Source organism: Ruditapes philippinarum, unplaced genomic scaffold (assembly GCF_026571515.1).
Source record: "Ruditapes philippinarum isolate M1 unplaced genomic scaffold, ASM2657151v2 ctg2129_1_1_1_1, whole genome shotgun sequence".
Lineage (NCBI taxonomy): Eukaryota > Metazoa > Mollusca > Bivalvia > Venerida > Veneridae > Ruditapes > Ruditapes philippinarum.
This window is the reverse complement of record NW_026864679.1, coordinates 28320-100408: the sequence shown is the minus strand read 5'-3', so window position 1 is coordinate 100408 and position 72089 is coordinate 28320. Positions and strand designations below refer to the sequence as shown.

Here is a 72089-nt window from a genome sequence, read left to right as displayed (position 1 = left end):
AACTGCAGGCACAGCGAATATTTTGAATATTTGTAACATATGTGTGGTCTTATTACATTCTATGAGATATTTTTTTTAGTGTTTTGTATAACGTACAGCAGTTAACAGACAGCATGAATATATGTATAGTTAACAATATTTTGCAGTAGTTTCGTTGTTTATCTCTTTCTATATGGAGATCTCTCTTCTCTATATAAATATTCAGAGGATTCTAGTTTAATTCTTTAGCATTCAGCGGTCGGTGTGTAGAGTGCTTATTTGATATAGGTGCGTAAACCTAAATACACCGACATTCATGCACTTATAAACTTAATATAATTTTATATTATGCAGATTATCATATGTTTAAATCAGCTGCACAGTGTGTTAACATATTCTTTCCACATTCCCTCTATACTATTCAATGAGTTGAAATTAAGTCTATACATATTTTTACCAATAATCTTTAAGGCCAAATAAACTTTATAATTTTTATTCAAAACACTCGTGTGCGTTTGGTTAAGCTTAATTGTATACATATACTCGTACATTATAACGTAATCAATAATGATATAGGGATATAATTTATATAATTCTTTTCACATAGACTCTTTTACACAGCGGTCAGTTGGTATGAAAAATCGACCAGATGTAGTATTTGTATTGTGTGCAATTAATTTACCTTAATTGTATACATTATAATGTGATCGATAATAATATAGGAATTGATCACATTCCCGTGCCGCTCTTGCGATACCGTAAAAATGGTATTGCATGACCGTGCATATTTTTAGCGTGACGTCATTTACGTTATACAAACATAGTGTAAAGGCGCGCAAAATGTTAGTGTTATACTTTAGGCGCGTCAATAAAAAATGGTGCTTTTGGTCTTTATTTTTTTGGTATTTGATAAATAGTATATTAAATTCGTGAAAGTTCATTACTGAATTTATTGAACTCCTTTAAAATAAAATAAAATTATCTAACTCGTTCGGTAAATTCAGTATTAAACTAACACTCATTTAATATTCTCTACAAGATTTATATATTTGGGCTGCAAAGCAGCGGAGTCTTTAAGAACTTTTAAAAAGTCGCGAGATTTACTGCGGAACGACATTATTTACTTTGCGAGTCGTAAATAAAAACAAAAGTATATTAAAACATCCACATTCATCAACTTTACACTCCAGGACCAATTTAAGATTTCTTGCTTTGGTGAAAAACATTTTTATTAACATTTTCCTCAAACGGAAAGGCAATGTTTTCTTATCCCCGCAAACAAATTATGGACTGTGCAAATGCCTTTAGTTTACCAAGATTTAATATCGTGGTACCAGGCTAAAATTAAATCATGCGTAAACACGATTCATCTGTAAATAGCAAAGGTAATTCTGAAGGGGAACTGTTTTACATGAAACAAAACACATTGGTGTTGCATCGGATTGTATCTGTCAATCCATCCGTTTATCTACATTTAGGAAATAATTTTGTTTTGAAGAAATTTAAATGTATATATATTAAAGTTTTGTATTTTTCTTTTGAAATGATTTGGATAGTTCTGTGCGGCTTCAAACACTTGAAGAGACGCCTTTAATATAGTAAAGCGATGTCACACGTGTGTGTGAATTTTTATTTATTATGCTGGTTAGATTTGGTAACGGGTCTTATGCATTAATGACTTATATACATGTATACTACATTGTATATGTTAATGCTCTTTGATTTTTATTGTTGGTCATTTGCTTATTAAAAATTTAGATATGGTTTGGTTTAAACATTATTTTTAAGCTCACATGCGACACAAGTTCTTGCAACTTATATTAATCACTTTCGAGTCCGCTTCCTGGAACCAACCAGTTCTGGTGTCATATGCAGACATATGTTCATGACCCGAGAAGGACTCAAATCCATGATCTCTGGGTTGAGAGGCAGACACCTTAACCACTAGGCCACCGCTCCCCTAGATATCGTTTAATTGGGATAAAATTAATAATGTCCAAGGCATCAGGATAAACCATACATGTACGAGCTTGTCAGCTCTGTCTATATATAAATGAGCCGCGTCACGACAAAACCAACTTAATGGGTTTGCGACCAGCATGGATCCAGACCAGCCTGTGCATCCGCGCATTCTGATCATGATCCATGTTGTTCGCTATCAGTTTCACTACTTGTTATAGGGTTTGTAAGCGAACAGCATGGATCCTGATCAGACTGCGCGGATGCGCAGGCTGGTCTGTTCCCATGCTGGTCGCAAACTCATTATGTTGGTTTTGTCGTGACGCGGCTCAAATAAGATACACGGTGTCGGATTCCTGGCACAACACGACATTGAGTCAAGAGTACATGTCATGTCACAGCATAAAACGAGTACTACTAATACGATATCTCTATCTCTAATGTTTTAATGATTAAAATTGTTTAATAATACTTTGTTGCATGCTTAAATCGTCTGCATGTTCCAGATTGACACATGATTATTCACATTGCAATTACTTCCGATGGAAACGGATGTTTACTTTTTGACTATAGTATTCAACAAAAAAGATATTTATGCGCGAAAACCACCCCAGAGTGCACATATGGTTGCCATAATTACTCTGGTGTTGCCCTATTGTGGTGAACTATAACATTTAAAACTTTGAAAATTAGAATAAATCGAGAAAAAAATGGCGGCTATTTCATTTTTATATTTAGAATTTTGACCACAGGACCAGATGTAAAACTGTTAAAAAGTACAGTTATCTATGTAACAGAAAAAAATATTTAGTCACGTGGTATACTTAATAACCCCCAGAGGCCTATGGGAAAATAACATTACAAAAAAGTGAGGGATAGTAAAAAAGAACTAAATTAAGAGATTGATATAACATTTGAAATCATAGCTAACTATCATTCTGAAAAGGTCAGAGCATGTGAAAATGCATGTTCATGAAAATGTTTAAAGTTTTTAGTCAATCTGATTTTATTTTCTTTATCCGTTTGACTGCCATTCCAAACAGAAAATTTAAAAGTCACATAAATATGTTTAAGTTATTATTACAAAATCTTTAGAAGTTAAGAACATTTCCCAGATGGGTAGCGAAATAACACACATTTTATCCAGTTTATCGTAACACACTTTTAAAGTCTAGGTACGTTAAGTGTACGACACTCGATTTGTCACTTCACAAAATAAATTCCAAACATTAACGATGAGATAGGTATATGTTTAAGTGTTTTTGTTCTAATTACGAGTATCATAATTTTACGTTACTAACAACCGGTATGTAACACCCGGTATGTCAGTGTACTAAAACGTCCCGGTTGAATGATATTGCAAACTAGCGACACCACCTTTGCTAATCCACATAATCAATGGAAGTATACAGTACATATTGTGTTATATTAAGTAAAACGCGAGTATTAGCACCCTTCTGTTTCAATGTGAATTACTGGGGAAGAGTCACATTCTGACGTGGCTGAGTGCTTACGCGTCGGACTAGTATTTTAAAGGATTGCTGACCGCGTGGCTTCAAACCCTGTCAGGGGAAAGCCGTTGTTTCCTTGAGCAAGAAACTTTACATTCATTGCTTAGTACTGGTTGGTTCCAGGAACGGATTCGGGAATGCTTCAATAAGCTTACAGCTTCCAACACAATCGTTCTATTTGTATAAATAAGAGTCATCTAATGATATTTTAAATATACGCGTTTGGATCATTGAATTGTTATCTGTTAGAAATATAAAATCATGTTTTACGTACTTACCTCTTTCTTCGTACATCTCGTTACGGAGTAACTTTAAAGGAAGATACATCAAAGTGATCCATTTCAGCACCCTTTATTGCAAGAGATGGTTAAGTTCGAATAAATCATTCGGGGTCTCAAAATGTTCAAGTTTATTACTTCAATACGCCATTGCATCGGTTATTTCTCAAAATAACCTATTCTAAACAATTGGTTTATCATTTAGATTACATGTATATCAAATTGTTAATGATGTTGTTGAATACTGTTAAATCGTAATCTTTTGTTATAGCCTTTTTGCCCTACGTACAAATATCGTATTGTAAAAATGTCTTGCATGTCAAAATATAAATGTAATTGTAAACTTAGGAAAATTTGAATATTCAGCGATGCAACTAAGAATGGAATCTTCGTTTGAAAAATTGTAAACTGAATGTAAAGTATGTATATGTAAAATTTATAATGTACGTGTATTATATACTTTTCTGCACTTTGTATTATACCGCCAAAAAGTTGTATATGTTTTTGCTAATGAAATATTTGGCTTGACTTGCTAACTTTGTCCTATAAAATTAAAGGGAAAAAACAATGATGGCAGAAATAAAGTTAGTTAGATTTTCACCATTTACTCTCAGATAGGCATGGAGTCACTTTATCACAACAGGTTTTACTTTATTTTGACCTCCGTACATAGTCTTACTTTAAAGCGTAAGTTTGACCTAAATTTTAAGCACAATTTTGTTATCTTAAAGAACTGTATAGTTTGATTAACATTGTCAACCTTGAACCTAACACAAACCAATTATTTCGTACCTAAACATAGGCTTAGATAGGGCGCTTTTTATGTCTGTGTGTATTCAAAGTTTAGCTTATTTGAACATTAAACAATGTCTTACAAAGACAATGCAATATTTAGTTATTTCATTTATAAAGCAGCGTTTATAACATCACTATGTCTATCAATTTTTGTTCTTTGGAGATATTACGTCATTTGTCTTGTAGTTTTTCTGGCTTTTAAAGCAATAACTACATTACTGGACCGGTTTATTTACGGATATATTGACCCACAAAAACGTGCTGTATTTATAACCGGCTGTGACACAGGTAATACGAGTTAAAATGTTGAAAATCTGTTATCAACATAATTTAACATTAACTTAAAAAATATCTGATTGTGAAGTTATTAATGTGTAGCTATAATTATTATCTAAGAATAGAAGTAGCTTACCTGAAAAGATTTCATATTTATGAATTTGCTAACCAATGTGGTGTAGAAAGCCTATGATATTCAATCATAACTCTCGACATCTTTAATGTAGATAAAATGCATATGACGGGGTGGGGTGTTAATTCATTGCAATTTTTAACATTTTAGAGATTTTATTTGCACAGGCCTAGGAAACCGTTGTGCTCGGCATTTAGATAGCTATGGGTACATTGTTTTTGCTGGATGTCTAAACAAGAACAGTTCTGGTGCCCAAAGTTTGAAAACCGATTGTTCGTCTCGGCTTCGCATTGTTGAAGTGAATGCTACAAAGCAAAAAAGTATTGAAGATGCATTGTCCTATATTGAGAAGCACCTGCCCAACAAAGGTTTGAATCGTCTAGAGCTATGTTAATAGTCATTTTTCTTATAAAATATTGGTCTTATAAAATATTCAAATGCAAATGAAGCTTTAGTAATGGACACATTTTGCGTTGTAAAGAAAGGCCAAACATATGTTTTACAACGTTGTTATTAACGTTTTAGAATATGTGCTTTGTGCTTAAAACCTGAAGAAAATATTGCTGAATCGGCAATATTTGTAAAAAGAAAAAACAAGGTTCTAATTTGAGTTCCTTACAAATAAGATACTTCCCGATTTTTACAATATTTACCTCCCTTGCCAAAAGTGGCAGCCATTTTTTTTGGGAGGGGGGGAGTCAATATTCTAAATAATATAATTGACAAAATATGGGGAAAAAAATCATTATTAATTGCTGATTTACGGGAATTGTTAAATTCTTTTTATACTTATGCAGCAAAATTTTATTTATATTGCACCAATATTTAAAATATGTTTGCTGTTTTCATGGAGGTGAAAGAATTATGGGTGATTTTTATCTTATTTTAAAGACCCTGTAACGCAATTCTTTATATGGTTTTATGTAATAAATCTGATGCTCAAATGAAGATTTGTCAGTATTTATGTTTTGAAAAGCATTATTTGTAAAGATATTACAATTACAAATATATTTTCAATAAAATCTAAACCAGTTTTTTTCAATGAAAATTGAGTGCATTGATTTTAACGTTTAATTATAATATAATTATATAAACACTTGCTGTACATATTCAACATATTCTTGGATGTTAGGAAATTGTTTGAGAAGAATAATTTTATAATTATATACATTATACATGTATAAAACTTTTGGCACCCAAAAAAATTGGCGACCAGGGGATGTAATAACTCCTGACAGCATCTATACAATATCACTATAACTGTACTAATTGCAAAAACTCAAAAGAAACAATAGATGACTCAGCTATATAGATACTGAGTGAACTTCTGTAACGGAACACCAAAAAATAAAATACTTCATACAAGTAATGTATACCTTAATGATTTTCATTTTGGTATGAAAATGTAAAAATATGCTGAAGATCAAAAATAAAAAGTATTTCAGAATTATTCTGATTACTATCATTTAAGAATAGATATAACCAAATTACAATGACATTTTATTATCTTAAGTGACAGATGAATTGTATTACAAATATAAATGACATTTAATTATCTTGATTGAAAGATGAGTTGTGACACAATTTTTTGAAACTTGTTAAGGACTGTGGGGCGTGGTAAACAATGCTGGTATGGACATGCTCGGAGATGTTGAACTGACCCCCGTGTCACTTTACGAGAAGTGCTTTGAACTGAACTTGTATGGGTATATACGAGTGATGAAAATATTCCTTCCTCTAATTAGACAATCTAAAGGTAAAACATACAAAAAATATACAAATGTATTTATAATGAATTGTTTTTAAATAAAAGAATCAAGTACATGTTAAGCATGTTTGTAAGTAGGAAATATCAAGATTCATGAAGAAATTGAAATGGAAACGATGATTGTTAGAATCGTAAATATGGAAAATATCGTAGGCTCTGGTTTGTTACGTCTGTTACGTGAATACATTGTTCATCAGCTTTAACAGAATTCAACATTTGAAAAGAACTATGTTTTTTTTTAATCAGTAAAAAATGAAATCTGTAAGAACGAAATGTAATAATAATAACAAACAACATATTTTAAATCATTTTAACATAAGGTATATTTTGGGTGTCAACTGTGTTTAATTCCAGGACGTGTGATTAATATGTCAAGTGTTCGGGGGCGAGTGTATGAACCATGTCAAGGCAATTACGAGACAGCTAAACATGGAATAGAGACCCTCTCTGACTCGCTGAGACTAGAAATGGTTAAATTTGGGGTCAAGGTTATTATCATAGAGCCTGGAGATTTCAGTAACGCAACGGCGATCGGATCAGAGCCCCAGGTATGTAATTAATGGCAATGTTACCTAGTACCTACATCATTAATCGAGTGTGTGTCGGTTTGATATTTTATATACTAGTACCGTTTACATATAATGGATCAATATTCAAAGATTGAAAATGGCCGCAGTGGGTTCGAATCCCGCCAGGTACTTTGGATTCCTTCAAATGAGGAAGTTATCCAAGTAGCTTAAGGAACGTCTTGTTGTTCTATTCGGGAGCTCGTTCGTGCCTGAAATAATTCACGGAGGGGCCAGACGTCTGCCTGCGTAAAAAACTGAAAAGTTCCCATATGACCTCCAATGTGTTGTTGCGACGTTAAACCCAACCAAAATAATAATAATAAAAATAATAATAAAGAATCTTCAACATCTTACGTTGTTAAGTGACATCGTAAGACAGAAAACAGACTGCGTAAAGACATATGTTTAGCGGTGAACCATTTATTAGTATTTTACAATCAGTCTGTATGTTTCTCCATATCAGATAGTGAAAAAGACAAATGTGTAAGCATCGTAAAAATCATAATGTTTTATTAAAAAGTTTATATATCAAAACGTTTAACATGAAGGTATGTTGAAGTCTTGAAATCACTGTGTTATCGGATTTCCAGATAACAAAATATGTAGCCATTCCCAAAAGTATGGGTACTGCTGCGCAAAGTGACTTTAATTTGCCGCTGTTTGATTAAAAAATATACATGTATACGTATATGAGATTTGATTGCATTCAATACTGGATTATCACACATGATGTCGTCAGGTTTTCAATCAAAGCTTTAAGTAGATGTATTTCCTTGAGTTTACACAAGTATTTACAGAGAAGTTCTAAATTAAAACAACAATGTATACACGAATTAAATAAGTGTACTTTACTATGGTATTTCGTAGTCTCGCCCCTCAAAAGTCGAGGGCAAAGACACGATAACATGCTCATTTATCGTGACTTCGTCCTCGGCTTTTGAGGGCGCAGACACGAAGAAACGATCTATTTTTGGCGAAATAACGATACTTTAACGAGGTCTTTTTCTGTAAAAATTATCATGGTGGCGGGTAGAAATCGTTGTATCGGTGCCATATATTTGTAATTTCGCCGTAGCTTCGCCTCAAAATGCGAAGGACGAAGACACGATAATAGGCCAGATTACCGAGTCTTCGTGTCGTCATGAGTTCGCCCCGAAAGTCATAGACACGATAAATTGGCCAATTATCGTGTTTTCGCCTTTCGCATTTTGAGGCAGACACGACGACACGACAATTATAGAGCGCCGATCGCCGACGCGATAATTCTGCAGAAAGTAATTTCGTGTTGACAATTTTTATGAGATCCAACATGTAAATTGAATTTATCTTAAGACCTTAACATATTTCATCAGATAAGAAGAAATCAACTGGAAGTAGATGAAATTTGGGAATCAGCAAGAAGCGAGGTTAAACAATCATATACGAAGAAAGGCATAGATTCTTGGATTCAACCACCTAAAGGAGGTTGGCCCCCTAAGGCAGACTCAACAGCTGTAGCGAAGGCTGTTGCGCATGCGCTTTCTAGCGAAATACCAAAACATAGATACCTCGTTCAGGGAAAATGGGCTAAAGTTCCATTTGATTCATGGGTGAGTGACCATATTTCTGCATGCTTTACAGAATACGTTGTCGTAATATGTTATGCAGAGATATTACATATTTAATATTGCCTCAATTCTGCTGAAAAGTTCTTCATCGTATGAAACGTGAAATGATGAATATATGACACATTTTATTGACTTTTCAACGTTTGTTTTCTTTCTTTTATTTTCTTCTCTGGTATAATATAATATCTTATGACTTTTTATACTTATGAAACTATAAAAGCATAAGTACAAAACAGGATTGTTAACTGCTGTAACTTTTGTATAATACCTATCTACATTTATGGTATGTTTCTTGAAATTATTATGTTTATTTGTTTTGATTTCAGTTTTTGACATATGCGCACAACTGGTTGCCAACATTTATTGTTGACAAATACATGAGTTATTGGAAGAAAGACCTTGTTTATCCATCCACTAGATAGGTTTCAGCTGGAGCTTAAGATTTTGCTTTGGAATTATTAAAATGTATTCATAATACATAGCACATTTTGTTGCATTGTATCTCGGTATTTCATATTGTAGCACAGACATTATCAATCGTTACCATGCTAAATATAGTATATGTCCATCTTTCAGTCTAGAAATGCATCATTTTTATGGAAAGTTTTTCAAATATCAACTGACTGAACAGTAAGTAAACCCCAGAAAAAATGAGCCAATCAATGGGTATGCTTTGGAGTGCGGGTAACTAATATCTGCACTCCAGTTAACGCACTGTGCATTGTAACACGGCAAAACGTCCGTACCGCAAAACGTACGTATATGAACGTTTTGCGGCGCATATCGTCCACATTTTTCTGACGTACATTTTGCAGCAAAAAGGCATGGTCCTGCCGCATAACGTCCATGTTTTAAAGTTTATATAATTTTCGTTAATTTTGACCAGTTATTATCAGGTGTTATTGAGTGTTAATTTTAGTTCACCTGAGTATGCGCCTGTCTGTCTGTCCGTCCAAATTTAGCTTGTAACAACACTAGCATCCACATACCCTTAGCAATATGTCCAGAGTTATCTGCCCTTGAATTACAATATCTGTTATATTTCACATTGTTACCACTCTAACGCTTTCATTTCTTCTTTAATCTTGACAATTTTCAACTGAATATCTATGACCATAAAAATCTCATCAAAGTTAGATTATAGGCTAATTCTAACCAAAAAAAACAACAACAACAAACGCACTTTATTTTACCTTGTTAGTGCTTTCGTTTCTTCTCCATTCTTATTTTTCTTTATACAGAATATGTATAACAATAAGTCTCGAGAGCTAAAACGACTGAATATGTCAACAGTTATTTTGCCTTTGAATAATAAAACTAAAAACATATTTTAAAGTCAAATTATTGAATTGTGATAAAACTGCCATCAAAACTGTTATCAATGATCAGATGTCATTCATACATTTATGACCGGACGGACATCTTGAATAGTTCAACTATAATATTGACCTTGAAATGACCTTGACCTCAAGGTCACTATTGAATTTTGCTTAAATTACCACATCTTTGTCATTTACAGATATTTGGATATTGATGACTGTCACAATAGGGACTACGATGGGATACCAGGCCGACCACAATTGCTATCTAAAACAACCAACAACTCAGAACAGAAAAAATATATACAAATTTATTTACAGAAATGAATATTTATAAATGAAAAATGATTGTATATGATAAACTACTATGATAAGTCACTGCACAAACAAACACTATCAACGTATCTCAGTCTATTTCTCCCGTAAAGTTTCTGTCATGATGTATCAATAAAGTGGTGGCGTTGTTAAACAAAAAATTCGTCACAATGGCGGGCGTCTTGTATAAAATCTTATCAAGCGTAACTGTACTTCCTACAGTGTTGGCACAGTTGATAGGATCCTGAACAAGGGCATGCGTCACCCCTTTAGCCATGGACATACGTGTGGAGGGCCCGTGTCATCTTCGGGTGTGTCCTCAAATAAGAAGATACAAAGTATAAAACATGGTAAGTTCCATGATAATCAAACATAAGGGTATAATAAAGTCCCTTGGAAAAGACTCGACCTTTGTCGGTTTCCAATAAAATAACGTGCTTCTTTGAATAAACAAAATGCCCACTATAGTACACCCTACATTCCGTGGAACAAAAATTCAATCACATCCGCATAATACTGCGTTGCAAATATATTCAAATATACGCCACATAATAACCACCAATAAATAAACGTCTTCCAAAATCATGCCACTGAAGATCCTTCTCTAGAGATACGTTAGTTTTGATACGTTGTATTTTGATACGTTGTATTTACTTATAACAAAAACTGATGATAAATGAAATGAAGTAAGATGATAACGTAAATTAAATTGATTGAAACAAATCATTACGATACTGCAGCATTTTACATAAAGTTACACAAATACAGTAACACCATAATAAATTATTTATGAATAGATATATAAAGATCTATAAAATATTCATGGCTCCTATACAATTACAATATAATTAAAACTTCAATTAACATACATCAATTAACATGTCTCGGTATAAATTTGCAAAAGCGAAACATTAGAATAAAAAGAGCTTTTAAAATTTAATCTGCAAAAATTTAGAAAAACAATAAATTACTGCCAAATAACTAAACCTGAATCAAATAAACTATAATTCTAATAGAAAATAGTATTTTACGAAATAGCAAAAATTTATGAAACAAAATCACTAGAAAATTAAATTTACCTTGTACAAGCTGTGATTTTATGACAAATATAATTTGTCTGTCACCGTCATAGTGACCTGTATAACGTCAAGTGCATTGCAATATGTCACTTAAAATTTAGTCATTATATAGCAAACTACTGAAGACTGAGCGGGAAAACAGATCGTGCTAAACATGAAAAAATCGATTTGCACGAAATAAAGCTGGGACGGCGGAAAAATAATGGAGTAAGAGAAAGGTCCGTCTTTTAAATACAGACATGTAGCATATATCCGGTTCATAAAACAAAAATGTAACTTTCTTATTACTGAAAGGATTTTTGTGAAATAAACGGCAAAATGTTTAAATTGAGACATGGAAATTTATGCAAACCATAAAAATACTCTAAATAATAATTTCACCCGAAAACTCTAAATTGAACAAAAGATGATGCAATCTCACAGCAATGAATATAGAGTAAAAATGAGGTTCGGCGTGAAAATATAATGCAATATTTTACAAACGTACTTTCACTTTGTGACATTTACGCCCCCTTTAAATAAGAAAATTGATAAATTTTCTTTAAATACAACAAAGTGAAAACGACAAATTGCAAAAATGTAAGTAGAAATACTGTACACCATATTTATAACCACCATAAATACTACACTACACTCTACATTATACCCTGCTTAAATAATCTGCACCTATGTTTTCTCTACCTGGGATTGCTCTAATCCTCATCCTGTATGGCTGCAAAAGCAAAGACCATCTCATTATTCTAGAGTTACTTAACTTTGCCTTGTTAAGATACAAAAGCGGCTGGTGATCTGTCTCTAGAATAAATTCCTTACCAAACAAGTATCTGTGAAATTTAGAAATTGCCCAAACAATACCAAGGCACTCCTTCTCTATTACAGAATACTTCTGTTCTCTTGGTAACATCTTTCTACTGGCATAAGCTACTGGAAATTTCTCCTCACCTTGTTCTTGAAGTAATACAGATCCTAATCCACAATCAGAAGCATCAACTCTGAGAATAAATATCTTGTCTAAATCTGGTAATTTCAAAATGGGCGGACCGGTCAAACTAGCCTTAAGAGTCTGAAAAGCCTTTTCCTGACTTTCACCCCATTCAATACGATTTGGTTGAAACTTTTTTGTTAAATCGGTCAACGGAACAGCAATGGCGGCAAAGTTAGGGATGAACTTCCGGTACCAAGACACAACCCCTAAAAATCGCCGGACTCCTCAATTAGTCGTGGGTCTCTCGGTCTCCTGAATCGCCTTGACCTTACTGAGAACAGGTTCAATGGACTTACTACCTCCTATCATATGACCTAAACATTCCAATTTTTCAAAACATATGAAACACTTGGACGGTCTAGCAGTAAGCCTAGACTCTCTTAATTGGGTAAATAACTCATACAATGCATTGATATGCTCTGGCAATGTGACTGTATAGACCAAAATATCATCTATAAAACTATCTGAGTGATCTAGATCTTTCAAAACCTTTCTCATCAGTCTACAGAATGTTGCAGGGGCATTGACTAAACCAAAGGGCATTTTCCGGAATTGAAAAAGTCCCGACGGGGTTTCAAATGCGGTCAAAGGTTTTGCAATGTCAGACAATGGAACTTGCCAGTATCCTTTACTAAGGTCAATTTTCGAAAAATACCTGTATTTTGATAATTTCGAAAATATCTGTTCCATATTGGGCATCGGTTCCGCATCAAATACCGTGCATTTATTGATCTGTCTAAAATCAATACAGAACCTAATCGTGTTATCCTTTTTCCTGATAAGGACAATTGGACTAGAAAACGGAGCATTAGAAGGTTCGATAACTCCCAACCCTAGCATTTTATCAACTTCTTCCTTTACTATCTGCTGTGAGTGAAAAGGAATAGGATAACCCTTAGTCCTTACCGGTTCTGACGTAGTCAACTTAATGTCATGCTGAACTAATGACGTATTTCCGGGTATATCTGTTAAAACATCTGAAAATTTCTTTAACAAGGTTGCAATCTGAGTCTTACAATCTGTTTGTAAGTCAGGATTGACCTGAACATCTTTATATGTCTCTGAACCTTTCTTCAATGGACATAACAATATGTCACTATTATCTTGGTAACTTTTTTCTAAACTATCATCTTCATCTAATCTATCATACCATTTTCCGCTTCTACAATAGCTGCACTTACCTTTGCCAATGCACCTCGTTCTGGTTCGAAATTTCTTTCAACATACTCCTTCAGCATATTGGCATGGAAAGTTTTGATCTTATTGTTACCTATGTCTATCGATAATCTAATTTGTTCACGACCTCGGACACTACAAATGGACCTTTCCATTGTAACAACAACTTATTGCGTTTTGTATAGGTATAAGAACCAGTACTTTACTTCCCTTCTTAAAAGTTCTATCTCTAGCTTTCCTGTTGTAATACTTTCTATACCTAATACTGCTCTTCTCTAACTCCTGCTGTGCTATCTTACATGTACTTTCTAGTCTTTCTTGCAAATCAACTACATACTGATAAGTTGTCTTAACTTCGTCATTCTCTGTTTTTTCCTGACCATAACTCTCTCAAAATGGTTATTGGACCTCTTATACTACGTCCATATAACAATTCAAATGGCGAGAATCCTAAACTCTCTTGTGGAACTTCCCGATACGCAAAACAACATAGCATTCAAATACTTATCCCAATCTGTAGGTCTTTCACTACACATCCGTTTCAACATCTGCTTTAAACTACCATTAAATTTCTCCACTAAACCATTACACATCGGATGATACGGTGTAGTTGTTAACTGTCTAAGAGACAGCAACCTACTAACCTCATTCATAATCTGTGAAGTAAATTGTGATCCACAATCTGTAAGCATTTCCTCTGGAACACCTAATCTACTATACATGTCAACTAATGCTTCGGCTACTCTTTCAGTCTCTATACTAGGCAATGCAATTGCTTCAGGATATCTGGTAGCATGGTCTACCATGGTCAAAATATATCGGTTCTTCCTATCAGTCATAGGTTCGATCGGACCAACAATGTCAACGGCAACTCTCTTAAAAGGAGTATCAATCAAAGGCATCTTACCTAAAGTTACCTTACTTATTCTACCTTTAGAAATAGTACGTTGACAAATATCACAAGACTGACAATATCGTCTAACCTCTACAAGAACACCTGGCCAATAAAACTCCCCTAAGACTCTATCACTTGTCTTCCTAATACCAAGATGTCCTGCCAAAAGCGAGTCATGCGCTACTTTTAACACAGTCTCCCTAAGATCCTTAGGAACTACTAACTGCCGACTTACGTCACCATTTCCTGCCGTAAACTCTCTAAACAACATCTTATTCCTGACCTGAAACTTCACTTGCCCTTTACCTCTACAGTTTCTAACAGTACCTTCCTCTGCTTTCTTTCTACATCCATCTAATGACCTATCTGCCTGCTGCTTCTCTACAAACTCTACATTAGTGATGTCTAAAATCTGTGAAGGAACTTTAAGTCTTCTATGAGCTTTAACTTTACTCTGCGATCTTGTTTCTACTGCTGAAGCTAACTTGCCAAAATTTGGTTCTACAGCACCCTCTATGTTACCGATAATTACATCATTTGTAGGATTATCTACACATAGTGCTTCTACAGTACCCCTGTAATACGGACAATCAAGATCAATTAACGCCATGTCTAATCTGTGCTCACTACCATCAATGTACTTACATCGTCTGGACTTCCCTAACAATTGATTTGCATTTACCAAATTCACTTCGTACTATGACACATGTACACCCAGTATCTCTCATTGCAACTATAGCTTTGCCATTACATATACCTCTAGTTGTCGGACATGAATTTATAGTAACTGTACCCACGTCTTCAAAATTCTTCAAAATCCCCAAGTTCTATCAAACTATTACCACTATCTGATCTCGGCATCGAAATTTTCGAATCTGCATCTCTTCCTCTACCTCTACTCCTACCTCTATAACCTCCTCGCCTTCTATTACCCTGATAACTATTATCATTCTTACTTGGATTCATTGAGTTCGGTTCTATGTCTTCCACTGCGTTAGCTTTATTTGTAGCTTTATTTCTACAGAAAAATGCTGTATGCCCTAAACGACCACAATATGTGCATTTATAACCTTCATACTGCTGAGATGCTCTACCTCTATTTACCAGTCTATCGTTACCTCTTTGCATACGATAACTACTACCTTGATTTCTATCTACAGGTCTACTCGGCAGTGCATAAGGCTTAGCTCTGTCTTTAATTCCATGATTCACTACATACTTTGGACCTCCTCTAGTCTTGGCAAACAAATCTGCATCTTCCGCTACTTCACGGGCTGAAAACAACTTCTTACTACTAAGGTTCTGATATAGTTCTCTATTGCAGATATCTAAAAATTGATCCCTTACTATGAAGTCTAACAACTTTTCATAAGTCTTCTCCACCTTACTCAATCTTAGCCAACCATCTAAGTATCTAGAAATTCTAGCTAGGAACATCACAAAAAGTCTCATTTTCACGGGGCCTTTCAGTCCTAAACTTCTTCTTATACCCATCATCAGTCAACTCAAACTGCCTTAACAAAGCATCTTTCAGCTTATCATAATCCGTCCTATCTTCTAATGGAAGCCTATCAAATACCTCCCTAGCAGTACCTTTTAACAGAAACGGTAAGTTTAGTGACCACATTTCATGTTCCCAATTCTGAGCAGACGCATAAGTTTCATAAACATTCAAATACGCATCCATAGAATCAATCTTTTCGTCAAATGGAGTCATCTTAACCTTAACCTTACCTACACTCTTCTTACCTAACATATCTAACTCTATCTTCATCTTATATTCTGTATCTAACTTCCTAGCTTCTGCTTCCTCCTTCTCTCTTTCTAACTGACGAGCTATTTCTAACTTCTCCTTTGCAACTCTAGCCTCATTACTTAACTTCTCTTTTTCCATTTCTATCTCTATTTCTAACTTCTCCTTAGAAATCTGGACTTCATAATCTAACTTCTCTTTTGCTAACCTAGCTTCTAATTCTAACCTATCCTTCTCAGCTTCTAAACGTTCCTTCTCAAGTTCTAACTTCTCTTTTGCTAACCTAGCTTCTAATTCTAACCTATCCTTCTCAGCTTCTAAACGTTCCTTCTCAGCTTCTAACCTACTATGTCTTTCTTCACGCTCCCTGGCTTGCTCCTCTTTAACAAAGTTTCTCAAAGCCTCATCTGTATACCCTAACTCCTGACCTACCTTCATCAACTCATTTACACTAGTCATCTTGAACTTATCATGTATATTTCCTACACTGTAACACTACAACAACAACTTAGGATACAAGTAAAATCTTACCGTGAGGTAGAACAATGATATCAAAGTATCATTAAAGGGTAACACTACAACCCTTAAATACAAAACACTATATTCACTAAGTGCAATCTTGGTGCACTATAACACTACACCTCAGTGTAACACCATATAATTAAACGCATTTATCACTCTAGCGCTATAATCAAAATGTACCTTCACTGTACAAGTACTAAAATAAACAATGTATCATATATTCTAAACACTATACCTCACCACTACAAACACTAAGTTTCAAACACATCTAAGTATCTCACTAAGGTTGTATAATAATAATCTTAAGTGTACAGTAGACAGTAGGCAATAATTAAAACTGTTCAAAATACTTTAAACTTCAAAGTCCAAACTACGACCCAAAACTCAATGTCGCGTAGCACTTTACCCCACAGTGCAAAAATATAAAAGGTATATGGCCAGTTTCAATATACTACAGACACAAAGTAAACACAAAGTAAAATTGTAAATGACACAATAAATTAAATGTTCACCTAGATAACAGACACAGTTTCTTTATCTAGAAAAAGGACACAAGGCGGGTAGTACAGTCAGGACTCAATACATCGGAATCCATTATACTGACAGATTCAAATAACGACAATGAATTGGTGGGAACCAAACTTTTTCAACGTTATTATTATCCGTTATATCGGAAAATTCCGACTCCGACACAATAAAATTGGTAACCAAACGTGTTATTTTCTATACAATCAGTACCCGTTTAACTGACATTCGGTCAGTCAAGCGCATGTATCATTTAATCATGCCTTGAACAAAAGCCACAAGGTGTTAAAACAGGTATTGTACCTTGGTCAGTTGATTGTTACACCACATTGTTACAATACCAACATGTTGTTGTCAGCTGAATTTTGTTACACTTGCCAACTTGTGACTTTTTTTTATTAAAATAATGACAGAACCTCCAGCTCAACGTCAACAGACTAATTTAACTTTTAAACAAAAATACGAAATCATTTCATATAAAGAAAGTAAAAAGGATGTTACACAAAGTGATATTAATAAGAATTTTGGGCATATTATGTTATACCCCTTGGCGTCCGTCCCTCTGTTTCACTTTAGATGTTAATTATAGATCTAAATACATAATGTTTAGATACAAGTGAATAAGCATATCATTACAATTACAATATTATGAATAATGAAATTCAATATACTGACAAATTCGATATTCTGACATGTCTTTTTGGGAACCAACAGAGTCGTTGTAATGAGTCCTGACTGTACCTTACATTGCAGAGTGTATGTGTGTATATGTGTACTTCCGGTGTTTTACCGAAAGGTCACTTTCAGATTACAAACTGGTGGTCTCATCATAAAGTGACACCTAAAAGGAGGAAAATGGAACGAACTCACCCTAAACGTCCAAACGTCCACTGTCGGGTCTGTGTGGCTGTTATAACCTCTCAGCTGGATAGCTGTCACGTACACAAGTCCGTTTCATTTGTCACGGTATCAATCTGAAAATGTTAAGAAATTATAATCACACTAAATATAAAAAGAATAAATAATTAAAAGTGATACAAAATTTAACTACCTTTAAGTAAACTAAATTTAACTTTTAATTGTAAATAAAACTTTTACTTAAAATAAAAACCAAAGTTTCTAGTGTTAGCTATATAACCTAGCTGCAGTAAAATGAGTGTGGTTTGTTTCAAATAACAACTATAGTCAACCGGTATCCAATCACGTCGGGGTCACCAAATGTCACAATAGGGACTACGATGGGATACCAGGCCGACCACAATTGCTATCTAAAACAACCAACAACTCAGAACAGAAAAATATATACAAATTTATTTACAGAAATGAATATTTATAAATGAAAAATGATTGTATATGATAAACTACTATGATAAGTCACTGCACAAACAAACACTATCAACGTATCTCAGTCTATTTCTCCCGTAAAGTTTCTGTCATGATGTATCAATAAAGTGGTGGCGTTGTTAAACAAAAAATTCGTCACAATGGCGGGCGTCTTGTATAAAATCTTATCAAGCGTAACTGTACTTCCTACAGTGTTGGCACAGTTGATAGGATCCTGAACAAGGGCATGCGTCACCCCTTTAGCCATGGACATACGTGTGGAGGGCCCGTGTCATCTTCGGGTGTGTCCTCAAATAAGAAGCTACAAAGTATAAAACATGGTAAGTTCCATGATAATCAAACATAAGGGTATAATAAAGTCCCTTGGAAAAGACTCGACCTTTGTCGGTTTCCAATAAAATAACGTGCTTCTTTGAATAAACAAAATGTCCACTATAGTACACCCTACATTCCGTGGAACAAAAATTCAATCACATCCGCATAATACTGCGTTGCAAATATATTCAAATATACGCCACATAATAACCACCAATAAATAAACGTCTTCCAAAATCATGCCACTGAAGATCCTTCTCTAGAGATACGTTCGTTTTGATACGTTGTATTTTGATACGTTGTATTTACTTATAACAAAAACTGATGATAAATGAAATGAAGTAAGATGATAACGTAAATTAAATTGATTGAAACAAATCATTACGATACTGCAGCATTTTACATAAAGTTACACAAATACAGTAACACCATAATAAATTATTTATGAATAGATATATAAAGATCTATAAAATATTCATGGCTCCTATACAATTACAATATAATTAAAACTTCAATTAACATACATCAATTAACATGTCTCGGTATAAATTTGCAAAAGCGAAACACTAGAATAAAAAGAGCTTTTAAAATTTAATCTGCAAAAATTTAGAAAAACAATAAATTACTGCCAAATAACTAAACCTGAATCAAATAAACTATAATTCTAATAGAAAATAGTATTTTACGAAATAGCAAAAATTTATGAAACAAAATCACTAGAAAATTAAATTTACCTTGTACAAGCTGTGATTTTATGACAAATATAATTTGTCTGTCACCGTCATAGTGACCTGTATAACGTCAAGTGCATTGCAATATGTCACTTAAAATTTAGTCATTATATAGCAAACTACTGAAGACTGAGCGGGAAAACAGATCGTGCTAAACATGAAAAATCGATTTGCACGAAATAAAGCTGGGACGGCGGGAAAAATAGTTATGTAAAATAAAGGCCCGTCCTTCAAATACAGACATAATACATATATCTGGTTCATAAAACAAAAATGTAACTTTCTTATTACTGAAAGGATTTTTGTGAAATAAACGGCAAAATGTTTAAATTGAGACATGGAAATTTATGCAAACCATAAAAATACTCTAAATAATAATTTCACCCGAAAACTCTAAATTGAACAAAAGATGATGCAATCTCACATCAATGAATATAGAGTAAAAATGAGGTTCGGCGTGAAAATATAATGCAAGATTTTACAAACGTACTTTCACTTTGTGACAATGACCATTTCAGACGTAGAATTGAGTACTGATATCAGTTACCCAGATTCTGACCAAGTACATGAAATGTACTTGCTTTTAATTTGTAAAATTCGATGTTATCTACCCTTGTCATGTGGAGCCTTTATAGGCAGCTGGGCGATATTAAGCCACCATGACTCTTTGCTTTGTTCAAATATAAAATTACATTGTTCAATTATAAAATTACATTATGGCATTCAAACAAAACAATTTGCACTCTTGCTCATATATGACTTGGCGGCTAAAGCCCTCCCCAATCACAACAATAGATCGCTCACTCAGATATGACAAGGCGGCTAAAATCTCCCTCCCTCGACAAAAGCGCTCTCTCTCTCTCTCTCTCTCTCTCTCTCTCTCAAATATGACTAGGCGGCTAAAAGCAACCTCATCACCACCTCCGCCCCCCCCCCCCCCCGCGACAAAAGCTCTCTTGCTCAATTATGACAAGGCGACTTAAAGGTCCCATCTCCATGACAATATAGCTCTCTCGCTCAAATATGGACTACGCTGTCAAAAGCCCTCATTCATCCCCCGTAAAAATGAACGATAGAACCAAACCTCCATAGTCAACAAGAATTCCCACTTCTTGATGCAATTATATGAAAAGCTTTTGTCCAAAGCAAAGCTTAATTTTAATATTTTTGTCATTCACTTAGTCAAATCTCCGGTTCGTCCGTCCGTATAGCCGTCCTTTTCTGTATGTCTATAAGATAACATTTATTTCAATATCATCGTTTTTATATCTCAGCTGCTGCTTGGTATCATTTCATAAAAAAATCTATACGAAAAACATCCTCAGTTAAAGCATATTTCTTTTTTTTTTAAAATTAAAAAAGTCAGAATTAAATAGGATCACAAAAATATGGCACTTTAATATTTATTTCTTCATATCTTTACCTGAAACAATATGAAGTGACAGAACCAATAAAAGTAACGTTTATAATGAATATATTTTAATACAGAAAAAAATGGACGATATGCGGCGCAAAGGCACACTCTCGCCGCAAAACGAACCAAGTACGATATGCACCGCAAAACGTCCACATGTGTTCGATATGCGCCGCAAAACGTCCACACGCGTACGTTTTGCGGTACGGACGTTTTGCGGTGTTACAGTGCATGCATATGTATACGATTTTAACTCTGACACATTTTCAACAGAAAGGTCTCCAAACTATGACGCAAGTATACGGTTAACTCTGACACATTTTCACCAGAAATGTCTCCAAACTACGATACAAAAATGTATGCAGTGATCGTAAGGTGTAACTCTGTTTAGCTCTTAAATAAAACTACTTTTGTAAATTATGCATTTACGAATATGCAATTAAGAAAGATTGAAATTCAAATTTTTCATCAAACCAGTTTTTCTTTCTTTAACAAATGCTTAAGGAAAATTAATTTTATACTAAGTGAACACAACGTTCCTATCAAGATTACACTTGATTCTGAAAAAAAAAAATAACAATAAGTACCATTTAAAATATTTATTAATTATGGATTTAAAAAATGGAAAAATATAAACCTGAAAACATTTTCGTTGTATTATACAAGATAAATTCAAGTGCATGTTGTTATAGATAAATAAGATAATTTTTCATTATTTATTCCAAACAAAGAGTAAGAAATGGTACGAATGTGTTCCAAGTAATTTCACTAAAACCCGTGAAATAAAAGATATAAATAATGTATATCATGAGTAATTATATTAGTGGATTGTTTTACATAAATGTTACAAGTATATTCTTTATGTAGTTAATAATGCCAAATAAAATATCGAATTGTAAAAAAATATTTAAAATGCATCGACCACGACGAGACTCGAACTCGCAATCTTCTGATTCGAAGTCAGACGCCTTATCCATTAGGCCACGCTGCCGACGTTCAATTGAAATTTTAAAGCCGATATCTTTATATTTGTTCCATTATTTTTATATGAATGAATGTGAAAGTATCTAAATGTAATAAAATGTTTTTTATTATTTACTTCGTAAAAGTGGATCGACATTCCAACTGAAATATTATCATGAGCCTAGTTTAAACATACATTTTTCACCAATCAATTAATATATCAAATGTTGTTTTTTTTTTCATTTTTTATGATGAAGATGATGATGATGATGATGATGAAAAACATCAGTAAAATCAAAATGTGAACACCAGAAGGTGCAATTTAAAGGTTTAAGAATTAAAGGAATGAAAGGAAAATAGAAAGGAAACATTCGCGTATATTTAGAGGATACATGCCTGTAGGAAACATCCATGCAGACTAATCTGTCTATTTCAATTATCATTTGAGAAGCATTGTCATATCAATGAGTAACTTAACATTATATAATCCAAGATCCAGTTGTCAAATATTTGCAATCGGTTCATTTGAAACTTAAATTGCTAAATACTTATGAACCATGTAAAGTACCTGGAATTGATTATTTAAGTCCAAAAGCAAAAGTCCCACATATTCCTCCGAGGGTTCGGTATTGAAATAAGGAATCATAAAAATTGGTGAAGTTCTTTTTAATTATAATAAGACAAATGTTACAATATGAACAGTAACTATGTACTCAGCATACAGCTTACAGCTTGCATTCTTTGTTAGTGACGTAGAAGTCTGCGATCGTATATCTGACCTCAATCCTAAAAGTGTTCGAACTTTTAAAATATATAAATGTGTTCAATTTTCTTGACTTTAACTAATCAAATTTCAAATATTATCAATTTTACTATATTTAGATCAAACACAAATATTTAAATAAAAGCAACAACCAAAAAAGTTTATTTTTTCAAACTATTTGTGAAGCACTAAAAAGTCCCTAGATTAACTGGATATGAAAAAAAAAACAAAAACAAAACACACATACAGACATGTCCCTCTTTTGTTCTTATCATATTATATCCGTGTTTTAATAATAATTATCACAATTGGGTGTTATTTAGCACACATGTACATAAAAATGTTAATAAGTTTCACACTTCTGACGTGAAATATATGAATAAATGATACCTTTGTTGATTTTATGCGACGATTTTATTCTGATTTATCTAACACATTTTCTTCTTATGTAAATAATTACAAGCTAATATGTAATATTTTCATTATGTCTTATAAGATTTACGAGACCTATTGATACTTAACAAGTTCTTATAAAACATCGATATGGTTAGACTAATTTATAAGTAATTGATACATATGGTATTTACATAACCCAGAAAAAAACATCTGCAATTTTTATATACCGTTAATAAAATTATTGAGAAACAATAAATGTTGACATATGCAATAATGACTGTAGGTCCGCGATATGTATAAATACCAAGTGTAACTCCTGATATGGTACCACTCTTCTTCCGTCGTCAGACTTGACGTTAGTAGCCGTAACAACAAGGTAAGACTTTTGATTATATGTTTATACTGGGACAGAAGATAATTTCTGTCCCAGGTTTATATAAGAAATACTAGTACAACAATGAATTGTTATTAGTAAAACGAGGCTAAAAATATGGCGGACGCAAATTTGAAAATCTAATAACTAGTACGAAAATAAAGTGTATTAAAACTAATGGGAATTATTATTTTATGGATTTTTGCGGAATTTATATATATTATGTAAAGGATTTATTGTTCAATTTAACAAATACTGGTGATCATTAGTGCATGGCGTCGAAAAACAGGAAAAGGACGAAATCTATCGCATCTCCTGATTCTGTCCTACAAACACCGGATAAAAGAACGATTACAAATGTGATAACATATACACCGGAAATGGCACAAACTGCACCAAACTTAACGGGTCAAAATCAGACTCAGGTGGGTTTTATTCCTCAAATCCCTCAAATTCCAATTTATCAAGGAAACAACGCTGGACAATATGCCTCTCCAACAAATTATATGTTTATGACTCCCCAGCAAACAGCTGCCATGAACACCCCCCAGTCCCCCTTGGCTACCTCAGTGGATTTTGCATTGCTTTTTGAAAAGTTAGAAAACAAGATAGACTTAAAATTTGAGGCTATAGATAATAAACTCGGGAAATTGGACACAATCGAAATAAATATCAATGATTTGGCACAGAAAATGACATCTATGGACAATCGAATATTTTCACTTGAATCAAAACTGAGCAAATGTCAGCAAAATATAACGGACATAGAGGCAAGTAGGGCATATGACTCAAATACCAGTGATGAGATTGTAGCGAAACAGAAATTAATAGATAAACAGTTAGAAAGTGAGAAAAACATGCAGAAAACATTGTCGAAAGATTTCGAATGCCTGAAGCGTGAAAATACTCGTCTGTCCGAAGAGGTCATTGATCTACAGGCACGCTCTATGCGTGACAATTTGTTATTTTATGATTTTAAAGAGGGCAATCACGAGGAAGCACGAAAAGCGGAAAATTGTGTATCCGTTATTCATGAATTTTGCCATGATAAATTACAAATGGTCAATCCGGAAGAAAATATCAAAATAGTTAGAGCGCACCGAATTGGTCAGTATAGGGAAAACAAAATACGCCCAATAGTTGCAAAATTCAAAGATCCTGATATCAAATCAATAATAAAACAGAAAGTGTTTGAAAAAAAGGATACAATTAGTCATGGCGTAAGCGACCAGTACCCTAAAGCGATTCAGGAACGGCGAAGATTGTTAAACCCTTATCTTAAGAAAGCACGGGATGCTGGCTTGAGAGCGAACTTACATTTAGACAAACTGTATATTGGGAAAAGACTTTACACAATTGATGACCTGCCAATAACGGACATAGATAAATTGGACGCAATTTCGGATAGATCTTCCGGCGCAGAATACCGCAATGAAACACATAGCACGACGTATCAGAAATAGGATGCATTATGGGAACAATTAAATATTATACTATGGAATGTTCAGGGATTATCTTCAAAATTAAATGACAATGACTTTTTAGAATATATATCGCAATTTGATCTCATTTTGTTAACAGAAACCTGGACATCAAAGATTTCGAATCTTAAGATTAACGGTTATGAGTATTTTAATTGTCCTAGACCTAAAGGTAATTCACGATCAAAACGCAACAGCGGGGGATTGTAGTGTATTTTAAAAAGGAATTTTCACATGGAATTGAGATAGTCAGTTCAAATAATAAGGGAATTGTGTGGATTAAATTAAAAAGGGAGTTTTTAGGTTACGATAAAGATACTTATATCTGCATTTGTTATTTTCCACCAGAAGACTCTAACTTGTATAAATCACCGAATTCTTGTTTGTTTGAGATTGACTTATTTGATCAATTGAATATTGATTTCCGAAAATATAGCGAGATAGGATATGTGTACTGTACAGGGGATTTTAACTCTAGAACAGGTGAAAGATCAGACTTGATTGAAGATTTGAATATAAACAGATTTATAGCGGTTCCTGCATTAGATGACTCTTTAAGTGAATTACCTTTAAGGCATAATGATGATAAAACCGTAAATTCGTTCGGCAACCAATTATTAACATTTTGTAAGGAAAATTGTATACAAATAGTCAATGGTAGACTAGAATCGGGAAAGTGTACTTTCCATGCAAAATATAGAAATAAGTGTACGCAGAGTACAGTTGACTATGTATTAACACATTATAGTAATTTTTCAAGCTTAGACAAATTTTTCATTCATGATATGACAGAGTTTTCTGATCATTGTCCTGTAGTGTTTACGTTAAGTTATAGTTGTAGTTTTATTATTGTGTCAGAATTATCAGATGTTAAAAAACTCGTATGGAATACTGATGATAAAGGAGAATTTTTGAATGCATTAGAATCACACAGATCGAAGTTTGATGATATATTTAATAGGCCATTAGATAGTGTGATTGATATAAATGATTGTACCGAGGACCTATCTAATATTATTACTGATATTTCATTTAAAAGTTTTGGTAAGAAAAAATCTTTTAAAAAGAGGCCTCAAAGAAAGAAATGTCTATGGTTCAACGTTGAATGCAGACAAGCCAAGTCTAATTTTTATAACTGTAAAAGAGCATTTTCTGTAAATAAATGTGAAAGAACTAAATTTTTGTTCCTTCAAAGCAGAAGTGATTATATTAAAGTAAAAAATCAAGCAAAAAATAAATTTTATAAAGAAGAAAGGCAAAAATTGTCTGAAATGAGCCGTAAAACGCCTAGAAAATTTTGGACATATATAAATAAATTTAAAAGTAAACTAAATGTTTCTAATGATATAAAGGCAGAAGATTTTGTAAATCATTTTTCTAATATGTCGAGTAACGCTGAGTCGCCTCTCTTAGATGGTGATCAAAACGAAGGGCGTAGTATACCGGTAACTATAGAAGAACTTGATCGGGTTATAACGACAGAAGAAATTTTAAAGGCTGTTATGTCTATGAATAGAAATAAAAGCCCTGATATATATGATATTGTAGCAGATTTTTTCATTGATGCTAAGGAATTTATTAGTCCCTATTTATGTAAGCTATTTAATAGAATATTAGATACAGGTATATATCCGGAAATGTGGACAAAAGGTGCAATAGTACCGATTTATAAAAAAGGTGATAAACTTGATCCTGCGAATTATAGGGGTATAACATTAGTTAATATTATGGGTAAGATCTTTTCATTAGTTTTAAGAAATAGAATAAACAGTTGGTGCGAAGCTCAAAATGTGTTTAATGATAGTCAATTTGGTTTTCGGCAGGGACGGGCAACCATTGATGCAATTTTTATACTTCATTCTTTTATCAAAAAAATCTTGAACAAAAATGAAAAATTATATTGTATATTTATAGATTACGAAAAAGCATTTGATACAGTCAATAGAGACTTACTTTTGGATGAAACTGATAGATTGCGGTATAAGTTGTAAAATTTTAAATATTATAAAGTCAATATATGCATCTGTACAATCTTGTCTAAAAGTAAATACAAAATTGACTGATTTTTTCGATGTAACCATTGGCTTAAAACAAGGAGAACCATTATCACCATTGCTTTTTATTCTATTTATAAATGATATTGAACAGTGTATCGATATTGAACAAATGTCAACAAAAGATATTGAATTGTTATCTAAATACATGTTGTTATTTGCAGATGATATTGTTTTGTTTACAACAGATATAAATAGTCTACAATCTCAAGTTAACTCTATCTCGAGATATTCCTGTAAGTGGGGTCTGAAAATCAATGTTGCTAAAACTAAAGTATGTGTTTTTGAAAAGCGAAAATCTAACACACATGTTAATATTACGATTAATGATGAAACCATTGAATATGTAGATACTTTCACCTACTTGGGAGTAAAATTTTCATATACAGGTGATCTTAAAGTAGCAATTAAGGCTCTGTCTGAACAAGCTTTAAAGGCATATCATAATCTTTTATCTTTATTTGATAGAGTTAAATTTGATATAAAAACAAAATTAAAACTTTTTGATAGTATGGTAGTACCAATATTACTGTATGGTTCAGAGATCTGGGGCGCTTTTGATTGCAAAGAAGTTGACAAATTACATATTAAGTTTTGTAAAAGCATTTTAGGTGTTGAAAAACAAACTCCGAACAACGCAGTACTCGGAGAACTTGGTAGATTCCCTTTAACAGTTTTATGTCAAGAAAGAGCATTAAAATATTGGATAAAAATAAAGAAACAGACTATACCAGAATTGTTTAGTGTATATAGTGATCAAGTACATAACTTTAGAGGATCTTCTTGGGCTAAAAGTATTTACAATATAATTAATAACTTAGGGTTTTCAAATTGTATAGAGAATTTTGAAAATAATTGTAACTATATTGTATTATTCAAACAACGTTTAAGAGTTCAATTTGTGCAGAAATGGCACGAATCGATTGAATTAATGCCAAAACTCGATTACTATAGAATGTATAAAAATGATTTTTGTTTTGAAGAGTATCTTAATATTGTTGATAATAGTAAATTAAGGAGACAACTTTCAATTTTAGGCTAAGTTCTCATACATTAGAAATTGAAACTGGAAGATATAGTGGGGTTGAAAGAAATGCGAGATTATGTAAATTTTGTTCTCAGCAAGCTGTTGAATCGGAGTATCATTTTCTTTTATGCTGTCCATTATATAGAGATTTAAGAATCAAATACAAATTGCCACACACTTTTCCAAATCTAAATAAATTTTCTAGATTAATGACAAATTCTAAAAGAAAAAATCTATATCATTTAAGCAAATTCTTAAGAGATGCATTTGATAGAAGAAATGAACAATTATAAAATAAATATTAAAACAATCTTAGATCTTTGCTATGATTGGTATTAAATTGTCGATATACCAAAAATAATCTTAACACAATATATGCATTATTATGTATAATGTTCATTCAATGTATGTTTGCTTTTGTTAGATTTATTATTGTGTGTTTGCCATATGTATATTAATGGTTGTATTGCCAAAGGCAGATATCTGCCGAATTGCAAATAAAACTTTGACTTGACTTGACTTGTTATTTTGCGTCTCTCTTTTTTGCTCATTAATGGTGTTTTAGATTTGTCGTTTTTTTTTCAATTTCTGCTAATATAAAACATAGCTAGTATATGAAAAGCTAGTATAAGTATAAAGGTATGCTTCTTTGGTCGTGTTTTATCTACTATAGTTTAACGCTTTCATAGTGACAATGTAGATTGTCTGTTTCAGTACGTTTCCATTACAAAATGGGGCAAAGAAAACCGTCGCAGTCAGTAAACGTGAAATTCAGATAGATAAGCTTGTGTTTTGTTTCATGGTTAATTTACGAGGCGACTGTCATGATTGTGTTCTTTCTTAAGAAAATAATTTAATGGGGAAGGACGCCATGTTTTTCTTACCAAACTTCAAAATAATATGCGTTTTGTCAGAGGAGCAAAAAGACAGCACTTAGAAAAAAAATGTTAATACTTCGAAATAAATATTTTTATTTTTTTAATTCTTTTTTAAGAGTCCATGATATGCAAGGATAAAGTGTGGCTGTCATAAAAAATGAACATAAATGATTTTTTTAAGCAGCTCTAGTTATGCAAAATTCCGTATGTATCAAACTCTGGTGCCTTGCAAGATGAATTATATAGTACATTAAAAATAAACTAATACAGGAAAATACAGACAGATATACAGTACGAAGATCAGAAAATACCACAGAGCTTGCAGCCCTTTGATTATTAAATAGATTTATTACACTCCCGTGCCGCGTCTTATGTGATAATAATTGGAGGATTTTTTTTTTTCGTTTTTGTGAAATATGGAATATATTTTCACGAAACATGATAAAAAGCGACATATTTTCACGAGCTGGGTCATGCTTCAATGTTTTTGTTTTAAATAATATAAGCTGGCTAACGTGTGAGATATTATGTTAGAATGTGTATTGTCCAATGTTCATGAAGAGATATGAATTTGTTTTAGTGGAAGTATGGGGAAGGACGCCATATTTTTCTAACCAAACTTCAAAATAATATGCGTTTTGTCAGAGGAGCAAAAAGACAGCACTTAAAAAAATGTTAATACTTCGAAATAAAATATTTTTATATTAAAAATCTCTTACAAGGTTAATACGCAAGCTTTTATTTGACGCTAAAATCATTAGAATTCGTTAAGATATAACGAAGTTTGTAGAGAAATATTTTAGAGGCGCTTGGGTTATATTCGTTCTAATTTTTTTCCGGGCACGTGAACATTGTGAAAAAAATACTTGACCGCTGTTTTCATTGTTTTAAGAATTTAAATACATTATCACCAGTTTTGCTGCGATTTAAAAATACAACACAGAAACGAATTTTGCCTGGTGTTGTATACTTTTTGAACGACAAGTATTTTGATAAGCACACCGTACTTTATGTCAAATAGTTTATTTTTTTTTGTTTTTTGTTTTGTTTTTGTTTTCATAATTTATCAGGACTTCTTTACTTGAGGTACACCAAGTATAGAACATATATTAATAACTGTATAACTGTACAAAGGTAATGGTTTATTTGAAAATTCAATTCTTTTATTAATTTATTTATTTCAGTTTGCCGGGCAACAATGGCTAGCAAAGTGTTGATAACGATGTCACTAATGGTTTTAGGGGCTTTGGCTCAGTTTAACCCTATATGTAAGTTACTTCTACACATGATCAAAACATTATTTAGAAAAAAATCTCTATGTCTTTACGGAATGAAAATGGTATAATCATGGCGTATTTTTGATAAATAACTTTTACCAGAAGAAAAAACATAGCCGCTACTAAAAAGTTCAATAATAAACTGTTTGGTGAAAAGAAAGACATTAAAACAATATTTCATATATATAGAGGATATTGAATGAGTGTAGTTTAATACTAAATTTATTGAACGAGTTGAATAAAATCATATTAAGCGAGCCTCTGGCGAGCATAATATTGTTTTATTCAACGAGAATATTGTTTTATTCAACGAATTCAATAAATTTAGTATTGAATCTTCACGAATAAAATATATTATTTATGACATATATAAAATAAGAACAGTAAACTGTTAAAATGAGTCATATTTCATTGACGCGCCTCCAGTGTAACGCTAACATTAGCGCGCTTTAACGCTATGTGTATATTATTAGTTATAAAGATTGTTGACAGATTATATGGCCCTATATAAACGTCTGTTTGTAAATATAACCCGAGTCGCAAGGCGAGGGTTATATTGCAAACAGCCGTTTATAAACGGCCATATATCCTGTCAACAATCTTTATTTCGAATTTATAATACATCACGCATCATTTTTTAGAGAAAAAAGTAAGATTTCTTAATGAATCGACAGAAGCCATGTATATAAAACTATATAAACGTCACGATTATCCAATGAAAAGCGACGTTACAAACATGCAGTATTATAAATAACGCAAATGACGTCACGTCAAAGTGTAATTACACTAGTGTAATATCGTTTTTATTAAATAGGTTTATTACACTCCCGTGCCGCGTTTTATGTGATAATAAAATGGTCTAGACAACATATATTAAACTATACGTTTCTGGTAGACTTTTTCACCAGTATAGCACCTGGCCAGCCTGCAATCGTACAATCTGACCAGGCTTTAAACGGCTGGTAGCTTATGGAATCTCGTAAACCTCAAATGGACTGCTGGCCAATTTCAGGTTAAGGGTTGAGAAAATTATTATTGAATAAAATATGTAAAATATGATAATTATGCTTCAATGTATTTGTTTTAAATAATAATAAGCTGGCTCACGTGTGAGGTATTATGTTAGAATGTGTATTATCAAATGTTCATAAAGATATATGAATTTGTTTTTAGTGGAAGTGACCAGCTGCACCAGAAGTAAGCTAGAACTGACGTTAACTGACGGTGCCGACGGGGGAATAATCTATATCCAAGGTCAAGGGACAGCTTGCCGGCAGTTTACTACGTCGGGTGTCTCGTATTATACTATTGACTTCGGATCTTGTGGAATACAATGGGTATATGACAGTAGCATTATACAAATATTATCGCATCAATATCATCACGACAATAAAAAAGTAATGGACGAAAATGGTTCACTCGGTTTGAGTGACACTTATAAAAACTTAAGCCGGTGCTAGGTGGCGTGAGAGATGTTGAAATTTCCGTTATTTTTCATAAGCAGACTCATTAACACATCTGCTGATGTCTCATAAATTTAAAATTGTAGGTTTAGATGTTGAATACTGCTTAGCCTGGTGCTACGGGGCGTGGACTATGAATAGGCTCAATCAAACCAAGCTTGCAGCATTTTCAGTTTTGCCATTTTGATGTTCTTTGAAGATTTCATATTTCTCTATTCAGTTAAACTATGTCTGCAAATTTTAACGTTGCTTTGTAAAGTAATATTTATTCTTTTTAAATGTTGATCAATATTTCAAAATGTCTAATTACAGGAGGAAAGTTTTAAGGTGATAGTCCAGAAGAAATCGCTGTACCAGACTGGAGATGATAAACAGATTCCAGTCATGTGTATTGCCGACCTGGGAGACTTGACCGTCAGTAACAGCCTTGATGTTGCGTAAGACATAATCTTCAAACTTGAATTCTAAATATAATTATATTCAAATAATCAATGTATTTGTGAAGTGTTCAATGAAAGTTCAATTCGTAAATTGTAATTTTTGAAAGTCTTATTTATTTCTACAAAATATATAACATGAATATTTGGTATTTTTGAACATATATGAATTAATATATGAATTGTCTTATGCCCTGTCCTGTTTTTGTTTCGGGTCCTCCTGGGCCCTTGGCCGTTGTTGCTGGGTCGTGTGGGGGTTGGGTTCATTGAACGCCACCTTTCATTGGGGGTTCTTGTTTATTATATTTAAGTTTATGATGCTAAGCACATAAATCAAGGCAAGTGCGCAATGCTTAGAGGATAATGCCGGCAAAACAGTTCAGTATAATGAGATATTTTGTAATGAAAATCTAAATTGTTGCATTGTTTATTTAACAGAGACAAAGATGATTGATGCCGGCCTGAACAAGACGGTAAAACCCACTGCTACCATGACATTATACAGCAATGGTGAAAAACATTAATGGAGGAACTGTAAAACTTACAGATATTGTCACCCTGGTGATGCAACTTGATGCTGAATATATCGGTCAGTAAATGTGCCGCGTCACGACAAAACCAACATAATGCGTTTTGCGACCAGCATGGATCCAGACCAGCCTGCGCATCCGCGCAGTCTGATCAGGATCCATGCTGTTCGCTTACAGACCCTATAACAAGTAGAGAAACTGATAGTGAACAGCATAGATCCTGATCAGACTGCGCGGATGCGCAGGCTGGTCTGGATCCATGCTGTTTGCAAACCCATTATTTTGGTTTTGTCATGGCGCGGCTCAAATGCAGTTTAGAATTTAAAAACATCTATTTCATAGCTATTGTATTGCTTACCGGCATTATAAGTCTAAAAAAACGAGTGTTTGTGATTTATCTTATTTATCAAAATCATAAGTGTAATTACATATATAGCTATTTGTGAAGGCAAATTGTCCGATCCAGAAACACAAAACAAAACAATTACTTAATGTTTATACACAATCATGGGACTTGAAAAAAAATCTTTGTAATTAAATCAATGACTCAATGTGTTTAGTACTGATATCGTGAAGTTCATGCTATATTTTCGTTTGATATGTACAAACGGAAGGAAAATACAAAAAAAAAACTTCAGTTTCTATGATCACACACATGGCTAGGGGTGTCACAGTTTGAAAAAAAATGCTAATGTGTAAAAAGTTTAACCGACCATATCAATAAAAGCCTTAGACTTTCAACATAAACTTTCTTTCTTTATGACAAGATATGGCATTTTGTTTGTATTTTGTTGTACTCAAAATTGATAACAATACATATCCGAATATGGTGTAACTATTTTCCGTTAGGGTCGTACCGTACTCAATCAGATCGGAATAAAAGTACATTGTTGAACAAACAACTCTTATTATAAAAAAACTATGAAAATATATAGAATCAATTAAAAACTTATTCGCCTAACTTCGGTTACGGTTATTGAAATTTCTAACCGTTTTTTTTCTTTGCTAAAACCAGTCGAACCCGTTTAAACTGATAAACGTGACACCCCTAGACATGGCTGTTGTATTTTAACTAAACGAAAGATTTATAATAAACTAAATTGACCTCTTTCATAACTAATAGCCTACCTGTAACCATTTCAGTCTGTGACCTCTTATCTTTTAGTTGAAAAAAACCAAAGAGAAGTTAAAAAAAAGAACGTTTAATGATTAAAGATATTTTGTTAAGACAATAATAAGTATCAATTATTTGCTCAAATAACATTAATTGTACAATCGTATTTTCAGAGGATTTTGACATAAAAGCTAAGTCATGTTTCGCAGACAACATTGAAATTATCTCAAATGCGTAAGTACTAATAATTCAACATCATTTGTTATCTTTTTAAGTATACTGGACTCATCCTGTTGTAAATATGAAAGTTTCCATTGTTTGACATAATGTTTCTTTTATTTGATACAATGTTTCCATTGTTTGACAAAATGTTTACATGATACTTTTGTAGTCAATGTATGTTGTCTGTTTTGTTTAACTCTCATGAATTAACAAGCAGGGCTTGATCTTAATTTGCCACAAACCATCGATGAATTATTATGTTCAAATAAAACAACAGGACGGCTTAGAAACTATTTACGCAAAAGAAATAGCTTTTGCCAGAAGTAATATAATTAATGTTTTAAGGGCTGGTATACAGTAGTGCTCCCTGTACTATGTCCACATCCGGTCCGTTTTGATCGCGTGTTTTCCCATCATTCATTAACCAGAGACGTTCTCAGTCCAGTTGTGTGTAAATAAATCTGCAAATTAAAATGAGTTTCGAACTTTGAGATCTGGGATCATATCGGGGAAAATGATTCAATAGTTCCAACAAACTTCTAAAATGACAAGAAACTTTTTCAAATGCTTTACTAAAAACGGTATTGCATTATAAGAATTGGTGTATTTTACTCTTCTGTTTCATATATTTCATCAAATTTTATTACAGGTGTCCAGTGGATACTGAGTTGTTCCCACACATCAATAGCATATCACAGGGTTTAATACAAGCCCAGTTCGGAGCTTTTAGAACCACATCTCTCGCTGGCGGCTCTGTCTCTATGCCTTTCTCGTGTACCCTTCAAGTCTGCCTAGGGTCATGTAGCTATGTAAGTATGATTCTTTTTTCATACGGGTTTAATTATCTGCCTGGTCTAACAGATGAACTAAATTCTATCTGAATTTTATATTTGCACTGTAAACAAACAGTTTTTTGTAGATAAAATGAACGCAGTCAAAGATCTTAAGATGGACTTACACAGTTATTGTACATTGTATTTAACAAACTTTTTAAAAAGACTTTTTATGATACGATTTTGTTTCTTATCGCATACCCGTGCCGCTTTTACGGCTTCGTTACTGTGTGGGTTGCGTTCATTGAACGCCGCCTTTCCTTGTTGATATTGTTTATCATATTTCGTGTTAAAGCTGTGCACGGTCATACATATATACTTTGACGTGTCGTAAAGACGCGCTGAATGTAAGCGTTATATGATATACACATAAATGAAAAAGTGATTCATTTTTATTGTTAGATATGTGATAAGTAGACTACTATATATTCGTGTGGCTTCATTACCTAACTAATTGAACATTTTAGTAAAATAATATTAAGCTTGCATGAAGCTTGCATTGTTTAAGTAAGAGTATATTCCACTCGTTCAATAATGTCACTATTGAACCGGCACGCTTTCGATATCATCTATAATTTGAACGATTGATAATTTGAGTAATGATTTACAGACGACCTGCAGTGACGGTTTTGTCAGTTATGGAAGAAAGAAAAGGGCACTTGCAAAACGTCAGGCGGAGGAAAACAACATGGAAGATATCAGTGTTGGTTCATCTATCTCAATAACAACAGACGAAGTCACTATCGAAAGTAAGTACATGTATTTGACATGTGACCTCGTATCCATTAAAAAAATAACGTTTTGAAAATTCGCTCTTTGAAGAGTTATTTCATTTTTGTATCAACTGCTACAGAGTTATACCACTGTTTCACAGAAGCCTTTACATGCTACAAAGTAGCAGTAACATATAGGGAACAAAACTGGCCAATCATCCCTCAATACAACTGCTTAATTGGCTAATATCAGGCGATACATGTGATCACTGATCGCTCTTGTTATTGATTTAGATCTACCCTCATGATATCTAAAAGTATTCAAACTTCTTGAACACATTATAAAAAAGCAGATTTGTTGCTGTATAATATATGAGTTTTATATAGCAGACCTGTCGATAACATTCAATATATTACAATTATCGTAGAGTATACAAATATGAAGCTTTAATTATGATGTATGTTCTGTATTGTCCTATGAGGCCGTATGCAATGAAGTATCTAAAATAAAACATTGCAAAATAATGTAAAAAAGAATCTCATGCTTTAAAAGTTTTTTGTGCGATTTTTATTTCAAAAAATTGTTTCTGTTCATTCAGCTCCAGATGACGACAACAACACTTGCATGAATTCGGCCGCGTTTGCAGCATTGATGACCGTCCTCAATGCCGGAATGGTTTGCAGCTTTGGTGCTTTTGTTGTTGTCTTCCGCAAATATATGGACAACAAACGAATCCTTATGCACCTTAACTCTAAAGGTTAAATGCCGTTACATTGACTATCTCTGTGCTTTAAGGGTATTAAACTATGAATCTGCTATATGGTATTGAAAAAAAAACAAAGAATAATTCTTAAATACCTCTATGAAAAATATATGTTTGAATGTTTCTCTTAGAGCGAATATTGCATGCAAGAAACCATTGTTAAACGTTTAAAACCCTACTTAAAATAGCAAACTTATAGTTTGGTTCGGAACAGTTTATACTGTTTACATACAATAATTAACAGAGACATCCTACCTGGCAACTCTTTCGAGAATATACCAAAATATTGTAAAATCCACCAGATTTTACTCTTTTTTTTCAAAATCATTTCACGAGATATAGCTTTATACCCTTTTAGGTGACAACTAGTAAATTATCTCTAAAATACCTAAAAATTGTCTCGGTCTGCTTTTTTGCTTAACTAGTACTCATAACTATATTTAGTAAATAATTATACTATATCGATCATACTTTATACGTTTAACACCTGTCAATAATACTTGAGCTCGCTTAATAAAAAAAGTTTCCACAGTCAAGATATTCATTTCTTTTTAGATTTAATTTGTGTAGATTTCATAATGCAAAGCTTTATATATTACCTAGCAATGTCATATTTAGTTAATTACTTTATTTAAATGTTTATTTTGTTTTTGTTTCCTTCCAGTTATAATTATATGCACAATAAATACGTATGAACTCATACATTCCTGAGTTATTTTTTTATCAAAGAAAGATACTGAGAGCAAATAACCATATACAATTACGAGCGTAATTGAATTCTGCTTAAGCCGGTGCTTTGGGACATGAATGGTAGCTTCTGTCGTTTTGAACTTTTCTTATTCTATTTATCTTTATTTTAATACTTTTGTAAGATTGTACATAGAAGAAATACAGCGGAAATATAAGGAATCCCTACAGAAAGCCCGACGCGGGCAAAATGAACATGTTGCAGTCATTTGTCATAATATAAAAGTGCTCAAATGTTTCAATTTCTCACTGTAGTGTTCTTTCTTTCTTTCTTTTTTAAAGTTTCTTTCTTTCGTTCGTTCTTTATTTCTGCAATATTTTATGGGGGGTATATTCTTTATGATTTGATATTTAGAGAAAAATCATCTACCATCATATTTTAAGACATCTGCCATTCCCGCAATAAATACTCTTTAACAAGAGGGCCATGATGGCCCTGAAGTCGCTCACCTGTATAAAGGCCCCCAGAGCGGGGCCAGTTTAAACCCCAGGGCAGACACCTATTAGAAGATATTTCATGCTAAACATCTAAGGTTTGGCTCGTTGAGTTTTAAAAAAAAAGATTTTACACATAAAGTTAAAAGCAATGACACCCCTAGGGCGGGGCCAGTTTTGACCCCATTTGACACTCACTAGAAGATGTTTCATGCTTAATATCTAAACTCTAACTATTTGGTTTTTTTTTTAAATCAGATTGTTAAGTTTTTGCTATACACATATAAGGAAAATCAATGTCCCCCGGGGCAGGGCCAATTTTGACCCTAGGGCTTTTATTTGAACAAACTTTGAAGACACTAACTGGAAGATGTTTCATGCTTAATATCTTAACTCTAGCTATTTGGGTTTTTTCAAAGAAGTTTTTTTAAAGTTTTTGCTTTACACATATAAGGAAAATCAATGACCCCCGGGGCAGGGCAAATTTTGACCCCAGGGCTGTTATTTGAACAAATTTGGTAGACACCCATTAGAAGATGTTTCATGCTAAATATCTTAGCTCTAGCTCTTTGGGTTCTTTAAAAGAAGATTTTTTAAGTTTTTACTATATGCATATAGGGAAAATCAATGACCCCCGGGGCGGGGCCAATTTTGACCCCAGGGCTTTTATTTGAACAAACTTGACACTCACTAGAAGATGTTTCATGCCAAATATCTAAGCTCTACCTTTTTGGGTTTTTTTTAAAGAAGATATTTTAAGTTTTTTCTATCGGTTGCCATGGCAACCAGAGTTCTGCATGGAATTGAATTCTTTGAACAATTTTTAAAGGTGACTATCAAAGGAACATTCCTGTGAAGTTTGGATGAAATTGGCTCAGCGGTTAATGAGGAGATGTCATTTAAAGTAAAAGTTTACGGACGCCGGACGAAAAGCGGTCACAAAAGCTCGCTAAAAATCTATGATACCCCAGGTCGGGGCCAAGTTTGATACTAGGGACAAAATTTGATCAACTTTGGTATTGGACCTTCAGATAATACAATATACCAAATATCAAAGCTCTAGGGCATTTACTTTCAGACCAGAAGATTTTTCAAGTTTTCACTATATGTATATAATGAAAATCAATGACCCCCCGGGGCAGGGCCAATTCTGACCCGAGGGCCATTATTTGAACAATCTTGGTAGAGGTCAACTTTACATTGTTTCATGCCAAATATCTAACCTGTAGCCTTTACAAATTCAGAGAAGTAGACTTTTTTTAGGTTTTACAATATACATATAAGGGAAAACCTATGACCCCCCAGGGCGGGGCCGATTTTAATTCTAGGAACAAAATTTGAACAACTTTGGTTTTTGACCTATAGATGATACCATAGACCAAATATCAATGCTCTAGGCCATTTACTTTCAGACCGGAAGATTTTTCAAGTTTTCACTATATGTATATAATGAAAATCAATGACCCCCGAGGGCGGGGCCAATTTTGACCCGAGGGCCATTATTTGAACAATCTTGGTAGAGGTGTACCACACAATGTTTCATGCCAAATATCTTACCTGTAGCCTTTGCCAATTCAGAGAAGAAGATTTTTTAGATTTTACTATATACATATAAGGAAAAACCTATGACCCCCGGGCGGGGCTAATTTTGACACTAGGGACAAATTTGAAACAACTTTGGTAGAGGACCCATAGATGATACCATATACCAAAAATCAAAGCTCTGGCCCATGTACTTTCAGACAAGAAGAAATTTTTAATTTTGTGTTTTTTTTGAAATCCTTTTCTGGCCCTATGACCTACATATGCAACAGACCGGAAACCATTTGAACAACTTTGAAAGGGGACCACCCAAGGATCATTTCTGTAAAGTTTGGTTGATGTGCAGTCATTGGTTTCAGAGGAGATGTTGTTAATGTTCAAAAGTTGACGACGCACGACGACGGACACAGGGCCATCACAATAGCTCACCCTGAGCATTGCTCAGGTGAGCTAAAAATAAAATAAACTACAAATTAAGGAAACATTTCAAAATGTTTCGCAATGGGCTTTGCAACGTGGTTCTTGATGATTTCTATTTCCTAGCGTAATGATCATTTTTGGTGTCGCATATTAAAACAATTCTTACATTTTCATGGGAAAACCTAATTTTACACGACTCTTATAACGGGCACGTTGTATATTGAAGCAACATTGCAGACATTAAATATGTATGATATGTTTTTCAAATCTTGATATTCAACCATTTTGACTGTAGCAGATGGCTGATTACTATAAACAGTGCATAAAGTGGCTAAAATACTCAAAAATTTGGCCAAGTACAAGAAAGTAGATCAAACACTCTAAGTGAGATTCAAATTATCGAGTGTGTAGTTCTAAAACTAAAAAATGGGGGTCTGGCTCAGATAGTAGAGATTAGTTCGATTCTAGAGTGTGGTTCAAATACTTGGAAATGCGGTTCCAATACCAAGAAATATGGTTCAAATACTGATAAATATGGTTCAAATAGTACTTTATATGATTACAATACTGAGAAATGTGGTTCAGATACTATGAAATGTGGTCCAAATATACGAAATGAGGACCAAATATTAATAATTATTGGCTAAAATACTAGATAAACGTGGTTCAAGATACTCAAATGGTTAATATCTTGTGAGTGTATATCCTCAATAGTGATGTCGAAATTTAGTGGTGCATTTCCTTATAATTGTGCGTTCGAGAGATACGGTCATATTATGACAGCATATCCAGTGTTTATGCCACTATTTATCATTTACAAAGGTGCTAGTGGCATCGATTTGACCTAAAATATATATATAATTCTGTTATATTGTTATAGACAAGGTATGCAACATTCAAGTACGAAAATTATGGGTATGACGGTTCTCTGTGTCACAATTTTTCACCGGCCTTTAATATCGTCGGACTTGGAATCAATGCAAAATATATTTTTCTATTGAAATTTACTATAAACTGATCCTCATTTAATCGCAAGGTAACGTTATATAGCCCAAAAGTAAAGCAATCACCAAGGTTCGAAAGATGAAACCGTCATGACATAGTTGTAACTGGCATTTTCGCTTAAAATGCATAAATAAAGAAATCAACAGGATCTAACACACATGCAAATAACTGGATTCTAGTTACTACTTAATGGTCGTATGGTCGACAATTGAAACTAACTCGGTCTAATGGGCCTGTATTTCAAAAAAGATGTTGCAACTAGACGACCTTTTTACCCGGAAGTGTTCGTCCGCGATTAGGTGCATGGTCCCCCGTTTCGCGCAATGCTAGTGCATGGAAAACTGAAGCCAGTAGAATGTGGGTCATATAAAGCTTTGTTTAGATGAGCGGCACTGTATAAAATTGGCGTAAAAATGTAAATCTTTATATTAAAAGTTCAATATGAAATTGGTTACATGGTAATTGAATTTAATTTTTTTTATAAACATTGCATGTGAAAACATAGCCCTTCTTTTGTACTTTTTTCCACTTAAGGTGATGTTTTCAACTTGTACAACCATGAACAGTTATCACACTTTATTCATTCAATTTATTTATCAGCTGTAAAACACTTTTAGCAAAACGTATTGTTATCATCAAAATTCAATAAAGTCTGATTATGTGATGTTGATGGAACTGACTCACTACTACTGGTGGAAGGTTCAGGGACGGAAACTGCACCGGAGAGCGCCTCTAAAACTCAGATTTTCAGTATCATTGACATCAGTTGTTTTTCTTGTTTTCATTCTGCGTTTTATATCATTGCCTTTTTATCGTCTTTTGTTTCATCAACTATGCATTTCATAGAATCCCTTTTACTGGATACCCTTTTTTGCTTTCTATGTGCCATTTTTATCAATATTATACAAATACATTTTGCGGAGTTTTTATATAGACAAATATACAAAACTAATACTGTTCAATAGAATTTCTTTAAACTTGGCAACCGCCTCCGTGGTTGAGGGGTTAGAGTCGATGACTTCTAATCCAGTTACCTCTCTGGCGTGGGTTCGATCCCCGCAATATGCTTTGGTAGTTTAGCACGGAGGAAGGTAGTCTTGGGCTCCTTGCCGTTGGTTCTTGTTGCTGGGTCATATGGGGGTTGCGTTCATTGAACGCCGCCTTTCCTTGTTGATCTTGTTTATCATATTTTGTATTGGTGTAACTCTCCAGCAACGATGGTTAGAAAACTACCCGCCTATAATACTGAAACACTGTTGAGAAAAGGCGTAAAATCAAACAAACAAACAAACTTGAAACTTGGCGTGAGGGATGTTGCACTAAATAATTATCTCTCATGTACAGATTCAATCAAACCGAGTCTGCAATTCTTATGTAATTTGTTGTGATTAATGCTTCCGAGGGATCACTTTGTTTCCAGATTTTTGGCATGTTATTACAATATGAAAACAAAAATATTTTTTACGGAAAAAATGAGGTCACCGTTCTTAATTTTGAGTTATCAATTACATTTTAATAACATTTTCCGACACTTTGAAATGAGTACTTGATACATTGTCCAAACTGGACTGATTCAGAACTACAGTTGAAAAAGATTGCAGTAACTTCTTATTATTTTATTTCCTGTTTAGAGATTTTTTAAAAAAATGCTTGTTGAGTTTTTCAGTGGTCAATATTGAAAAAAAAAAACAGTTTGAGACAGACAAATAAATAATTTCCACAGTTCATCAGAAATATTTGTTTAATCTCTTTTGATATTCTATTTCCTAGTTATATCATAAGTGATTCAGTCTGCTATTTGCCAGTATTTACTGTTCATTCACTTGCATCCGGTTCAATATTTCAGTAGCAATCAAACACTCTCCATACAGCTGCTGATCTTCACGTTTTTAGAAAATCTAACGGTATTTGTTTTCTTTATGTACTTAAGTCTTGTTTTTGCTACACAGTAACCACCTACATACCTTATTCTAGCACGAGAAGCATCTGTTACTGTCCTTTGTACTACCTGCTTTGGTGGAAGTAAAGTTTTTAAAATGAACTTTCTGATTTTTTACTGATGTAATATATATATATATATATGCCTGTGTTCATCCATGACACTTTCATTTTCAAATAATTGCATACAGCTCAATAGAAATTCAGCCCATGTTTGATGTTTATAAACTGAAGTGTAAAGTCACTTAAATCTGCACACTTATCTGGACCAGTAAAATTCATTTTTACATTTAGATATTTTAAATAATTATATTCGCTGCAGCAGAAATCCTTGTATTTATGTTTGTTTAAAAATATAATAATAGTTGAAAGGAGTTGGGAACTTCATCTGTTTTCATATCTTGGATTATTTGGTCCAAGTTAAAGTCTTGTGGAAGATTATTGTCAGCATTCAATTCATCTATTTCATTTATAAGTTCACTATCAAACTGGTCCTCACACTGATCATCTATATCAGTATCAGAAGGGTGTGTCACTGGTGTGACACTGGTTTTCACAATGATATATTCAAGTGGATGCACGTTGAGGCTAAACGCAAAGCACTAACAATTGAGGGCTGATCAGGAAGTATTGCATTGGACGAAATGTCCATTCAGACAGATCTTCAAATAAACTAATATGGTGATGTTGTGGAACTTCCTTGGCTTATGGAAATTGGCTGTGACGGTAATACTGGACATATATTAATAACCGGCAAGAAGATAACATTTAAGGTACATTTGCTCTCCAACTTGTTTTTTCAGGCATAACAAATTTTAGATTCCCATATGCCTTTTAAATAACAGATGAGATTCAAGCTCCAGAACTATATTCTCTATTTTTGGAAGCAGTTGAAAAACATTTGGCTTCAAGACATTACATATTAGTATGGTTGGAGCTCAGTGTGATTGATTATTTTTGAAATACAATATTTCAAATTATATTACATATTCCAGTCAAAATCCATATAACTCTATTAACGCAGTTTCTCACTAAATAGGTGCATAGCATGTCACCGCTATAGAAATGAAAAGTAATGTAATATATGACAAAATTATTATTTGTAATTGACGACGTTAACATATAATCATTGTTGCACATACCGAACCTTGACACAGTTGACTTAGCAAAAATGATACAAACCCTTTTGTTATAAAATTTAAATATCCGTTACTGTCGCCAAGTAAAGGTCCTGAGATAAATGTACGCAAAATACACAGAGTCATAACAAAATAGTTAAGGTTTTGATTAAAATAGGTCACACATAAATTATTTCAACTTAAGTAATCAGATTTTCTTCCAAATGAAACATTCTAATAAAATATTGGTACGATTATAATTGTCGCCGATGAGAGCGTCATTGTTTGAAATGAGCGTTACCGGGACTTATTGTGGAACATATATGTTAAACAAACATTTTAAACTCTTATGTGTTATTCGAAATGTGTAGCGTAATGCATCATACCTTAATTTTAACAATAATTTATATTATGTTTATGACCATTGAGTGGCACATGCTCTTATTTTCATTTAAGTGGTTTTTTCGTCGTAGATAGTAAAATGTCCGTTATAAGTAAAACACTGAAAACATAAATATAAGTAACGTTTTTTTTAGTTAATATTTTACTTGTTGGTATAACAAACGTATAAAGATTATGACATATCAGCAAACAAGTAATACTATAATGTTTTCCAGATATATTATAAAATAATTTAAATCTCCGTTGTAAAATTTCCGTTACAGAAATTTGCAACTAAACTCAAGTCCATAGCTTTACGTAATTATTGACAAAATAAGTTACGTCATACATCTTACGTCATCAATATTATTTATGCCGCCATATTTGCAAATTTTCGAATGTTTATACGGATCTTCATACATCAAGATTTAAACGTGTGTAAGTAGACAATTTATTCATATTATATTTCATTGCTTTTACATTTTATTCTATAAATCATAATGATAAAATGAAGAAATATGTCTGAATTATCGTATTTTTACCAATTTTAATACGAAAACACTGTATATTTTATGTAGTACTGATGTAAATTAAAAGAAATCTCCGTTACCCGTCGGTAACGGAGATTTTTATTCGATTTATTCCTAAAACTGACAACCATACTTTGTTCATTTGCCATATTTTGTGTTTGAAAGCATAATTATATAAATATTATCTTGATTGAACTTGATTACACTACCAAAAGTGTAAATTAAAACTAAATTCGAGAGTGTTAAGTTGATGGTAGATTGTATCACAAGTTTTAATCATAAATAATAAATATTAAATAAAGGATCGTTGCAATAGCATTTAATTTGATGTATAATAAGTCATGCTATGGGTTTAAACAAAGTTAAAGAGGCAACGACGATTACTTGTACTGCACTATAAATATATTGAGCAATTTATGATTGTAACGGATATTTACGTTTAGTAACGGAAATTTTATGGTTTCAGAAATCAGCATGGGAAAGAGTAGAGCTGAGATCCAGAGAGCTTATCGACAGAGATTGATAGAAAGAAACAAAGAGGAGTATTTAAGAAAAGAAAGAGACAGAAAAAGGCGCAATTATGTGTCATCCCACCAACTATCGGACAATGACCGTAAGGAACGCAATAGAAGAAATCGAGCTAATCTAAGGGAGTTTTATGCACGAAAGCGAGCAGAACGGGACAGACAAGATAGTAGTGTTACAAGTGGCTATGAAAGTCGAGGTAATGGGGAAGAATCTGGGGTAGAAACCAGCGATGAACACCAAACGAGAAGTAGAGGAAATGAACAAGGTCGCGGGAGATTATTAGTTAGAATGCATTTTAATGAGATAAACAAGGGAAAACGGAAAGCAGCATTAAAACGCTGGAAGAGAGATAGGTCATCAGCAGTATCCAGAATCAGAATTCTTGAACAAGAGAGAGACAAACTAAGAACTAAGTTGAAAAGTACACAAAGAGCATTACAGAGAGTAAAAAAAGGCTCAGAGCAAAGTAAAAATGAAAGAAGAGAAAGTGATTTAACACCCAGCAAGCAAACAGAGCGTGACATGGAGGCAGCAAACCTCACCATGGAGCAAAAGGAGAAACTCAGGCGTCCTATTTTAATCAGTAATGTGATTGTCAGTGAAATCAAGGATACGAAGAAGTACACACCAAGAGACAAACGGGCAGCAATTCATAACATTATAGCCGGGAAAATAGCTAAGAAGTACAAGACTATTAAATTCTTGTTACAGATAACAGGACTTGGCAGAAATCAGCTTGGAAAAGTTAATTGCAAAGAACACCAGATTAGAACGAAGAAACGTGTAAACAAACTTGCAAAATATCAGGAACATGTGGTGAACTTTTTAAAGCGGGAAGACAACAGCCGTGTTCAGCCCGGTAAAAGAGACGCAAAAAAGACAGCAAAAGGAAATAAACAACAAATACACATACTTACAGACTACCTGAAAAATCTGTATTTGAAATTCAAGTCTGAAAACCAAGACACTAACATTTCTTTCACCACCTTTTGCAGATCGCGACCGACATACATATACAAAACGGCTATGCTGTCAAGAGTCTCATGTCTGTGTTTCAAACACCAGAATGCATCGCTGTTGGTAAAAGCTTTGCGGAAACATATCGACATCACAGCAAACCCCGAAAAGGTATCTGAAAACAAACTTTCTGAAAATATGCTACGAGATAAGCTGCCAGACGAAGTTTCGTTAAGTCAATGGACACGCATTGAAACAGAGGATAAAGGCAAAAAGAAGACTGTCACACGGATTGTAGAAAAGGTCCTGCCAAGAGAAAAGTTCATAGAGCAAACAAGCACACAGCTAGATGAGTTTAAACAGCACGTGGAACGAGTACACATACAATATGAACAAATTAAACTCTTGAAGCAAACTTTACCAGAGCATCACTTTGTCATTCAGCTTGACTTTGCTGAAAATTACACGTGTCGCTCACACGAAGAGGTGCAAAGTGCTTATTTTAACCAGTCCTCCGTCACGCTGCACCCGATGGTTGTTTACTGGAAAGGTGATGATGGCACGCTACAACACAAAAGTTTTGTAACGGTTTCGGATGAAGTCTCTCACAAAGCATCAACTGTTGTGGCATTTATTGATGACCTCATTCCAGAGTTGAAACTGATCGACCCACAACTGCAAATGATTCACTACTGGAGTGACTCACCGTCCTCTCAATATCGGAATAAATACATTTTTGACGCCGTCGCAAATCACTTTGATACTTATGGGTGTCATGCCCGCTGGAATTACTTCGAGAGCGGACACGGCAAAGGTCCGTGTAATGGATTAGGAGGTACGAGCAAACGCATGGCCGATGAAGCAAGTAGAAGCGGGAGATGTGTTATAAGCGATGCGCGTGATTTCTTTAAGTGGGGAAAGACATCGAATATGACAAACGTTGCATTCCGATTTGTTTCAAAAGATAGTTGCGAGGCAAAGGCTAAGTTCATGGCTAGTCGGAGTGTAAAGTCAGTTGCAGGTACTATGAAGTTGCATGCAGTTGTTGGTTTGAGCAAATCCAAGATAATGCATCGAAGTACAAGTTGTTACTGTGTAAAGTGTTTAGCTGGAGAAATGTGTAGCTCATGGTCGTCCGCATCGACATATGAAGCAACAAAATGTTCAGGAGATATAACCATAGACGAAGATAGGTTTACTACAGATAACACTTGTAATACAACACATGACAATGATAAAAGCATAGATGAGAGCTTAGTTGACACGTGCACCAAGTCCTCTAACATCGCCAATGTAGAACCAGAAGAAAATAAGAAAGATGACTTCGTTGCTGCTGTTTACCAGGAAGAATGGTACATTGGAAAACTCGTCGAGAGCGACGATTCAGAAGTTGAGATCAATTTCATGCAGCAAAAGAAACAATCATTCCAGTGGCCCACTCACAAAGATCAGATATGGATTAAGAAAGAAGACATTCTGTGCACAATGCCCCCACCAAATCCAACAGGCAAATCTGGCAGAATGTTTAAGTTTGATGAAGTCGCAATGAAATCTGCTCAGACCTACTTTGAAAACCATATTAAAATGTGTTAACTTGTGGACGTTAACAGAAAAATCAAACAATTAAAAAAGAAAACAACAGTCTTAGACAATCACTCAAATACAAATATTGAAAATTGTGTTCGGTGCAAGAAAAGTAAACTATATGATTCTTGAACTAATTTTCCGTTACTAAAAAAATCTCCGTTACATTTCGCATAAAACAATATGTTGAAGTATCGTATAATATAATTTACTTGAAAATGTGAGAGAACAGTCAATAATTCTTGAAATATATTAGTTATGCACTTTAAAAGCTCTACTTGTGTTAAAATATGCCGATGTAGTGGCTTTAATGATAAAATATGTTACTTTTGTACACATAGAAAAAGTCTAAATTTTTAAATGTGCGTTTCTTTTTAAAATATATCAAAGAAAGGTTGAATCATGATTTGTACATAACTAGAAAACCGTTATTTGTTCTTGTTCAACATTTTGAATATCAATTTTAATTGTTACACTTAAGTAACTGTTTTATGAAATTTCCGTTACAATTAAGAGGTTTTAATTGTAGTTGATTGTAATTGAGAGCGAGTTCAATAAATATCCGTTAAACATATTTGCTTGTTTTTTATTTGACAAATAAGTCAAAAGCCAAAACGTATTTTGTCGTGGCTACTCCTATGTAGTGAAAATTAAATGTATTAGAAAATGATTCATATAAACAAAAGAGAAAAGAAAAATAACACTGTTATTTAACTATTTTATTTAGGCAACCACTTCGTCAAAACAACATAATATGATAAAGTTCTAAGTTGTTTGGTGTTTACAATTATACTCTTAATAAAAACTATGCTAAGGGAATGTGAATGTGCAGCATTCGTGTCATATATACCTTCGAAAAAAAGTGTCATATCATCGTAACGGACATTTATTTAAACATTATTTTGCAAATTAGGTAGTGTTGCTTAACATGCTATAATTAGAGAACCATTACAGATATGCATAAGAAATTTTGCATGCTTGTAGAGAAGACTTGGTCCTAGCATGTCACAAATGATTTATGCGTATTTTGTTTGATAATATTTTCCCCACTCGTTGAGGCCGTGTGCACCTAATAAGTGAGAAACCGTGATTTTTATTCATGATGGATGTGTTCCATTTACTTAAGACAATCCGGAATAGCATGTTAAAAAGTGGTATCCTCATTTCCTCTACGCGTCTACTAACATTAACCTCCAAAAAATGTTCATTGACTGCTTTCAATTGACAGGTCAAATGCTTTACAATTGCATCGAAAATTAGCATACGAAAACTTATTTCTATCAACTCAGTCCAAAATGAGGAATCATTGGCTGAGGAGATATTAATGCAGTGATATGTTGCATGTCATTTGACAATACAAACTGTAGCTTGGCCCTTAAGGAGTGATCTTGATGGAGCAATCGAACTACTTAAAAAAAAACTCCAACATTGAAAGAAGTTTTCAGAAATTTCAAACCTGTGCGTTCCTTGGATGATGAAAAACTTAAAGAGCTTCGCGAAATTGATGAGTGGTTCAAAACCCGAGAACTTTCAGTGATGTCTGGGAGCAAAGGTTCAAACAAAGCATTACTTTTAGTTCAATGCCATGAGGATATACATGCATGTATCACGGGATTTATTAATTGTGCAATAATGTATTTGACAAAAAATGTTCTGTTTACATTACGCCTGGATTGATTAATTCTGAAGTAAATGAAAATACTTTTAATCAAATGCGGTCTACCTATAATGGAGCAAACAGCAATCCCAAATATAGAAGAACATTAAATAGCATAATCTTAGGTCACGTGACTCCACCACGTGACACCACCAAGTGTCTTCACCACGTGGCACCACCACGTGTCTCCCCCACGTGACTGCACCACGTGTATCTATTTATAGAATTTTCTATTTATAGAATTGTGTGTTGCTATTTATAGAATTTTCTATTTATAGAATTGCGTGTTTCCATATATATATATATATATATATATAGTATATTTATATATACAAAATATATAGACAAAACTAATGTGACAAGACAGAACGAATCATTTTAAAAAAAGGAAACGTTAAGATTTTGTTCAAACATTTCTTTTTTTGCTTTTAGAGAAAGTAAAAAGTGCCCGGCGGTGGCTCTTGTTTTACTTGGGGACCATATGCCGCTTTTTATTGAATGGCACTTACGTGTCACATTGAAGGTTCCATGATAATCGCCATATCAACACATTTGCGTATGTTTCAAAATTGTACCAGTTCATGTTAAATGTTGAATTCTGCTTAGGCCGGTGCTATGGGGCGTGGACGGTTTGCACTTGACAGTACCGTCCATGAACAGGCTCAATCCAACCAAGCCTGCAACATTTTTATTTTTGCCGTGTTGGGCTTTCTTAAGGGATTCTTATTTCTCTCTATTTTATCGCCACATCAGCGTTGTTTGTGCCGTGTGGAGGCTCTAAAAAGTCTCCCCGTACATTCAATCAAGGATGTTATATTTCCGGTTCAGCACGGCATTATTGTTGTGCTTGTGGTATTTTAGTTCTTAATATTCGGCATCTTTCTTGTTGGGTGGTTCCAGTATTCCTCAATTGAATACTGTTGAATCACCCTTAGGATATGTGGCCTGCTTTTTAATTTTGTCTTTTGACGTCATATCTGTGATATGCAGGCTTCATAACCTCAGATCCCCTTTCAAACTTCCATTTACTTAGTTCCGCCCATTGTTTTCTTGTCTAGGGCACACGCATTTTTTTACTTTGGGACCATATGCCGCTTTTCATGGAATGGCACTAACGTGTCACATTGAAGGTTCCATGATAATCGCAATATGAACACATCTGCGGATGTTTCTAAATTCAAAAGTTTACCTTTCATGTTTAAATGTTGAATTCTGCTTAAACCGGTGCTAGGGGGCGTGGACGGTAGTTTGCACTTTACAGTACCGTCCATGAACAGGCTCAATCAAACCGAGCCTGCAACATTTTCAATTACATGTATGTTGTGTTGGACCTTCTTTAGGGATTCTTATTTTTTCCTATTTTATCTCCCCATATCGGGGCTGCATAGCTAATAACAGGCCTTACAATGGAATCATACTGTTGTAATACAGTTTTGTTAAGGTAGAGAACTGAAAGCCACCAAAAGTTTTACATTTGAAAATGATAAGACCAAGTGCTCTTCCTGCAGAGAGAGCTACATTCTTAGCAGTTTCAGCAAAATTAAAAACATCATTTAAAATAACGCTAAGATACTTCAAACTATGTGCAACAGGTATCATTGTCGAACCTATAATAAAACATGATTTACAACTATTTGTTCTAATATAAACTACATTTGACTTATCACCGTTAACACTCATTTTATTATTAATTTATACACCAGACACTGAGAATGTCAAGCAAACTTTGTAAATCCCTAGCAGATTCAGCAATAAGCGCAACATCGTCTGCATATAGTAAAATACTGATGATAACATCAATGAATTTAACTCCTATACCTGATACTTTAGTTTATACAGATTTATTTTAGTTCGATTGTGTTGGAAGCTATAAGCTTATTGAAACACTATCGAATCCGTTCCTTGAACCAACCAGAACTAAGCAATGAATGTAAAGTCTCTTGCTCAAGGAAACAACGGCTTGGCCCTGACAGGGTTTGAACCCACGCGGTCAGCAATCCTTAGATTACTAGTCCGACGCGTTAACCACTCGGCCACGCCGCCACTGATACTTTAATAACCGTAATTAAGTCATATACATTGATATAAAAATTAAATAAAATTGGCGACAAAAACTATTTTAGGTATTTATCTTTTTTCTATCTCAAATATACATAAATACAACAGGCTCTGATCATTATTTATTACTCACCATTCATTAACCACTTAAACAAAATAACTTTTCACGTAGATTCGACTTTGTTATACCCCCACCACAAAATGTGGGGGGGGGGGGCTATAATGGATTCGCGTTGTCGCGTCGGTCGGTATGTCGGTCCGTCCGTCTCCATTTTCGTGTCCGCTCTATAACTCATATACCAATTGAAGGATTTTCTTCAAACTTGGCTCAAATGTTCACCTCAACAAGGGGATGTGCAGAACCCATGTTGCCCATGTGTCAGCTCAAGGTCAAGGTCACAATTGAAGGTCAAATATCAAACAATCAAATATTACACAGTATGTCGTGTCCGCTCTGTAAGTCCTACACTAATTGAAAGATTTTCTTCAATCTTGGCTCAAATGTTCACCTCAACAAGGGGATGTGCAGAACCCATGTCACCCTTTTGCCGGCTTAAGGTCAAGGTCACACTTGAAGGTCAAATATCAAACAATCAAATATTACACAGTATGTCGTGTCCGCTCTGTAAGTCCTACACTAATTGAAAGATTTTCTTCAAACTTGGCTCAAATGTTCACCTCAACAAGGGGATGTGCAGAACCCATGTTGCCCATGTGTCAGCTCAAGGTCAAGGTCACAATTGAAGGTCAAATATCAAACAATCAAATATTACACAATATGTCGTGTCCGCTCTGTAAGTCCTACACTAATTGAAGGATTTTCTTCAAACTTGGCTCAAATGTTCACCTCAACAAGGGGATGTGCAGAACCCATGTTGCCCATGTGTCAGCTCAAGGTCAAGGTCACAATTGAAGGTCAAATATCAAACAATCAAATATTACACAGTATGTTGTGTCCGCTCTGTAAGTCCTACACTAATTGAAAGATTTTCTTCAATCTTGGCTCAAATGTTCACCTCAACAAGGGGATGTGCAGAACCCATGTCACCCTTTTGCCGCTTAAGGTCAAGGTCACACTTGAAGGACAAAACTTGACTTAGAAAATATTCTTAAATTTTAATACTTATTTGAATATTTCTGAATCTAGAAAAGGTATTTGCTTGAAACTTATATATATGAAGTGTCACAATTAAGATATGCTGGTCAAGTTTCATAACTCTGTATTGCATTTTGACAAAGTTATGCCCCTTTTTAAGTCTTCAAATTTACATACAATCAATACTAGACAATATGTTGTGTCCGCTCTATAAATGGAAGGATTTTCTTCAAACTTTACCCAAATGTTCACCCCAACTGGGCAATGTGCAAAAACCCATCTTACCCTTGTGCCAGGTTAAGGTCAATGCCACACTTAAAGGTCAAAAATTGACTTATAAATAAAATGTTTAGTACATTTGGAGAATGAAAGGTTATTTGTAACTGTTTCGAACATGATTTGATAATATATATTTATACTATTACCTGTACAAGTAGTCTTTTTTCACAAGAGATAATTTTTTTTATGGCGATGTGATTTACAAACTTCTGCCGTGTTGCCGTGTTGGGCTTTCTTTAGGGATTCTGTATTTTATCTATTTTATGATCACATCCGTGTTATTTGTGCCGTGTGGCGGCTGTAAAAAGTCTCCCCGTACATTTAATCAATGATGTTATATTTTCGATCCTTGAAGATCGTTCAGCACGACATTATTGTTGTGCTTGTGGTATTTTTTGTTTCAACTTTTCGGCATTTTCTATTTGGGTGATTCCAATATTCCTACTTGAATACTGTTGAATCACCCTTAGGATATGTTGCCTGCTTTTTAAATTTGTCTTTTGACGTCTTATCTGTGATATGCAGGCTTCATAACCTCAGATCCCCTTTCAAAATTCCATTTTATTTAGTTCCGCCCATTGTTTTCTCGTTTAGGGCACACGCATTCTTTTACTTGGGGACCATACGCCGCTTTTCATGGAATGACACTACTGTGTCACATTGAAGGTTCCATGATAACCGCCGTATGAAATTCAAATTTCACCATTTTAGTGTTTAAATGTTGAATTCTGCTTAAGCCGGTGCTAGGGGGCGTGGACGGTAACTTGCAATTTCCATTACCGTCCATGAACAGGCTCAATCAAACCGAGCCTGCAACATTTTCAATTTTGCCGTGTTGGGCTTTCTTTAGGGATTCTGTATTTTATCTATTTCGTAAGATTTTGGGTCATGGTAATTTTTCTGCTGTTTTTACTAAAATCATTAAACCTTTTATTAAAAGAGGTTATGACCCTACTATTTTAAGACATACTGCATGTTTAGTGTTCAACCCTTTTACAGTTGGACACTACGCTTTCCTCTTTTGATTGCATCTGACGGACCAAGTGGGAGACTCTATGATGGATAGTTCGTAAAGCCCTTTGGGACTGAATTGTCTTAATGTTCGTCTTCTGCCTTGCTTCGTCGGGCCCTTGTAGGTGATTTTCTTGTTGCTCTGTCTTCCTTTAGGACATTGAGTACTTTTGTTATGGTCATTGCGTTTACTTTTATATGTTTCTACATGATCATTTTAGTGTTTTAGGAACATGGTGGGGCTAAGAGCGAGGTTTGGTGCACCATTAACCGGTTTAAACTCCCCAGCAGTCATTATTATGCTGCTGACCGTTCCAAGGCGGCGCCCCACTGTGTTCCTCAGATGTATGTCTTATGTTGTTTCATACTGTTTTGGTGACACTTTTGCTTGTGTCCCTTGTTGTTTTCTCGTCTACGGTAAGTATCTTCCCCATTGCCTCTAGTTTTTATTTCTTTGATTACTCCCCACCCCCTCCCCCGGTCTCCTGTCCCCTTCCCCTTTGTGGGCCTATTTTTATTTTCTTTGAATTCCTAATCAGTTACAAATTAATTATCATTTAATGATTAACCTGTCCGTGCTCTGTCTTTGCCCTGTCCTGTTTTTGTTTGGGGTCCCCCTGGGCTCCTTGCCATTGGTTCTTGTTGCTGGGTCATGTGGGGGTTGCGTTCATTGAACGCCGCCTTTCCTTGTTGATCTTGTTTATCATATTTCATTTTTTATGTATTTGTGCCACTTAAGTTATTCCCTTAACCACCTTTCCAAGTCTTCTGTCAAGGACATTGGTGGGGTATGAATCGCATACAGCGATAGTTCTAGTTTCATACTGTTTTGGTGACACTTTTGCTTGTGTCCCTTGTTGTTTTCTCGTCTTCGGTAAGTATCTTACCCTTTACCCCTAGTTTTTATTTCTTTGATTAACACCCCCCTTCCCCCGGTCTCCTGCCCCCTTCCCCTGTGCCCTTTGACTTTGTGGGCCTATAATTCAATCATTTATTTGTTTTCTTTGTATTCCTAATCAGTTACAAATTATTTATTATTTAGTGATTAACCTGTCCGTGCTCTGTCCTGTGCCCTGTCCTGTTTTTGTTTGGGGTCCGCCTGGGCTCCTTGCCACTGGTTCTTGCTGCTGGGTCATATGGGGGTTGCGTTCATTGAACGCCGCCTTTCCTTGTTGATCATGTTTATCATATTTTATACACTATTTCATTTTATTTAAATATAAAAACGTATTTCCAATAAATAACTATAATAACACCCCGACTAAACAGTGGCTTTGCCACTCCAGGTTTTTGTTTGGCGCCTCCTGGGCGCCCTACTTGGGTGTGTCGGGGGGCAGCGTCCTGTAGACGTTGCCTTTGCCTTGTTGATCTTTATTCTTGTTATTTTTTGCATATTTTGATGATCTTTTTAAATGAGAGCACTCGACACTTCCATCGTAGATCCCTCGGCCAAAAAAGGGATGTTTAATGATATATGGTAATTATTAGTATTATCACCCCCCCCCCCCCCCCCCCTGTTTTTGTTTAATTAATAATAGCTGGGCTCAGTAGAAGAAAAAGCTTCAATGATATGTGTAAATTAATAATACTATAAATGGCTTTTTATAGCGAACGAAGTGAGCAGACAAAAATGAAAGAAAAAGGAAAGCTCATTTTTGTATCAAAATTATAAGTTAAATTGTTGAATTTATATTACATGTACTTGTGGTTTTTCAAGAGCGCTCCCTTACATCCACATTTATATTAGTTCATGCGTATGCGACTGAGAAGCATTTGTTGTGTATTGTGTAGTGTTAAGTACAGTGTGTTTTTTATTCATTTTGATAAATTATTGTACTACGGACTAAAGTTAATATTTAAACTATATTTTTATACATCTTATCCAAATATCAATGTAAAATAGATAAATACAGAATCATTTTATTTGATCTGTAAGAAAGAAAGAAAAGTTTAACAATATTGAGGATTTTTTGTACTTTACATGACATGTTTAAGCATAGTTTATACTATATTGATTTGCAAACACAATATCATATGCTATATTGATTTGCAAACACAATATTATAGCAGTTTGTTGAAAATGCCAAAACGAAGGCAAAACTCGACAAAAACTTCGGTTTCTTCAACAGATAAACGAGATGTTTCGCCCTATAAACTCAGGAAAATCAGTGAGAGTGGGTCTGGTGCATATGCCAGGGCAGGAACAAGTGAAAATAGTTCGGACAATTTCCACACCGGATATGATATCGATGGAAACAAACCGGATAATCCAAATGCAGATGAGTTTAAATCAACAGGTGTGTAGATTTTTGATTTACATATTTTTGTTCTTATTGTAAAGTTTTTCTCTTAATTTGACGCGATGTAGATATGTGATATATTTTCTGTTTTAAATAAAGCGAATTGCTATGATCACTGTTGTACAGCTTTCACCGTATATAGCCCCTCAAAACATCGAAAACGAAAGTAAAAAGATTTACGTCGAGTTCACCAAAGACAATAATATTTCAACTTATTTTTCTATCATAACTTAATCGATTTTTCCAACTTAAAATAATTTGTGAAGCTACATATTTCCCGGTTTAGAGCAGTAGAAATCTATTTGCTTTTTCTGCAAATGTAATACATTTTGTTAAATTGGCGATAAATTGTAGCGTATTTGTCCGAATTTGCGAAAGATGTTGATATACACCACTAAATCAAACCTTGAACGCATTTTCTGATGAATTATGATGGATAAATAAGTTAAAGATTACCTTGGGTGAACTCGACGTAAACATTTTTACTTTCGTTTTCGGTGTTTTGAGGGGTTATTTCCGGTGAACACTGTTGATCATGTGATAGTTTTGATCGCAAACTTCAACAGCCTGTAACCATGCTGTGAGGCACTGTTGGGTTAATTCCCAATTATCTTCGTCATTGGCTCGCTGGTATACGTCCCGGATATTTGACTTGAACATAACACTTAAAATATGGCACATTTGTAAAAAAAACAACAAAAGGAAATGCCACACCGGTTAAGTTTTGAGCCAAAAAAGCAGAAATTATCTAAAAATTGAGCAACTCGTACACGACTTGGTCACGTGCGTGTATCTTAAAAAAAGACTAACCACAGTTAAGATACATTTCCGAAACAGGTACATTTTGTTGTCGAAAATAAGAAAGCCACACTTCTTTCATTTTCCAAAATTTTGGTATTGCTTCGAAATCTCATGGCATTCTGATTCGTGTCTTTTTCAAACTATTTAGATAAATTGTTTTAAATGTTGCAGCAATGAACTAAAATTAATTAATGTACAAATAATTTGACATGCGATTTCAAGATCATTCCACATTTACAGGGGCTGGTCCTAACGGAACACCGTTGTTTTGATTTTTCTAAAGGTTTATTCACAATAAATAAACTAAAACTGTACACATCTTTTACTGATTGTTTTAAAATCATTAAGAAGTGAAAAAAATTTAAGCATAATTAACAGCAGAATTTTAATACTTTCTGATGGTAATTGTATACCTTTATTGTAAAATAGATGAAAATTCAATATACCACAAAAATAAATATTACATGTCTTTGTTGCTATTTTTCAAAAATAATGATGAGTTACAAATACGTTTCAAAAGAAAGATAAATAAGTTAAATGATAATTTGCTCTAGATATAATGTGTATGTCATTTAGTGGCGATTTTTTTATACTATAGTAACTGTTACAGATACTTTTCATGACCTAATTGTGTTATTGTTTTAATTTGAATTCTCCAGAAATACATCAGTTACATGTATTGGAACATTTCGTAAGTTCTAAAAGAGGCACAAGTACATACGCTTTTAAATGCCCATCATGCACTAGAAGTGCTTTTTTATTTATTTCTCAAAAGTTCTATAGTTTTGTGTCCAGTTATAGTTTCCAAAAATATAAACTCGTTGACCAACTTGACCTATTACCTGAACTATAGTTTGCTTCTGTTGCTTTTCGGCAATTAATTCAGTCGTGACTTAGTATATAATTTTGTATGGAATTCAAAATACTACTTTGTTTACATTTTGCCACATTGATTACACATAATTTCACATTCAAATCTTTTTTTTAACGTAATAAGCATCTTACATTCTCCAAACCATTATTTCAACATTATAAACTCATGTTTGTCCCTTGTAAAGAATGGAACATTTTATACGTTTCTGAGACTTTTCGGGCCTTTAAGCTTTTTAGCCTGAAATTTCTTTCTAGAATGTCACATTTACCTCGAGGAGAATCCAGTGACGCGTTTTTGTTTAAACTATTCGAAAAATTCGGCCCAAAGGAGTATCAGAACGACACATTGTCTAAAACAAAATTCTGCTATCGTGGCAAGAATTGAAAAGATTATCTGTCATTGTCACACCTATAAATTAAACGCTAGTGTGATCTGCTTGAAACAAGATAATTAACCATACACAAACGATCGGGAAACTTATGCATTGACGAATTATGTTGATTTGGCGTATGCTCAAACTATGCCTGGCCCATCTTTTATAAGCATTTATAAGGCAGTGCAAGTTTAACTAGCCGTTCAACGAAGGCAATCTTATAATGAATAATACAATTATGTTTTATCATTCACAGATGAATCCTTGAAAATAGAGAAAATTTCACCAAACAAAGTACTTTTCTCCCAAGATACCATTAATTCCAAGTTCAGTGACGGCAGGAAAATAGACGATACATTAGAAGATCTCAAAACCGGTAAAGTTACAGTGGAAATGATTCCAAAAATTACATTGATTTATCTGGAAGAAGAACAGGTCTATTTCTCACGTGATAATAGACGACTTTATGTCTTCCAGAAATATGAAGATTATTGTGATGAAGAAATTTTCATTCCAGTTGTTGTTAGAAAACCTTTAAAAGATGAAGAAAGAAGTCCATTTAAAACAAAAGGTTTAGGGAAATATATTGAAGTACAGCAGTATCAAAACAAGCAGGGAAAGAGAGTTGCCAAACGTGTAGCACAATGGACTCCTGTAAAAATATCTAAATCTTCCAAAAAATAGAAACAATGAATCAACTGAGTGGAAGTGATAGTAAATGAAAACAAAGTGTGCTGGAAAATGAAAATGACAATCAATTTAATTCTTCAAAGCTGAACAAATATTATTCGTTTTAATTTTGAATAGTTGAAAGTGTCACACACAAAAGCACTATAAAAACCATTGTAAGGAAATGTTTTTATCTTCTTTTAAAATTAATTATTAAAAGTATAATATTAAAGCATGGTATTTTGTACTTAAATGACCTTTATAATAATGAAATTTAGAAACATAAGCAATGTGTTTATACTGTAAGAAATAAAATAATAATGATAAATTATTTATCTACAAGCATACATTGGCAAAGTATACACTTTGACAAAACTAAAATTTATTTAGATTAATAACTAGAAATGCCTTTCAAGCAGCACGCCTCCAGATTCATCCTAATTTTCATGAAAATTTTGAAAATGTATTTAAAGGTAAAATATTGTGAAATGAACAAAGAAAGTACTTGACACAATATAATCGGCACTTAAAATCGACGTAAATTACCAAAAAGAGGTCAAAATATGCATAAATAGCCCCTACTGTGTTAGTAACGCAGTAGAAATATGGTGATAAATACTACAAAATACAAAATTAATAGCACATGAGATATAAATTATCACTTGAATCTTTAATTTGTTTATTTTTCTCAAAGTTTTAGCATGGTTTTTCCAAGTTTTATTTTCTTGAAATATTTTGGATCATCTGGAGGCATGCAGCTTTCATGATACCTGAAACGCTACTCATAATCTCTGGCCGGTCATATAACGTATTTGTTTAAAGTGACATTATGCTCATATTTTCATTGTCAAGTTGAGTATTATGAGTGATATATTTAGTATATATTTCAGACGATTAACTGTTATAATGATGATTGGCAAACCTTTGATATTGATAAGTGTTAAGTATAAAATATAACTGTCTAAAATATAACAAGAATGTCCCACTCATTTCATCAATTGAACCGTTACAAGTCAATTTCGATGAAAATAGAAATTTTCCTTGGACCATGCAAGTTATTTATTGTTCATGTGACGTAAATTATGAAATTAAAAGGAATTATGGCGAGATTTAAGTTATTTTGGCACGTAAAATGGATAGGCATAATGTCGCTTTAGGTATTGTTAGTATATATTTAATTTTTCGTTTTACTTAAAAAAATCGAAAAGTCTGAATAACAAAAATTCTAAACGAGCAGAAGTTCAAGTCTGAGTGATATAACGCACACATAGTATACACGTACATGTATGTAGATGTTTCACTCTGAATTACAGCATAAAATATATACATCAACATGACAACCTGACCTGTAGCATATACACCAACTGCTGAATGATAGTGTATAGTGTGTTGGTTTTAAAACTGATCTATTGTATATGCAAATATTAAAAGCATATTATGCCTCGGAAATAATTTTATTCATCTCTAGAAGGGACATCAACATATGTTTAATTAAGTTTTAATAATGTATTTAAAGCATTATAACATGCACCTCGCCGCGCTGAATGATAAATAATTTGTTATAAACGTAAAGTGGTATTAAGACTTCAATACTAAATACTTAATCATTAACTGTACTAATTGCAAAGAAAGCTAAAGGGATTCTTAAGGGATTTCGTTTTTCTCTATTTTTTATATATGGCAAATATATGTTGTTACCTTTCTCATTGCTGCTTTTAAACAAAATATTAACCTCGGGAGATACTCCTGAAATGTTGTCACCAGACATGTTATAGCATTATACAAACAAGGCAATGTTACCGATAAGGCAAACGAGGGCATTATTTATGGGGTACTGAAAAATAGGTTAATACAATGGGTAGAAAAGGATTGGTGTTTATATTGAGGAGGTCAAGGATAACATTTCTGTGCTACATGGTCTTATTAGTCCTATGTTAAATAAAGGTTTACAAAAATGTGTGTATTGATTTAAGCAAATCTTTAGATTATATAGTAAGAGAAAGCTTATGAGTTACAAATTTGTGGACATATGACAAACACTATTAGATCTATATATTCAGCAGTAATATATTTTTAATGCTACAAACAAATAGGTAAGCACTCTCAATGCACGACTTGTGTAAGTCCATCTCCCTTTTCTTTTGTTTTTATTTTATGATATAGAAGATATGTCATTCGATGAGGATTTTGAAGGTATTGATGTCTGAAGGTATTGATGTCTGAAGGTATTGATGTCAACTTGCTTCAAATTTCTTATGATAATAAGAGAAAACTGGTTGAGAAAATTGATTTAGCTCATTGAATTTTAGCTATGTGTTATTGCCAGTGTTGTCAACTAGCCCAATACGTGCATGACGTCATAGACTCTGATTTGATAAAGGGACAATAGGCCAAGCAAGTGCAACTGGACAGTGAACAGGTAAAATAAGAATAACTTTACATTTTGCCATTATTTTGTTCAATGTTACATTTTTCTATGAAGAAATAATCAATAGTGTATGTAACCAACGGAAAATGTCTACAAATATCGTCCAGAATTTATTGGTAATGATCCATTCTTAAAAAGAATGGAACAGTCGTTTTTTTTAATTCGTGCAGTTTTTTTTTGTTTTATATCATAAACATTTTTCATTATCAATCATTGGTCAATCATCATTTAAATAGTATATTACAAATTCAACTCAACTTGACAGCGTAAAAAGGGCATAATGTCACTATAAGCAAAGCACTGGAGTTAGGAAAAACGATCAGTCAAGCAAATGTAGTGAAACATGTTATAAAGGGGAGAATGTCTGGTGCTCAGGCAAGCTTTCGTGAAATTTAACAAATTTCTTTCCACAACTGAGGTCTTTATTCTAATTAAAACGTTATATATTGAGAAATGACAATTTTTTAATAGTTTATCATTTTCGCAGGGTCACAACTTTTGCAATTACAAAAAGAAGAATAAATTATGAATATTCTTTATTCTAAAATATGTTTGCATTATATAACATCAACTAATATTTTTGTCCGCTACTCGAACACCAGTGACATCATTTTGAAGTGACTTGTGGCTATTATGTTGTACCTGAAAGATACAATGGTTATTTCTTAAACTGTGCTTAACAATTAACAAACCTTTGCATAATCTGCAGTGATTTAGTCTGTTCGTACATTATTACAGGTACAAATTATCATAACCATTTGATCAAAGACGTATCATGCTTTGAAAGCAAATAATGATAAAATTACAGTAAGTGGATGCTATACACATAGTGGGTGAAAGTCAAACCAACAAAAAAGTATTATTGCGATGCAACTGTCAAGCTTTACTGGGTCTTCTCTCCTGCTCATCGGTCGAATGTTTCACTATTATTCACTGTCTGAAGTACCGTGAGTGTATTCAGTGAGCTGCGAAGGGAGCTTATACTGAGTCGTGTGCCTCCTTACGTTATTTGAATGAGCATTGACCTGCGTAAAACCTCCAGCGTCCCGAAAGCTTTGCTTCATATATCTTGATATGAAAGAAATCATTGACATCAGCATTAGTACAAATTCTAAACTTAAACCGTATTTTATTGTAAACGTGACATACACTCTTTGATTGCAGTCATCTCTTTCAGTTATTAATTTTTCATGTGATCATGAATCATCCACAAGTCAGCTACCCATGTAGGTACTTTATTGAATAGTCGAGCTTGTACCTATAAACAGAAACATATAACGATCACAATTATAAAGTTAATTCAACTGCTTATTTAACTGTCATGTTTGAATACACTGAGATGAAAACTAAGATACGAAAGCATTTCGGGCAAAATATCCATTTAAAGATAAATTGAGCTTGTTTAAATTTTAGGTATGTAATATTAGTCATATCTAAATTTGAAGATACTTGATAATGCATCTGTATATAAAGCATTATTATACCGCAAATTCATCTATAAATGAAAGCCTGTTTCCATATCCATCCACCAGGTATCTTGTTTCTGGGAATTCACTGCATAGCGCATGCTCAGCTACCATAACAACAGGAGTCGCAAGGTGCTTCGGTGGCGGCCATTCAGCCATCGGCTTTGGTAACCATGATAACATATATTCTTTTGTGTAATCTTTCTTGACATGTTCTGGTGTGTCATTCCACATCTCATCAATCTCATTTATATTTCTTTGTGTCTGTGTGTAAAAAAAAAAGTCTTTGTGTTATAATGACGTCAATAGATAGGAAATTAATGTTATTATAAAGCTTTTAAAATGACATTAAATGACATTGTAGACCGCCTCCGTGGTCGAGGGGTTAGAGTCGATGACTTCTAATCCAGTTACCTCTCTGGCGTGGGTTCGATCCCCGGGAGATGCTTTGGTAGTTTAGCGCGGAGGAAGGTAGTCTAGTACTGGTGTAACTCTCCAGGAACGATGGTTAGGAAACTACCCGCCTATATGACTGAAATACTGTTGAAAAAGGCGTAAAATGAAGCAAACAAACAAACAAACAAAATGACATTGTAAATTACTGTTGCTATGGATTCTTTAGTGGTAAAAAAAACAGTGCAACATTTTTATATAGCTATCTTGCTTGCCCTCAATCTACCTATAAATTAGAACGCTAGGGGTCCCTGGTTTGTCTCTCCGGCTATGCAAAATTTCTTCCTGACAACTAACCTCGAACATCGAGTCTTTTTGTCATTTATTTCTTACCGCTAATTCAGAAATCATATAGGATTAGTATAAGGTCACATGCGGCGAAATGGTAAATTCTGGTTGGCTATCAAGAACAGCCGGTTAGGTGGGTCGACCCCTATGATATTACCAAAGCTGTGTTAATCGGATTTTTTTAATCATTAAGTATAAGAACAGTACCCTACCATTGCTTTTGACTGGACAGACGTACATGTTCCGTACATTCCTGGCTCTATTACAATCACTTTAACTCCAAACTTTTTCATCTCCAGTCTCAGAGAGTCAGAGAGGGTCTCAAAGTCGTGCTTCGCCGTTTCATAATTGGATTGACAAGGTCTGCTCAATAGCCCGTGAACGCTGGTCACATTGATAATCCTGCCTTCAAAATAATAAACGTCTTAAAATATTGATTGATGTGTATACATATTATGACGCTTCATTTTGACAGTAAGACTGGAGAAAAGGATTTCACAAACAAAACAAAGATTAGTGATTGAGTGAGGTAGGAATGCGGGGTGAGAGGATGGAAGTCATACATAGTCAGTCTGTCAGTCTTAAATGCTGACCGAAAATTAGAACAATGCGGAATAATGCGTTTATGAATAGAGCTAGACGAATATGTTTGTTCAAAAAGGCATTATTCATTTTTTGAAGTAACAAGGACTGAAATATGTTACCACGTGTTATGTTTTGGTTATCCATGTAATTTTTAAATAATAATAATTTAATAACAACGATGAACTTATATGCCTGCATATACTATGTGATATGCACCGGGAACTAATCGCGAAAAACCTGTGGTTAAGACTGACTGCCAGACAATTTATGACAAAAATATAAATATGAATTCAACATTTGGATCAATGCAAAAGACTTGAAGGTTAAATTCAAATTTGATTAAATATTCAGTAAGATGAATGAGGTTATGAATCATATCTTGAAATGAGATCATCTGATCTTAAATCGAAGAAATTTTAAGAAAATATAATGCAGTTTGTCTCTGTTTCTGATCTGAATTGGTCTTTAATATGCAATATAAAATAAATGCACGGCAATTGTCATGATACAAGTTTCTTTTTCTGGAAAATAATATCTAGAAATGTAAGAAGAACCAAAATATAGAGTGGTTATAAGAAGTAGTCGATATAAAATTGTGTTGTAAAATCAAAATATATCCATAGACATGCATAAAGATATAAAAATGGTCTCAGTTTAAATTGTTGGTCATACGATTCTTACAGTACAGTTTTGGAAAATACTTTAATTTGGAACCTAAATATAAATAAATTGGCAACATATATGACAATTTTCTGTATTATAGACAAAACAAAGCCCGTTTAAGAGATTTATGATTATATACGAAAGACAAACAGTTTTATCAATGCTCTTATCTATTATGGCAAATTTCAATGTTTTATTGTACTTACAAAGTTGAAGGTCTATCGGAATATCAGAATGAGAAATGACTTGGCGGCAGCGATGCATCATAATTTTGATTTTATTTTCATAAATACATAATTATATTTATCCATGCTGTTTCGAGAAATTAATAATGTTTGTCAATGTATAAACTCATCTATTACTTGACACGAACTAGGAATTATTATTATTTTTTTATGAAGGAATTTAGAAATCATTATGATATTCTTAGCTCAAAAATCTCGCAATGCGATCAATACACAGATTTCAGTTTAACAGATTCACACATTTAGATGATCTGTTATCACTTACCCTTTGATTGTCTGATTTGCGGAAGAAACTTCTTTAACACTCGAATACCTCCATATAAGTTTACATTGAAACCCTTCTCATAAATAGATAACGGTGTTAATTCAACCTCACCGTACATGTTCATCCCGGCGTTGTTGATGACACCAAAAAGACCTAAATAATAGAATAATAGAGATAATAGTACACAAACCTGTAGGTGTTTATTTTATAACTATTGTAATTGTTTTTAGGGGCAAGTTGTTTGAACAATAAGTCGTTAGAACAACGTTACGAATATAGAGTAAGTAACACATCGAAAAACATATTTTGTAAGGTTCATGTAAAAATACAAATTGTAAATTACACAAGAGTAAACTTTATCTAAGGTTAAACATACAGCTTTAAATATTATCTTTCAAAATTGTTAAGATAATGTTCTAATTAATTGTACCATAGCTAATTTAATAGCTTTAAACAAAGTAAGTAATAGTTTATATTATGATATTATTATACATTGATGAGCTCAATACTGAATTCTATTGGACGAGTATACTGCTGTTAGCTCTAGTGGCTCGGCCAATATAGGTTTTGCAGCTATGTATGAGACCAGTAAAGAATCAGTGTAGTTTTCAAAAGTGAGACTAAAAAGAACTTTTTATGTCACACCACCCATTCATATTGAATAACAGAAAACATTCAAAATCAATAGTGCTTTTTTTCAATCATAAAAACTCGGAAAATTGAAACCAGGCAAGTTTTAGTTCAATATGTATTTGATACGAGTTGTTTTGGACTCTGTAAATGGAAATGAAGAATAATTGAGGAAATTGGACGAAAGAATGATGTATTTTCGAACTTTACGTCTTGCAAATTTTGGACGTTCATCGAATATATTTTATGTTCAAAATAAAACTTTTCATACAGGAAGTCATCTTCGGCTGCGTGGCCTAATGGATAAGGCGTCTGACTTCGAATCAGAAGATTGCGAGTTCGAGTCTCGTCGTGGTCATAATTCTTTTGTTAGTCATACAACGTGCAATACAATTTTTATATCATTATTATATGAATTATCCGCATTGTTTTCTTTTTGACTCAAATAGCATCATAAAAATATAATTTATATCAAGGTTATAGATAACTGTTTTAGTACGGGTAGATCATGTTAAATAACGTATTTACAAATAACATAATAATAAGATAAATCATTTACATAAAAAAATATTTTTTATTATCTTTTCTCTCTTTAATTATATATTAACAGATGAATAAAAATGTTTGATGAAGATAAACATCTACATGAAATCTCAATAAAGGATGATTAAGGTGTACAATACAATCGGTATACAGTTATTAGAATTTACACTAGATTGTATGCAAATACATGTAGTAACATAGGTTCTTTTACCACAAACAAAACCCCAACAAATACGATTGGAAAACATTTCTGGTATAGATAAACACATTTTAAAAGGCTGACCGTTACTTGGCACATGTTTAGATACGTATTGAAAAGCATCTTCTATACTCTGATCATCTGTAACATCAATTTGAACAACATGTATTTTGCCCGATGATTGCTTGCTTAGGGCATCAGCTCCCTCGCCTTGCTTATGAAGACACCCAGCAAACACCGTAAACCCAAGTTCATCAAAATGTTTAGCGAATAAGAACCCTAGACCTGAAATAAGCACGATGTTACTGGACATGTTAGTAATTTTCTTCCGGTGACTTCATCTGTTTAAAAGTCACCTGTCAGCAACGGCCACTTTGGCTATTAATAAGGACTTGTCTTCAAGTCCGACGGTAAAACATATTCTGCAAATTAAGTCCATACCTATTACGACCATTATATGCTTAAGCTTCAGTATTTAAGTTGCATTTAACATACTTTCTATAAATTAGAAAGTAAATTATATTTTTAATTCATGTAGCTGGAATCATTTATAATTATAATACTGCCAGCACAGCGTTCACTTAAATTGATTCAATAATTTACCTGAGTCGCATCCGGTTATAAAAACTCCCCTTCCTTTCGGCGAAACTCTCCTTTCGTAATTCCGTATATAAATATATCGGACTATCTTATATATAACATATGCGAATAAACATAACAAAAAATATCTGAAAAATAGATACGGCAAAAACAGAAGCGAAACTGCAAAAAGTGTCCTGTAAGTTTCATACATCATGTTTACGAGGATTTTAACTATATTTGTAACTGGTGACCTAATGCACTCTAAGTGAAGGCCAAATATGTTAAACAACTGTAGAATAAGTCGTATACTGATAACAGTGTAGTTAAACTTGAATGACACCATGTAACATTTATTTTATACGTGACAATTATTGCCATGCGCGCGTAATCACAAGGCGGTCAGGATTGCTTTATATAAAAGGGACTTCACTGAATTCTTAACATAAAAAGACCGAAAAGATATTTCAAAGATTGTATTTGAGGTAGTTCTGGACCAATACCCTGTGTGCAAAATATCGGATTATTCGCTTATTCCTTTTTTTCCAGAATAATAATTATAATAAACATTTTTATTAAGCAAATGACTTAGAAATAAAAAAAAAAACGACTCTTACTCATATCGGCGTTAGATTTTCACCATTTTTTATTTTTAGTAATAGACTTCTTTCCTTCTTTATTTCTTATTGTCTTCTCCGTGACACCGCTGGTATTTCAATTATTTTCACTTCCATGTTATAGTAACATAATGACGATTCGCCATTAAAGAAAGGTCATACATCTAATTCATTTATATATAAAAATTTATCATTTCTGCGGTACATCGTTTTAATTTCGCATTAACATATAAAATGAACCACACTACCGAGGTATATTCCGATGATTTTGTAAATTTATAAATGATATACAATGATTTTTGTATGGTTTTCGTTGTCACAATATCATCTTTGGCTATCATTTTTATATCTTATGTAATTTTGCCTATTATATATGTTCAACGCTTTGTAGGAGCAGATTTGGCTCGGAGCACATTTGTCTCACGAGGTGTGACTGATGTGCTTGTAAACACTCATATTTGCGACAAATTGGAAATGTGACAGATGTGTTCGACACACAATAGAAGGGACATTTGAAGCACATTTGTCTCACATTCTTCCATAAATTTCTAAAAAGGTAATAATTAAGTGCGTAAAGCAGCCTCCAGTCATTGTTATGTGTTTTCGGTATTTATAATACCGTTTTAGGTCACTTTCGGTCAAAAGAAATTCCTGCCTCTGCATAAGAGTCATGTATTTACTTAAAGAATATTCCTGTTCTGCATGTCAAAATAATATTTTTTATCATGGCACTATTCAGAACCCTAACAGCGAGTGCATTCTTATCGTTATTGATTGTGAAACGTTTTTTTACCGATGCTTGAAGTTTTATAAATGATTTAAGAAATATTCAAAGCAACAACAAGGCAGTATCTACGGTAGCATAGAAGGGAAAATATGCTTTTCTTATTGATGATTACACTTGACGTAAGGTAAAACATTGAAAACAATTCTATCGTGGGGAAATATGTGACAAATAATTCATAAAAAGTGACACGAGAGAAATGTGCTTTCTTGTCCCTTAAAAGACATGAGCCAAATGTGCTTTCTTGCCCCTTAAAAAACTTGATCGGAGCACATTTGTCACAGAAATGAGTGTTATGGGTTGACATTTGAGGCCCCATTTGTCTCATGTGGGACAATATGCGACTGCATCGGTTTAACGTAAGACAAATGTGCTCCGAGACAAATGTGCTCCTACAACGCTGCCATACTTTATTATCTTCTCAGCATGTCTCAAATGTGCCTCGGTCCATTTATTACACAAAAAAATCATCACGAGGAAAATTGTAAACCCAGATTGAAAAAGCATTTTAAAGCATAACGTTTTGTTATATTGCCTAGTAGATTATTATAATTATAGATCATTTATTCTAGGTGTGACAAGTGTCTGTTCATTCAAGTTTTAACCATAAATTTCACCCGTTTTCTTGTTTAAACGTTGAATTCTGTTTAAGCCGTTGCACGGGTTGAACTTTCCATTACCTCCATGAACAGGTTTAATCAAACCGTGCCTGCAGCATTTTCAATTTTGTCGTTTTGGACGTTCTTTACGGATTCCGTTTCCTCTATTTTAATGAGAAACTGTCATAAATACGCGGCTTTAAGTTTGTGTCATTAGTCTTTAAATGTCAGATTGTCAAGTTTGGCCGAAACTTGCATCAATTAACTTAGATACCTTCGAAATATAATGAGAAACTATGCAGATTTAAAACCAAAATTATTCATTTAATCTTTCTTTTTTTCATATCAGCGCTATTACAAAGTCATTTTGCCAGCCAGACGTCTGTGATTCGATGAAGTTAAACCGCGTTCATAAAATGTCTGACTACAGACAAGCAATTATATAAACTATTAAATCTTTCTATGTATAATGGGATTAACCTTCAAAACGAAAGGGAAAGGGATAACAAATAGCCGGTTAATTTATAGAAGTAAAGTTTAAAATAAAAACAAAACAAAAAGGCTGAAAAATACAAAATTTGCTGCGGAATCTCTTATGTTCTTAAAGTTTTTTTTTATTGTTGTTGGTTTTTTTTTATTGTTCACCCATAAATTTGGCGCATCAGAAATCACCAAAAAGAAAACAGGATCAATTTGCGAAAATTACTGGCCTGACATGTTTAAAACCTCGTGCTAAATACAGCGTTATGTAATGAAGTATCAAAATGAATTTTACAATTACGATTCACTTAATAAGTGTACATTAAGGCAAATAGTCATTTATTTGAAATGAAAAACTTGACCAATGACTTACCTTTTTTGATAAAGATATAAAGCTATCATTTTGCTAAATAAAGGAACGAGTGGATAATGGGGGCGGGAAAGGGGTTATGCGGAGGACATGGCCATGATACAAAAAGGTATCAGAATACTTACAATGAATTCCGGTTAATTGTAATTTATGGCATTACAAATCAAATAGAAGTTTTTAACCTTTATTCTAAACTATACAAGCAAGTACTTTGACGCATATTATTCATTACCAAATCTGCATTTTTAACCAACAAATTGAAAACTTGACTTTTATTAAAACTAGCATTTTGCAATATTAAATACGAATTTGTGGATAAAAACAACGGCTAAATATAAAAGGTAAAAAGGAAATGTTATATGCATAATTTCGGACATTTATTAAATTTCGACAGCTGTTAAGATTTTGTTTGGTTTTCTATTATGATTTCTTTTATGTTTTGCCCTCCGCTTTTCGCCAGATTTAGATTTAGTGTCATCGTCTCCATCTCCATAGACATGCCTTTTTGGAGGCATTTAAGTATGTTTACTTAAAGTGAGATGATAGTTGTCCAATATAATTATTGGAAACATTAATATAAATTTCACATGTTCACATCTCAAACATTCTGTATATGAACATGTAAAAATTTATTCTATTTTATGTCAATTATTTAAAAGCATTTACGTGTGTTTCATAGCCACGAATAATGTGTTACCGCCTCAACATAAATAATAGTGCCGATAATTATCGAGTGTTAATGTAATAGCTGCCGGAAATCACCTACACGTGTTAATTCAACACATAAAAGTTTTCAAATACAGTCACAGTTTTAAAGGTGGGCATTATTTATAGAATATATGATTTTTTTATTAATGGAATAAATTTATGGACAAATTAAATGTTTAATACAAAGTTTAAAATCACGTACATTTATAAAGTAATAGAAATAGAACGTATAGTATATAAATAACACATGGGTTTGTGGGTAACAGTCAAAAATACTGTTACCCGAGGCGTAGCAGAGGGTAACGGTATTTTTACGAGGAATGATATTTTTACTGTTACTCACAAACCCATGTGTTATTCATTTTATTACCCCGAACAAAAATACTATGATGATCTGAAATTGTCAACTAAATCTAACTGTAACAAAAATTAAATCAAGAGTAACAATAACTAAACTGTCCTTACCTTGTTAGTTTAAGTGTACTTTAGGCCTACTTGAGAAGTTTCTTTTTCTTTTATTCCTTAAGCTTGTGATGATATCTACTACTCATAAACATACAATAAGCTGTGGTTTATTTTAAAAAAAACTAAACACTAACCCATTTATACGGCTATCATCTGTGAAATCTGATCCTTCTGTTTCCAGAAAATTCTTCATATCCCATGTCTGTCCACCATATCTGTAACGTTTCACAGATTAAAATTGTTAAATAATCCTTTGTTGCATGCTTAAATCGTCTGCATGTTCCAGTTTGACACATTATTATTTATATTGCAATTACTTCCGTTAAAAACGGATGTTTACTTTTTGACTATTCAACAAAAAGATATTTTACACGCGAGAAGCACTCCAGGGTACAAATAACTAAATTTTATGGGTGTCATAGTTACTCCAGAGAAGATGGTGATGTCCTATCGTGGTGAACGTTAAAATAAGAATAACTCGAGAGAAAAAATGGCGGCCATTTTTTTTCATTTTACATGTATTTAGAAAATAGACCTCGTGACCAGATTTTATACCGTTAAAAAGTACTAGTACAAAATTCTCAGTCACCTGGTACACTTGCATTAACAGTAAGAATAACTCCCAGAGGCCAATGGGAAATTAACATAACGAAAAAAGTGAGGGGTAACAATATACATTGTTACACAAACTAACGCAATCTTTCTGGATATAGTGACATACAGAATGTATGCGAAAATAATAAGATTTCTCAAATGTATGTGTCACATATGGAAGTCATACTGCTTACTTTGAAATCTTCTTTTTATAATTGTAAATACTACCGCGGTTGTGCTGGCTTTAACATTGTTCTAAAATAAATACAAAAGTAATGGAGTCAAAATA

General features: G+C 33.5%; 4 protein-coding genes, 1 long non-coding RNA gene, 2 other non-coding genes and 1 pseudogene across 8 annotated transcripts in view; 5 read left to right on the top strand and 3 right to left on the bottom strand.

Annotated features, from left to right (window-relative positions):
• Window positions 1-1666, top strand: part of LOC132726458 (retinol dehydrogenase 7-like) — a gene marked incomplete at its 5' end in the record, with an annotated part of 3142 nt that extends 1476 nt beyond the window's left edge. The window contains one exon of the mRNA XM_060711777.1: window positions 1-1666. This exon is cut by the window's left edge and continues 289 nt beyond it.
• Window positions 1667-4536: 2870 nt separating this feature from the next.
• LOC132726465 (D-beta-hydroxybutyrate dehydrogenase, mitochondrial-like) lies at window positions 4537-9340 on the top strand. Its single transcript, XM_060711782.1, has 6 exons — window positions 4537-4810; window positions 5099-5299; window positions 6535-6687; window positions 7054-7247; window positions 8621-8857; window positions 9202-9340. Exons 1-6 carry the CDS (start codon window positions 4594-4596, stop codon window positions 9295-9297), a joined length of 1098 nt encoding a protein of 365 aa, XP_060567765.1. The 5' UTR covers window positions 4537-4593; the 3' UTR covers window positions 9298-9340.
• A 9392-nt stretch (window positions 9341-18732) lies between these two features.
• On the bottom strand, window positions 18733-20338 carry LOC132726461 (uncharacterized). Its single transcript, XR_009625199.1, has 2 exons — window positions 19838-20338; window positions 18733-19089 (listed from the first exon to the last, which is right to left on the bottom strand). It is a non-coding gene; the product is annotated as an uncharacterized LOC132726461 (long non-coding RNA).
• A 1828-nt stretch (window positions 20339-22166) lies between these two features.
• Trnar-ucg (transfer RNA arginine (anticodon UCG)) lies at window positions 22167-22239 on the bottom strand. Its single transcript has one exon. It is a non-coding gene; the product is annotated as a tRNA-Arg (tRNA).
• Window positions 22240-23660: 1421 nt separating this feature from the next.
• On the top strand, window positions 23661-37227 carry LOC132726464 (uncharacterized; annotated as a pseudogene).
• Window positions 37228-55741: 18514 nt separating this feature from the next.
• Window positions 55742-59078, top strand: LOC132726459 (uncharacterized). Its single transcript, XM_060711778.1, has 2 exons — window positions 55742-56119; window positions 58427-59078. The coding sequence occupies exons 1-2, from the start codon at window positions 55804-55806 to the stop codon at window positions 58852-58854; spliced, it is 744 nt and encodes a 247-aa protein (XP_060567761.1). The 5' UTR covers window positions 55742-55803; the 3' UTR covers window positions 58855-59078.
• A 2529-nt stretch (window positions 59079-61607) lies between these two features.
• On the bottom strand, window positions 61608-67467 carry LOC132726460 (D-beta-hydroxybutyrate dehydrogenase, mitochondrial-like). Of its 2 annotated transcripts, XM_060711779.1 has the most exons (7): window positions 67208-67465; window positions 66689-66889; window positions 65233-65385; window positions 63687-63880; window positions 62752-62997; window positions 62417-62525; window positions 61613-61909 (listed from the first exon to the last, which is right to left on the bottom strand). In XM_060711779.1, the coding sequence occupies exons 1-6, from the start codon at window positions 67398-67400 to the stop codon at window positions 62448-62450; spliced, it is 1065 nt and encodes a 354-aa protein (XP_060567762.1). In that variant the 5' UTR covers window positions 67401-67465; the 3' UTR covers window positions 61613-61909; window positions 62417-62447. The 2 variants fall into 2 exon arrangements, with proteins under 2 accessions (XP_060567763.1, XP_060567762.1); XM_060711780.1 differs by lacking the exon at window positions 66689-66889 and having other exon boundaries at window positions 61608-61909; window positions 67208-67467.
• On the top strand, window positions 66148-66220 carry Trnar-ucg (transfer RNA arginine (anticodon UCG)). Its single transcript has one exon. It is a non-coding gene; the product is annotated as a tRNA-Arg (tRNA).
• Window positions 67468-72089: the final 4622 nt, after the last annotated feature.

Coding starts and splice junctions, on each gene's coding strand:
- LOC132726460 (XM_060711779.1), bottom strand. CDS start 67,400: ATGATGTATGAAACTTACAGGACACTTTTTGCAGTTTCGCTTCTGTTT. Junction 65,386..66,688: donor TAAACATGTGCCAAGTAACG/GTCAGCCTTTTA, acceptor TCTATTATTTAG/GTCTTTTTGGTGTCATCAAC. Junction 63,881..65,232: donor GCAAATCAGACAATCAAAGG/GTAAGTGATAAC, acceptor ATTATTTTGAAG/GCAGGATTATCAATGTGACC.
- LOC132726459 (XM_060711778.1), top strand. CDS start 55,804: ATGACATGTTTAAGCATAGTTTATACTATATTGATTTGCAAACACAAT. Junction 56,120..58,426: donor AGATGAGTTTAAATCAACAG/GTGTGTAGATTT, acceptor TATCATTCACAG/ATGAATCCTTGAAAATAGAG.
- LOC132726465 (XM_060711782.1), top strand. CDS start 4,594: ATGTCTTACAAAGACAATGCAATATTTAGTTATTTCATTTATAAAGCA. Junction 4,811..5,098: donor TATAACCGGCTGTGACACAG/GTAATACGAGTT, acceptor TTATTTGCACAG/GCCTAGGAAACCGTTGTGCT. Junction 6,688..7,053: donor TCTAATTAGACAATCTAAAG/GTAAAACATACA, acceptor GTTTAATTCCAG/GACGTGTGATTAATATGTCA.